Source organism: Neovison vison, chromosome 11, assembly GCF_020171115.1.
Source record: "Neovison vison isolate M4711 chromosome 11, ASM_NN_V1, whole genome shotgun sequence".
Lineage (NCBI taxonomy): Eukaryota > Metazoa > Chordata > Mammalia > Carnivora > Mustelidae > Neogale > Neogale vison.
The window spans coordinates 48,278,586-48,345,100 of NC_058101.1; the positions used below are offsets into that span (position 1 = coordinate 48,278,586).

Below are 66,515 nucleotides of genomic sequence, written 5' to 3' on the forward strand. Positions count from 1 at the left end.
ATATTTTAAACCACCCTTTAACTAACTAACTTGGCTCACTCGTCCCGAAGTACTTGCAACCTCCACTAACCTCTGCCCATGGGCTCCCTAAAAGCCACCCCGGGCTCCCCCAGCCCAGCCTGGAGTCCTGGAGAACGCACCTTTCTTCAACCCAGCATTTGCTCCAATTTGTTTCAAGCATCATCTCATATGCAGCCTGACTCCACTCGACTTCGTTCTGCGTGATCCCTCAAGAGGCTTCCAGCATGACAAAATGAGTCTGGAAAAATCATCTTCCTCCCCAGCTAACTCTGGAAGGCCCTGGTACGGGGAAGCCTGAGGACCCCTGTGCGGAAGTGAAGGCTTTTCCTATCCTCGTCACCCCTGGAAGGCCTGGCTCCCCTCCAAGCCCTCAGCTGATCTCCATCCTCAGGAGGTTTGGGGGGCTGGGGGGTTGTTGTCTGCCTTTGCCGAAAGCAGAAACCAACCCCCAGGGTTTGGAGAATTTCACTTTGAGACAGAAAGAATGCCCCTCCGAGTTATTTCCCCAAATCCACAGCAAACAGGCATTTAAGGACTTTTCTAACCGGCTTGTACTTGGGTCCTGACAAGAAAAACCAAAGTGTTCCTCTGTTTCCTACCTCAGAAACCCCCCACGCCCATACATGTATTTCTCAGCTTTCCCCAATCCCTGCTACAGATAAGATGAGAACTCACTCACTCCAGGTGACATTCCAGGAGGACCAGACAGAACCCTGGGAGGGCAGGACGGTGGGGGAGGGGGGCAGTCCATCCGGTCCTTGCTGGCCTTCTTCCCTGGGCTCCACAAGGCCCCTTTTGCAAAGGGTGCTGCTCCACCCTCTCTGTGGTCCCATAGCGAGCACAGGCTGGCCCAGCAGCGGCAAATCTGGCAATGACTCCCCACCTCCTCAGAGCTCACCTTCTAGGAGGGAGACAGGCGATTTACAAGGAAACAAATAATGAGCTAACATCATGGCACACAGGGACACATGCTCGGTAGAAAAGCAAAGTGGGAGCCTGGGCGAAGGCAGGACTGAGACAAGAGGTGAGGGAGGGAGCTCAGGGCCTCACCCGCAGGTTCAGGAGACCTCTCTAGGGAGGGGACTTCTGAGCAGAGCAGACATCTGAACGCAGGCTGGGAGCCAGGCATGGAGACATCCGGGCGAGGAACAGTTCAAGAAGAGGGGCCCCGCGAGGAGCTGGTAAGAGGCACAGGGAGTGAGACAGCCAGGGGCAGCCCTTGTCACTGGCAATGTCCTGGCTACCATCTTACAGAAGAAGAAACAGAGGGTCCAGGAGGTCATAGGGCTTGCCAAGACCACAAAGCCGGTACATGCAAGTTGAAGTCAGGCCGCCTGACTTGGAGAGGCCTGACGCCTCACTGGGTCCCTGCCACAGAACCCACGTACACGGACCCACATCTCTGTTCCACAAACCAAGGCCAGCCATGGCTCAAACTCCAGTAGGCACTGATTTTAGAAAGTCCCCGCACTACAGGTACAAGGTGACCTGTGACATCCCGGTATGGGTGGTGGGGGGATCCGGAAGAGCATGCCGCCATTGAACGTTGCCACATAGCTCAACACGATTCAACACATTCATATTTCGGCAGCAAAACTGACTCATCTTCACACTCCATGGGCTAAATAAGGACGGAGGCCCAAAACATAGCTGTCCGGTGAGTTTGGCCACCAAATTCAGGTCCTGTTTGGTGCCAAATTAGTTACCAAAATCAGTACGTGGCTTTTGGGTCTCAGAGCCCTTAGGTGTCCACACAGAGCATCAGGGGTGCAGTGTTATAACCTCTGAAGTGACAATGGTGGGGAAGCCAGCTGGGACCCGGTGCCCCCACATTCTCACATTGGCATGGCCCAGACCACGGGAAGGGAGGTCAAGGTGGCCCCTTGCTCGGGGCACCAGCTCCCTCCCAAGGAAACAGCGGCCGGCCACATGCACACAGAGGGGGATGCGGGCAGAGAAGGTGACAGGAAAGCCCCAGGTGACAGAATAAGCTACCCAAAGGACACCTTTCAAGGATACCTTTCATTTCCACTCTTCCTAGTGTGCCCTTGTTAGGCTGAGTTTGGAGAGATCACAAAGCATCTTTCTTTAAATGAGAAATCACCCCAGTGCCTCGGCCTTGGTCCTCCTGCCCCCATCCCTACAGAGAAACACAAACCAATTCCAAGCCCGTCCGTGGGCACCCCCTCCCCACCCTGCTGTAGCCCCCTTTCTCCTCTGCTCAGCCCCTTGGGAAGGCGAGACCTGGAGTGAGGCAGAGGGCACTGGGTGGAGGGCAGGACTTGGGAAAGAGGCATTGGCCATCGTCCCGACACTAGGTCAGGTGGAAACTCAGCCTTCGCTTGAGTCTGCTGTAAGATTCTCTGAGGCTCAAATGATCGCAGAGGTAAGAAGCAAATGATGGGCCCCAGGTTTTCCTTGGGAGATTGGAAAAGAGTCATTCATTCATTCATTCATTCATTCATCCATTCGAGATGTTTCTCGACCTCCTACTATGTCCCAGCGATTTAGGAGACATCTGTGAATGAAATAACAGAAGTCCTCGTCCTCACTGGAGACGGAAGTCACACCTGGATTCCAATGCCCTGTGCAAAGACGAGGAGAGCCTTGGAGGGAGAGAGTAAGGGAGCTCAGGGGTCTGGGGAAGGAAGTGCAGTTTGAAATAGGGCATCAGATTGAGCCAACAGGTTCAGGAGAAGGAGGGAGCCATCCCGATGGTCGAAGGGAGAGTGTTTCTGGCAGAGGGCACAGGGCAAAGGCCTGGAGGGGGAATGTGCCTGGCAGGTTCCAAGAGCAATACGGAGCCCAGTCAGGCTGGAGCAGAATCAATATAGGGAAAGAAGAAAATTAAGTGTGTGTGAAAGTGACAGGGGCAGAGTGGGGTGCAAAATCTCTCAGGGGCTTGTCCCTGAAGGCTTTGTCTTTTACTCTGCGGAAAGGAACAGTTTGAGGCTTTTGAGAAGAGCAGAATCAGCATGTTGGTTAGAGGACTCACTCCGGCACCTCTAGGACCTGAAAATCATCAGACTAGAGCTGTGAGCCTCTGAGTAAAGAGGTCCACTATGACCCCAGGATTGTAGGATGACAAGTAGGGTGTGGAGAAGAGCAGGGAGGGAGTCTGGGAGACCTGTGAGGAGTCTGCTAGAAGTTCTGGCCTGCAATGTCAGATGGTGGCACTGGGGGTGGACCGTGGGGCATGAAACCCAGGAGAAACTTCAAAAGCTTAATCTAGACAGGGTGCAGTGATCAGTGAAAGGTAAGTATCCAAGACAAGCCATTGGTTTTTGGTCCAGGAACATGGGCTGTGGCACATGTTCATAAAATGACAAAAATTAATACATTAAACATGAACACTTTTTTTTTAAAGTAGGCTCCATGTCTAGGGCGGAGCCCAATGTGGGGCTTGAACTACCACCTTGCCATCAAGACCAGAGCTGAGATCAAGAGTTGGGCACTTAGAAATTCTGAGTCAGTTAGAGAAAGACAATTATGATCTCACTCTTATGTGGAATTTGAGAAACACAACAGAGGATCATAGGGGAAGGGAGGGAAAAATAAAAACAAGATGAAATCAGAGAGGGAGACAAACCCCAAGAGACTCTTAATCATAGGAAACAAACTAAGGGTTGCTGGAGAGGAGAAAGGTGGGGGAGGGGGTAACTGGGTGACGGTCATTAAGGAGGGCACGTGATGTAATGAGCACCGGGTGTGATAGAAAACTGATGAATTACTCTGCCTCTGAAACCAATAATGCATTATGTGTTAATTAATTGAACTGAAATAAAGAGTCAGCTGCTTAACCCACTGAGCCATCCAGGTGCCCTGCCACGAACAGTCTTCAGATGGCCCGCCTCGTGACCTCACGCCAGGGCCTGGGCTCGCTCTGCTTGCCTTTGAATTCAGGGTATCCCACAGATGCACCTGTGTGGTTTCGGTTTGCCATGCTGGTTTACTCTTTGAAGAACTATTTTAAGCTGTGATAACCCATGTGAAGTAAAATGTGCCTTTGTAGCCCTTTTCAAGCGTGCCATTCGGTGGCCTTCTTCCTTTCTCCTCCTATGTCCACCTCAGTCACACCAGCCCTCAGGGCGTCCTCGTCACCTCTTGCCAAAGAGTGGGTCCTCTGCTCCTCCTCCATGGGGCCCCCAGGCCCCCTTTCCCATCCGACAAATCATCCAGTCCAGCTTCTGGCCCCAGACTCCTCAGGACCGCCCCCGTCACGTGTGGGCAGGGACCCTCTGCCTGTCACCGAGTCACCTGAAGTGTGTGTGCACCACAAAGTGCTGGGTCCGTCCCCTGAATCTCTGGGGCCAGCAAGTCTGGGGTCAGCCTGAGAATCTGCATTGCTAGCACATTCCCAGGTGATGCCCCCATGACCCCACTTCGAGAACCATTGGCCTGGGGGATACGGCAGATGAAATTTGACCACCTCTCAGCCCTCCACTGCTCCCTCCTCTGCCTAACCAGAGACCTTGTGCTGAACTGTTGCGAGAGCCTCACGGGTCGCCCTCTCTCTGCCCTCTCTCCCCTACACTTTGTTCTCAACACAGCAGCACGAATGATTCTTCTGGAACAGAAATCAGGTCGTGTTCTTCCTCTGATTAAAATCCTGCAGTGGTGTCCCATCTCGGTCAGGATAAAACCCACAGACCTTGCTATGTCTGGCCTCTACCACCTCTGCCTGCCCCCTCCCTGCCCCCATGTGCAAACCACAGGGCTTCTGCAGGTGCTGTTTTCTCCATCAGGAATGAATCTATCCCAGATATTCACCTGGACTCCCCTCCCACCTCATTCAGATCTCTGCTAGAAGGCCCTGCCTAACCTGAAATAGCAACTTCTTTCCTCTTCCTTCCTTTCTTCCGTCCTCCTCTTGAGCTCCTTAATCTGCTTCACAGTTCTTTACAAGCAGCGCCATTATCTGAAATAATCCTGCTCATGTATTTGTTTACTTCATGGTCTATCCCTCCCCCCATTAGCATGTAAGACCATAGGGCAAGGATGGAGTGTCAATGGATGTCTATCACCAGTGCCAACAGTGGTGAGAGCACATAGGAAGTGCTCAGTAAATGTTTGTCAAATGAATAAATGACATCCTAACTTCTCAGCATGACACACGGTATCTCCATGATCTGGCCCCTGCCCACTTTTCCAGCCAGATGTCCTGTATTCTTTCCAAGAATACTCCAACAATACTGAACACTGATGGGCTGGGGAGGTGACGCAGTTATTAACTGCACCCAAGCCCTTTGCTCAGAATGCACTAATAGTCTGGAATGCCCTCCCCTCCCTTGTGAGTCTGCAGACAGCTTACTCTAGTTCTAGTTCTAGTTCTAGTTCTGGTTCTGGTTCTGGTTCTAGCTCTAGTTCTGGTTCTAGCTCTAGTTCAGCTCGAGCTCTACATCCTGACAAAGCCTTCCCAGGCTCCCACAGACCAACCTACCCCTCTCACCCCTCTGTCTGGTACCTCCCATACTCCAGCCTCTACACCTCTTATCTCACCTAGGTGCTTGTCCTTCTGTGTCCTGCTCCAGCCACTTAAGGGCAAGGCCAGCGCCTCCTTCATCTTGAATCTGCAGGACCCAACCAAGAGCCTGGTACCCACATGTACCCAACGGGTGTTGACTGAATAAGAGAAAGAATCAGCCAAACCTTCTGAGTTGTATTTCTCTTAACATCATGCTAATCCATGCTAATTAGTTGTGCACATACCCAAGTGTGCATATCAGGGGAAAGTAAAATTCCGAATTTTTTAGGACTCTCTTGAGCTGCTTCTGACCCCAAGCACTTCCTCTCTAGCTTGGGGGAGCCCAGGCAGAGAGCCAGACGGTACAGGGAAAGGAGACAGCCCCAAGACCTGGCCATGGCCTACCCGGGTCCCCCATGCACATACCAAGTAGAAATGAGAGTAAAATCCCTCGGTGAGGAGGTTGAGGCTGACACAGCAGTCTAGCTGACTCCTCTACTAGAAACCTGTGACCCCCTCTGCCCTCCCCTCCCCCCAGTCCAGGAGAAAATGTGCAGATGCTCCTTTCTTATTGCTTTGGGGTTGCCCATATTAAAACTTCCCGGAGAAGTTGCTAACATTAGCATCAGGAAAATGGATTTGTTCAAAGTTTGGCCTTTCTATTTCTTCTTCTTCTCCTGGTTTTGGAAATAAACAGATTCTTTCTCAAGCTGGACCCCCACCATGGCCTTGGGATTCCCCTTCTGCAGAAATCAAATGCTACCACCAAAGGCCCTTGGCAGCCAGGCCCACACAGCACTCCAAGGCAGCCCATCCTTCTGGTAGACCCAAGTGAGCCAGTCAACTTACAGTTCAAAAGTTGGCATCCTGCACAATTTTACTACAGAAAAATGATGTCCTGGTTGGCAGAAACGAGTCCCTGGATGGTTTGAAAATTGTACTTCCCATTGTATGTTGTGATTTTTCAATTTTTTTCACTCCTAAAAGAACTCTGGGCATTAACTTTCCAAAGTCTACTCCACGTCCCTTTTACCACCTTAGCCATGGTCCCTGGCTCTGGCCCCCAAGGCTGACACTTTGCCAAGGTCTCCTCTCACTGGTTTGCTTGACCAAATGTATCAGGTCCATACCTCAATGTAAATCATAATTCACATCTGCCTAATACCTAAGGTTCATGATTTGCTTTTGCATCAATTATCTGATTGAACCCTCTCCTTGTGGGGAGCGGAGACCGAGGTTACAGGGGAGGAGACTGAGCAGCAGAAAGGGACAGTGATTCACTCAAAATTGCACAGCGGGTTACATAGTGCACTGAGACACGGACGTGCACAGTCTCATCCAGAGGCGGGCGCTTCTCCGTCTACACTGCGGCACACCAGGGGAGATCATCTGCTTCATCTGACATACAGAAAAGAAGCTCCCTGGGCTCAGACCTGGTTTGTGAAGGCACAGAGAAGGTCAGAATCCTCAGGAGATACGGAGCCAGCATGGTGCCTCACACGGGAAAATGATGAAGAAGATGGCACTAGGCCAGCACACTGACACACTTGCGCCTCCTGTGGCAAAACCAAGATGGAACGACGAGCCTCAGGGATCCCGCGCTGTGGTTCCTGCTCCATCTGGGAACCTTCTTCTCCCTCTCCCTCTGCCTTCCTCTCTGCTCATTCTCTCTCTCCCTCTCTCTCACTCTTTCTCTCAAATAAATAAATAAATAAAAATCTTTTTTTAAAAAATGGAAAAAATAGAACTATAGAGAAGACTAAGAGAGGTGTTGAATTGCATCATTTTAGATTATTTATTTATTTATTTTAGAGATACAGAGAACACAAGCAGGGGGAGGGCAGGCGGGGGGGGGAGAAGAGGTTCCCCGCTGAGCAGGGAGCCCAACGTGGGGCTCCATCCCAGGACCCCAGGATCATGACCTGAGCCGAAGGCAGACACTTGGCTGACTGAGCCACCTAGGCACCCCAAATTTCATCATTTTAATAAGGATTGCAGGGTGGGCAAAACACTGTAATGAGACTCAGTAGAACGGAGAGGATTATGTCAATTCTGACCAAATGCATGACCTGGGCCAGGCAGGGCTAGTTCATTTAGCTGCAGTAGCACTACAGCTGATGTCTTCTCGGGTGTTACAGAGTCAGGCTGTTCTCCAGCCGATGGTGGGAGCTTTACATTCCAATGGCCCAGGACACACAGCAGGCTTTCCACAAGTCAGGCTGGGACATGCTCCTCACGAGCTATCATCTGCCTTATGGGTCCCAGCTCACGTGAGGGATCGAGTCTCCTGGCAGGCACCATGTCATGCAAAAGAATTTTGCAGCTCCAGACAACTCAGAATAATGGGGTATTGTTTCCCAGTCACCTTGGAGTCAGTCCTTACATTTCAATAAAATGGCGGCCCCAAAGACCTCACGGCTTTACCCTGGCCCATCTCTGGATTCTTTCCCATCCCACTTCCCCAGGTAAGACCCTTGAAACAGCTCTTGACCAAAGATGACTTATAAATGGCCAATAACCACAGGAGAAGGGGTTCAACTTCACAAGTCCTATGGAAATGCATGTGAAACCACAATGGGGTCTCACCACACATCCAACAGAAAGGCCGAGGTGAAAGACGGGGGTGATGCCAAGTCTCTATGAAGAGACGGTGCTGCTGGAACATTCCTACGCTGCTGGTAGGAGTGTAAATTGGTACAACCATTGGAAAAACTGCTGGCATACATCTCGTGCCTCACTCCTAGGTATACGCCAGCAGAAATGCTTTCAAGGGTTACCCGAAATACATGTACAAGGATGTCATGGCTCTTTCATTTTGAAGAGCCTTTCACTGAAAACTACTCAATATCTATCAGCAATAGAACAGTGCAATACATTCTGGTATACTCAGACAATGCAATATGATAAGCCAATGAGAATATCGGATTGTCACTCCATGTAACACAGAAGAATCTCACAAAGACGCTGTTCAGAGAAAGAAATTAAACACATCGCAAAAAAAAAAAAATACATATAGCCTGCATATAGGTCTGCTTATATGAAGTTCAAGGGCAGGCAAAGGTAATGGATGGTCAGCACGCGATTCCCGTGAGGAGGGGGCATCGCAGAGGCTTCTAGAATACTGACAACATCCTGTTTCTTCCTGTGAGGGCTGCTCACCTGAAGTTCTCCGGTCATGACAATTCATCAGACAACACGGCGATCATGGGCTTACCTTTCTGACTGCAGGTAATACTTCCCTGAAGGATTTTTTAAGATTCTGTTAGTTTAATAGGGGCAGAGGATAAATACAGGCTTCAGTGTTGGTGGGTTGGAATGATACAGACAATCTCACCTCTTTCCCTGTTGGTGGAGTGGGTTACTGACTAGAGTCATGTGTAGGTGGAAACAGTTACAGACGGAGTAGCCTGGGTGCTACAAATAGAACAAATAGAAGTCTGAACAGGAGTCAAAAGACAGAATGGATGGCAAGTAGCAGGAACAGCACATGGTTGGCTGTTGGTCTGAACCATGCCTGTATTACAGACACGGATCACGGCCACAGGCCCACACGTCCAACACAGCGGAAGCCTTTTTAATAGGCCCCGGGTGGCTCTCTGCCAAGGCAGGTGTCTGCTGCCCAGATCCATCCATTTATTCACCGTCTCTTCGTTTCTCAGTCCCATCTAATGTACTGTTTCTCAAACAAGGTCCCCAGGATACCCGAAAGTTTCCCTGATGGAAAACTCTCAGAGGTCTGTAAAAATGTTTCCTATAAAGGACACCATAAATAGCTTACGTTTCAGAAATCCTGAGCAAGAGGCTCAAAACTTTGTTCTAACATCAACAAGAGACTCAGAACGTGTAAGTTCAAGTCCCTTGAAAACCAGGTCATAGTCCGGTTGTCCCTCTCCCTCTGCTCTTCCCCCTTTTCCTCTCAAATAGAAAAATAAAATCCAAATACACACACACACACACACACACACACACACATTCACAACCTTCTACTGTGGGTAAAATGATAATCCTCAACTTACAGATAAGGAAACTGAAGCACAGAGCAGTTCGGTGACTGACTCAAGGTTACTCAACAGACACTGCGTGGGGAGGGAGGGGTGGATCTCGGGTGTGGTGGGGGGTCCGAGGACCACCACAGTTCTCACTCCTTCTTTTGCCCACAGCAGGGGCCGCTAACATTTCTGAGCACATCTCCAAGAGCACAGGGAACTTCACACTTTCCAACCCTTGGCTCACGTAATTCTCTGACACCCTCTGTGGGCCCGTCTGCCCCCAGTTTCCCACTGAAGGAGCCGAGGCTTCATGAGTGAGCCAAGGCCTCCTAAGAGGGAAGGGGGCACCAGGACTCACAGCCATCCAGTCCAGGCCTGGAGCCCCCCTCCCACCACGGGCTCAACCAATGTCTGCGAGCTTTTGGATGAAAATTTATCCAGGTGGTGGGATTTCAAAAGCAAGCCTGGGCTTTCTGTTTTTACCCCACATTTTCCGGGAGTAGGGATGATGAGGTTTGTGTCTGTAAGTGGGGAAAGGAACGCAAGGGCAAAAAGTGTCCGAGATGTCTCTTTAGCTCAGTCTGAAGTTAGCCCGAGACCAAAGACCTGAGATGTCTCACCCCTGTCACAGACCCCCTGAGGAGTCAAAGTGGGTCTTTCCAAGGGGGTGACATTTCCTCAGAAAGTGGGACAGGACAACCTAAGCATCGTGGCTTGGGGTCCACCAGACACAGCGATGTGCTATGAAAAAGGAAAGAGCTGGGAACACTTGGAAGTTGTTCTGATGAGGCTGGGGGTCCTGTGGGCCCCTCCCCTGGGGTGACCCTGGGCAGTTTACCCCCGGAGCCTGTGACTCCCCTGCAAATCGCTGACCTTGGCATTGTTGCAAGACTTAAAGACGGTCCACAGAGCGCCGCAACTGTCCCCAGGAGGCCACCCGTGCTTCCTGGGAAGGGCAACACAGTGAGGAAGAGACACGGGTCCCAGTGCCACGTGTGGTCGGTGCTAAGGATGCAAATGCGCATGGAGAGGAAAAGCAGAAGGTGCCAAGAAGGAAGGAGGGTGTTGATGTGGAAATATCACATCTAGGGGAGTACGAGCTCGAAAGGCATGGAACAAAATGGAAATGAAGAAGAGGCACACACTTGGGTCTCAATGACAAGCCACGGGGTGCCTGGGTGGCTCAGCTGGTTGAGCATCTGACTTTTGCCTTTGGCTCAAGCCAAAATGGTCTCAGGGTCATGAGACCAAGCCCAGAGTTGGGCTCCATGCTCAGCAGAGAGTCTGCTTAAGGTTCTCTCTTTCTCTCTCTCTTCCGCTCCCCCTGCCCCTCTTCTCTCTCTCTCTTTCAAACAAATGAATAACTAAAAAACAAACAAATAAATGATGAGCCACAAACCACTCCATGGGATTTCTCACCAGAGGAGTCTTCACTCCCTATCTTAGCAGGCCTCTCAGAATCTTCCACATTTGACCACCTCTCCTTCCAGAAGGCCCTACCTGGCTTCTCTGAACATTATGTGCCCGGGCTCCTCCGACCTTCCCAGCTGCTCCTTCTTGGGTTTCTCTGCAGCTCCTTCCCTTTTGCAGAGTTCCCACATCTGGGAGGACTACAGACAGGTTCCACCAAGACCCTGTGCTTCTCTTACTCTCTGTTCCCTCCTTAGATCATCTCACCACTCCCAGGCCAATTTTGGAAGTTAGAGTTAACTTTTATTTTTCATTCTTCATTTTTTATTTATTTTTTTTTTAAATAAGCACTGGACCCAACATGGGGCTTGAACTCATGACCCTAAGATCAAGAGTCTCATGCCCTACCACCTAAGCTAGCCACGTGCCCCTATATCCCAATTTTAAATCACTCTTCTGAACACCCCCGATAGCCAACAACCACACTTGGATATATCAAAGGCACCTCCCATACCATGTGTCCAAAATCAAGCTAAAGATTATGCTTGGAAATAAAAACTACACACACACCTCAATCACATACATTTTCAGGGACATCAGACAAGATGGAGACACCCATGAGACAAGGAGACAAGAACAGGATTTTGCAGAAGAAGGGGATGGGTGTAGAAAAGGAAAATCTTAATAATCGAGGAAAAAGAAAGAGCTCTTGGAAATTAAAATATGCTAGAAAAATTAAAATTAATTCAAAGATTGGAAGACGAAGTTGAAGAAATCTTTCAGAAAATAAAGCCAAAAAGCAGTGAGATTTTTTTTAAAAAAGAAAGAGAAAAAAGATTTTAAAAATAAGAAAACCAGTTCACACAAATTCCAGGAGAACAGAGAAAAAAGAAAAAAGTCAAGAAATCATAATTTTTTTTTTTTTAAGTCCCAGAGATGAAGGACACAGGTGGCAGGGGTGAGTGGGTGTGGTCTTATTCTGACCTGTGACAGCCATTTTTTTAATTTTCAGGAGTTTTTCAAGGTGTTTTCTAAACACAACTACTAAGAAAAAAAGATATATGTAAACTTACGATTAAATAAATTGTATTAAAAACAAATGTAACGAACATTCAAAATGCCTTACTTCTCATTAGTTTGCGACATTTTATGAATTACTATTATTCTCCGTACCTTCGAGGTTGTTTATACCTGTTGTGTCTGCAACATACAACATCTGTGCTGTCTGACTTTGTCTTACTCTTTAACATGAATAGAACAATAACCAACAACCCTTCCGGAAGTACACAGGTTCATCGATGGCACAAACGCCCCCTTGGCTGAACTGGCCAATAAACCCATAGTCTGATTTTGTCCAGTCATGCCTGAATTGGAGCTAATGGTCGGTTACAACTTAAGAGTTCAGCAGCAACAAGGAAAGCACTCTTTGAGAATCGATTGGCCATGTAGAATTTAGAGCAAAGCCTACTGCATATTTTATTCTTCTTTGTAAATGGAGGGCCTGGCTTTCCAGATGAAAGCCCATTAAGGTCCCAATAAATGAACGCAAAGAGTCCCACATGGAAACACCTCATGGAGATCTCAGAATACTGGGGCGGGGAAAGGGATGATGCTAAATGCATCCAGAGGAGAAAACAGACATAAACCCACAGCCCAGGTCATTACGTAGGACGGACAGATCACTGGCCAACACGGACTGCTGCGGGGTAAGGGAGCAGCACCTTCTAAACCCTGAGCAGTAATGGTTTCTAACCTGGAAACATGCACCCAACCAAAGTGTCAATGGATGTCACAGTAAAGACTTTTTCAGAGACAAGATGCCTCAGAAAGGCTACTCTCATGTACCCTTCCTTAGGAAGCTTCTGGAAAACGTGCTCCTCCCAAATGGGGGGTTGACGCAGAAAGAGGGAGGAAAGGGACCCAGGAAACAGAGGTGAAGGGAATCCCGGGGTGTTGTTGGTGGCTGGGAGAGTGCCGGCTCCGGCCGAGATAGCTCTGGGCAGACCGGAGCAGGACAAAAAGCTCATCTTGGTTTGTGTACATTTTTGACAATCATCTCCCACGTCAATTATAAGAAGCCTGGTACTTGTGTGTGAAAAACCCTTGGGTCAAAACCCCTTGGGTTTGGTTCAATCAAAAGAAAGTGCATCTGAATCTTGTTTTCTAGTCTGTAACTCAGGTGCTCTCAGGCTTCCCGGAGACTTTTGTGAAGGCTGCAAAGTACCGAGGGAGGGTGCGTGGATGGAGGTCCCCAAGAAACTGGGGCAGGGTGCCGATGGCCAGGTAAGGCGTTTAGTGAGCACTGACTTTCTTTCTCTGGCCACTCAGTACCAGCGTAAGCACCAGGCGTTTGCAAAGCATCACAACCGCATTGTCCCACGAGCCACCCACACTGGGAACAGCCAGATGCAACAGTCTTGAAACTGATAGTGTCACCGGGGGGAACCGGGGACACCTGGTGTGAAGGAAGGTGACAGTACCCCAGTGCTGGTTACTAATCCATGCCATTTACCGTATCCATGGCCCTTCCCCCAACACTCTGCTTTGGAGGTGGGGCTATAGAGTGGGGCAGCTTCTTCCAAAATAACCCTCAGTCCTGTGCATGCAAATGAGCTCTTGCTCCCTGTCGATGGCCAATGGGGGAGGCCACCTTTCTACTGCAACCCAAACTACTGCTTTTCCCAAATTTCAGGGAGGACCTCCTCGGCCGCTGCCCACAGCCCCCTGTGGCATATTCTCTTCAACCCCCTCCATGGAGAAAGGCTGTTATCCTTTGAGAATTTGGAGGGCATTCACAGCCGTGATATCCCAGGTGATAGGAAATGGGAATATTTTTTTGACCAGAAAACAAACCTGAACCCCAGCAGTGAGGTGATGGCGCTGATCTAGAGCTAGGCCCACAAGCGAGCAGGTTTGCAGACTGTGGGTCTGGGCCTGGGCCCCTGCAGTGCAGGACCATTGTCCCATTTCACAGACAAGGAAGCTGAGGCTCAGGGAGGTTAAGTAGTTTGGTTAAGATCTCGTGGCTACTAGGTGCAGAGTGTGGCCTGGGAGCTGGCTCTGTCTGCTCCCCAGGCTCTGTCAGGGCTGAGGAAGGGGCTGGGGGACCGCTGCTTGGGGAGGTTGGCTTTGTGCAGGGTGCTGACACAGAGGGCCTGGCGTGGGCGGAGGATGGAGGAAAGTGGGGTGGCCCTGGGAGAACTGTGACAGGGGGAGCAGCGACTAATATGGACACTTCCATATAAGGGTTTAAAAAGCCATATGTTGCTTTTTTTGCAGTGAGCCCAGATTAGCAAATTATTGTAAAAAGTTTCCATTTTCTTGCTTCTGAGAATTTCAGGGGCCCTGACGTGGCTACAAGGGTAGGCGAGGGGAGTCCCTGCAAGAATGTGGATTTGCAAACCCAGGGAGTTCCCCAGGTGAAATCTGAAACTGGCCCCATACACAAGAGGGCAAGGAGGCGCTAAAGAAAAAGGCCACTCCAGACTGGTAGGTGGCAGGTGTTGCCAAGCTGCAAGACCCATAGATCCCCGCCCCCACCCCTGCCTGCCACAACCGTAAAACTTTATGTGGAGGCCTTAACGTGGTTCAGTTATGTCTAGACCATCCAGATGGTCTCAACACCACAACTACATCCTTGAAACAGCTTCCCCTGTGGGAACGGTGGGCAGAGCTACATTCCAAGGCCAGGGAAGGTGGTGAGGATTGCTGGATTGCTGTGGGGGTGGGGGGATGACAACAGACAGCTCCTGGGACAACCAGAGGTCACTTCCTCTTGAGGATCTCTTCCAACAAAGGAATAGCAAAGAATGCCTTGAAATTGGGTTTTACACTTGGAAGGTCATTCACTGGTTTTGTATTAACACGGTACTGCTGAGATGCTTGAAAATGTTGCTTTTGCAACCAATTAAATATGACCCTTCTCCCTGCAAACTTTTTGCACAGTGCATTTGCTTAGCAAATCTTTTTTTTTTTTTCCAAAAATAGACCAAACTTCTCTACTTGAAATGAGTAGGATCCGAATTAGCAAGACTGGAGTGGAGGTAGACAAGCGTTTCGGCCAGCACTCACAGCAAACTCACCCGGTCCAGAAGACACTGGCCATGCCAGGAAGGAAAGAGCAAACCAGAAGGTTTGCCAGCTTGAGAAGGAAAAGGGCTTGTCAGCCAGGCCCCGAGGGCTTTCTCCTGGGTGCCTGGGCAACCCCCCCCCCAACCCCTCGCTGGAGGCCCTCAGTTCCTAGGGACAGTACCATCTCCCAATCTAAGTAAAAGTTGGGAAACCTGCAGCTCGATCAGCCTCCATCCAAAACCACACACAAGCCTGCCTGGTCATGAGTCCAAAGATGAACCCGGGAATGACGGCCTTTGCGGGGCCTGGGATGATGTGGAAATATGGAAACCCCTGTCCAGAATCCCCGGGCGGCGACAGCAGGGTGACAGACTGAACCTACAAATGGATGGTCAGTGGCCAGGAGCATGTATAAAAGGAGGACTCTGACCCTCAGCCTGCAGCAGCCCGGCCAGGACACCAGCACCCCACCCATGACGCTCAGCCCAGGGGGCCAGCCTGCCCGCTGTCATTCCTGCAGGAAGTCACACTGCTCTCTCCTGTGACAATCCGAAAGACGGAACAATAACGCTTGTAACAACCCTCCCCAAGTGGCCGGGACTTGATCAATAAGCAAGAGCTTCCTTAGTGTCTGCTCCCAGTTCCCACTTGGCACCACCCAGAGGACGCCCAGCCTGCACCCCGCACCAGTCCCAGAGGCGGCCCAGTTTCCAGGTTCCCTGCCTCCTGCTTCCCTGCCTGGACCCTCCCCTCTTCTGTCCTCCAAAGCTGCCCCACTGCTCCTCCACCTTCGAGTCTCTACCAACACGCAAGGGACAGGGGCTGGCACCCCTGCTCAGGGTAAGCAGCCTTTGCTTCTGCTCACTTGGTTGGTCCTCATTTAGCCCCCCTAAGCCGGGCCCTTCGGAGCTCGCAGCCCGGGACCCACTGACAGGTGGCCCAGCCGAGCCTCACAGGAATGTGCAAACAAGCGAACTACTGCCCTCTGCTGGGATTTCCGACCTCCTCCAACTGCCAGGCCAAGACGACCTCAGGGACCCCATTTCCAGATGGGGAGCCTCCCACACAATCTCCCCCTCAGGGATGTCCATCGCAGTCCCCTGGACCTGGCAGAGCACTGCCTGATGACCAGCATAACCCATGTTGTGCCTGGGTTGCCTGGGTGGAGGCATTCCCACAGAGCACCCTCCCTTCAGAAACCCATGTGGCTATGGCTGTGGCCGTGGGGAGCAGTCCCTCCTACCTTAGATGGCTGGCTCTGGACCTGGCCCTGTGGACTGGGAGCCTGGGGCACTGGGCCAAGGGGGGAGGGGCTCAAGTGAGCTTTCCCAAGCCCCAGGCAGTGCTGTGGCTTCCCAAAAAGGACACAGGGGGCTCAGACCCCACGTTTCAGGGGTAGAGCTTCCCAGGGGCCACGGATCGTAAGTGAGTGGCATTGCTGAGCCAATCTGCAAATCTGTTCCTTTAACTTCCACTTCTCAGATGGAAGCTGCATTATTACATGGCCCCGCTCTGCCACACCACCCCCCACCCCGCCCCTGCTAGTCTCTCTCGCTCCATCACACCCCCTTTACCTGTCGGATGAGTAAGCAGCATCATTGGCCTGTGGTGTTCCGAGCTACTTTGTGCAAAAACAGAAGATGTCCCTGGTGTTTCCTGACGCTGCATTATCACAGTTTCTAGTCTACAATTAATGGCCCGAGTGTGTTGTTCTCGTTTGGGTATCATGAAGTCTCACCATCTTCCTCAGGGTTCACAGCTGACCGTCCTGGGTTCAATGGTTGCCCACCATAGACTGCACATTCGCCCTCTGCTCGGCCCATGTTTTCAGCCTGAAGATCAGTTCCCTGCCTCTCCCAAGCTCATCTGCTGTCCATCCGCTGCGGGCGTCCTTACCCACAAAAAGTCTGCAGACGAACAAAACACAGCACAGTCTTGATGAATTGGGCCCTGCTGGGGAGAAAGCACGGCTCTCTCTCTGACACATGGACCCACACATTCCAGAACCTTCCCAGGAGGCGAAGGAAGAGGACACGGGCAGTTGGCTGTGGGCAGTACTGTCTGGGAGGAAACCACCCTCCTCTTGGGGGTCAGAACTTGGGCTTCACGTCCCGGCTGGACCACATGCCACCCCCATATCTGCAGGAGGAAAAGCATTGCTCCACCTCGCAGCCTGTCTGAACAGCCCGTGCTGTTCCTCCTCTGGGACAGATGTCTGCATAGGGGAACCTGGACAAGCCACAGGTGGAGAAGGATGAAGGGGATGGACGTCCGCAGGTGCAGGAAAAGACCCTGGGATGACGAAGGCCTCAGACCTGGCCCCAGAAGGCCTGTAGCCCCAAGCACAGGGGATTTTCACGTACAGCCTTGCAGACCTGCAGGTTCCTAGAGCCAGGTCTGCTGACCCAGAGCCAGCAGGCCCTGCCCGGCACCTCCGCACAGTGGGGCAGGCGGATGGCTCTGTTTGAGCTCCTCCAGGGCCCTGTCTAGCCCTTGAGCCAGGTTCCCTCAAGCTCAAAGCAATCCCCTCGTGGCCTGCGTGCTCTGCCACACAGCTGTTTCCGCAAGCAGTCCTATACCAAGGGGAGGATTTGGCCAGACGGCCACCCTAGACACAGCATGGTTATCTGTTTCCAGCTCCTCTGGGGCTGTTGGCCTGGGACCTGGGAGCTAGCATGACTTCAGCCTGCCTAGGATCAAATCCCAACCTCATCACCTCCAAGTAAGTGAGTCGCTGACTCCGTCCAGGCCTCTGGAAGCACAGACATCTTCCCGTCTCTGCTGTTGTGCTCAGTCCTGTCCTCGCCACTCACAGGCGACCTCTGATCCATGCCTTCCTACTTTCCCCACCATCGCGGCTGTCATGGCTCTGGGACTGTCATAGCCATCCTGAAACCCCAGCCCCTCCGTTCTTGACCCACTTGGCTCCAGTGAGTCCCTCATTCCCAGAGGAAGCCCCCAGCCCTGCAGTTGCCCCGCAGGACCCCACAGCCATGGTCTTTGCCCCTTCCATGTCCACTCTGCGACTCAGAGATCTTGACTATACAGCCTAACACAGCAAACCGTACCATATATATTAATTGATGTATCTATCAGTTCTGGAACAGTCACTGAAAATGGCCCTCTCTGACTACCATCTCTCCTTGCCCTCCCAATGCTGATTCCAGAATCCCACAATTCCCCACCCTCCAACCCACTGCCCCGTCACAGTGTGACTACCTTCCCAACCCCCTCACCCTCTCAGTCTGGTCCTAATGGGTTGACAAAACCCCAACCCGGATGAAACTCAATGCCCCAGTGGAGAAGATCCCATGAACTGGACTCCCTTGAAATGGACACCACAGGTCTCCTGGGTGCCCTCGACATTCCCACCTCCCCAACAAGTGGGGGGAAGCCACGGCTCGGGGCTCTAGGCTGAGACCTTGACACCTAAGTTCCCTGGGGAAATTGTATGGACTGCCCACCCGTGTTCCCACGCAGCCCCCATTAGGATGCAAGGGACATCGTGCTCCCTCCCAGCGCTGAGATCTCCCCTGGTCGCTGGGTCTCAAATGTTTGGGCTTCTTAAGGATTTCACTCTCACACTTCCCCTTCTCTCCAGACATGGCCAGTCTCTCACCCTTCAGCACGTCACTGCTGTGGAGGTCTAGCTATGCCTCCATGTCATTGGTCTTTTTTGAAGCTTCCTGATGCCATACATGACCCCTCCTACTCTTGCAGCAAAACTCTTTGTGCATTGCCCCTCTGGGTGGCCTCTGCTTCTCACCTCACCCTTGCTCCACATCCACTCGCACCCAGCTGCCGCCACCGCCTCCGCCATCCTGAGAAACCATGCCTGTTGTTGTCATGACTGATTTTTTTTTGTTTTAACTATAGGTCATCTTTTAAATACATCATTTCTTAAGCTTACAAAAACAGAGACTTTAAAAATTATGTGGAGGCTGAAAACTAGGGATCCTGATTTGGAAATATGGGTGTAAGGTCACCAGTATTTGGTTGGAGGGCAGGGTCCCGGAAGATCGGTAATGGTCACTTTCAGTGGGCGCAGCCTGGACCATTCATGGTGTTTTTTAAGGAGACGAAGGTAATCTGTCAATCAGTTTGCAAATTTGGAGGTCCAACCTGTTTGTGAACAAATTCAAAGCACTGTACTGTTGTTAAAATTTCAAGATAATTTATCTTTCATATCTCAAACCACTGTCCACTTTGCTATGTGTTAGGACTTATTTCTTGAGCACCTACTATGTGCTAGGTACTCTGGTAGGCACTGGGTATAGAGAGGTAAACAAAATGGGCATGATCTCTGTCACAGGGTTTATAATCTAATTTAGGCAATAAAATAAGCACCTGATTAGGATGTAAGTGCAAACTGACATCTGGCCTGATGGGGGAGGGAAGGAGGGACTCTTGAAATCTCAGTGGGTTTTCTGAGAATGACATAGCCTGAGGAATTGAGTCAGGAGTAAGGGAAGGGCATTCCTGGCAAACGGCACGTCCCAAATCTCTGGGGCAGCAAGAATCTGGTTCCTCCAAGAAGGGGAAAGAAAACTAAGATGAGCCCTGAGATGATGCCAGGGAAGACTCCAGGGGCTGCCGAGCCTTGGGGAACATGCTCGCAAGACTGTAATTTGCTCCAGATGCAACCACCACTGACTCAAGTGTTCAGACATACTAGCCAATCCTCATCACTCACTTCCTCCACTTCTTGGCAGCATTTGACAGGAATGAAGGCTCCCCTGACTGGGTTGCAATTAAAGGCATCACCTGGGTTTCCTCCAGCTTCTAGGGACCACTCTTCCCAAGTCTTCTCCAATGGCTCCTTCCCCAGCAAGGAGAGAATGGGCTCTATACCCCGTAGGACCCCACAGCCATGGTCTTTGCCCCTTCCATGTCCACTCTGCGACTCAGAGATCTTGACTGTACAGCCTAAGACAGCAAACAGTACCATATATATTAAATTTCATCCTTCATACCTCTTCCTGCAGTAGACAGGCAGGGCACAGTGGTGCAAAGTAAGTGGTAGAAGGGAAAACAGGAAAACGTGTTATCATCATGAGAACACTTCGCAGCATTTGACATGCCAACAGTCACAGGTGCCAGTTCATAGTATCTGGTTGAGCTCCTAAATACCCAGTTCTACAAGGGCGCATGGATGGCTCAGTCGGTTAAGTGTCTGCCTTCAGCTCAGGTCATGATCTTAGGGTCCAGGGATGGAGTCCCTCATCAGGCTCCCTGCTCAGCAGGAAATCTGCTTCTTGCTCTACTATCTGAAAAGTGGGGAAAAAAAATACAACTTAAAATTATAATGGTCATTCTGGAACAAGAATTAGGAATACAGAACTGAATAGAAATAGTTCCTAAAGTTTTCCAGCCTGGTTGGGGGAATATGGGAACACTGGCAGTTGGAAGGGGAGGAGGCGCGAATTACAAACTTGTCTCCCTGCTTTAACATTGCAAGTATCTATGCAGCTGGTGCCACATGTCAGGCAGTCACGTCTGCAGGGTGGACTGGTCATCTGGATGGCAGTAACCACACAGTCCACTTAGCATCTGGGGTACTGTGTGTTCAGTCTGAGTACACACCCCAGAGCGAGGGTGTCATTTATGAGTCATAATCGCCTATTAGCCGGCCTGCCTGGCATCTCGGCACACAGACCCACTCGGCATCTACCATTCTGTGGAACGTGAGCTTAGGGTTGAAATGTGGCCTTCTGGTATTGGGTTCTACATGCTGCAGTACACAGACTTGGGATAATTAGGCTCATCATCGTTTAAACAGATTTACAGAACTGTGAGCATGTTGCAAGTAAAATTAATCACATCAGGGTCATTCGTAGGGAAAAAAAAATATGTTTCCAATGCATCTAAGGGAGAAGCTTCTAATTAAAAAATGATAAACATCTAATTATTAAAAAGTAGCTTCTGTAGACTACAAAGGTTCTCAACTTTAGTGGGCATAAGATCAGGTGAGTTGGTTAAAAATGCAGGCCAGGGCCCTACCTCCACATTCTGAGTGGTCTTGGGTGGCACCTATAAATTTGCATTGTTAATCACAGGCCCAGGAAATTTTGATGTGATAGGCATGTGCTTCCTGTAAGATCCTGCTCCAGTGACCCCAGAGAGTGAAAAACATTATCTATATATTAATAATTCATTTACTTAAAACCAACCCTTTAATAAGTGAGAATTTCTAAACTGAATATTCCTAAGAGTTCACATACTATTGCCTGCCCTAAAATAATCCTTATTCTCATACTGTTAAGGTTTTTGTGACCTTGACTTGGTATAATCCTAAATACCATCTCCCTCTACTCAGTGAGAACTAAAAATATGTTGGTCAGACGCATATTCTAATAAATGCAATCAGTCTACAATAACTGTCACAAATGCAAAAGATGCCAAAGAAACTGATTTGCCCTGGAGAATTCATGCAACCCATGATTTCAATTATAGCATTCTCTAGAAGTATTTAGCACGTCTGCTTGCTGGATTTCCTCAAGAATTGCAAGTATTTAGATTAACTCAGACATCTGTATCTGTACCTATATCTAAGAGACATTTCCTAGTTATGGGGTCATAAACCCAAGGTTATTCTATAATGAATAGTTTTCTTCACATTTATATTCAAACGCTCTGAATAAAGAAGAGAAAATGTTTGAGCATTTTGCTAAGTGTAAAATTTTTTTTTGGGAAAAAAGTCAAGAAGAAAATGGGGAAAAAAAAAAAAAAAAACCCTACAAAGCCAGAAAATTAGCAAGACTATTATCATAGTCCCATTAAGTCAGGCACCCCCCCAAAATGGGGGGGGCGCTATCTGAATTCCTAGAATATCAACACATTTTATCCTGGAAAAGAGCAGCACAGAATTTTAGTAAATGCTGATCTTTATCAGGGGCCTCCTATGGGCCAAACACAATGCTCTACGACACCCATTTAGTCCTCAGACAGTGAGATAAGTAATCAATTATCCCCACTGACCCCTGAAGGTCAGGGACCAGGATCCCAAATGTCCCATTTTTCTTGTCATTAACTCAATTCAAAACTCAAATTCAGCATCTGCTAAATAAACTAGAAATGATAGTCTATAATGCTCAAATTCTTTCTAAATATTAAAAGTAAAGTTTCTAATGGTGTGGAAATCATAGCCTCTATCTAAAAATATAATGATAAAACATTATCTGCACTACAATTATTAAAACTTTAAGAAGGAATTCAGGTATCAGCTCAAATTTTCTGCTTTGGTGTAACATAAGGCCAGTTCCTAAATTATTTATGATAATCATTAAAATCATTAATGGAAAAGCACTCCTCCTAAAATTAGGAATGATTCACAATTATTTAACTTGATGATAAGGGATAGTTAGTACATCAGTAGAACTAGTACTGATGCCTGGTTTGAGATGAAGGCAATTGGTTTCAATTCATCCCTAGCCTGGAACTGCAGAAAGCAAGCGTGTACATACCAAAAAATCTTTATAAATTTCATGCTGAAGTCACATGGGACAGATTACCGTCTAATGAACTGGTGGCTCATTGGAAATTGTAATTCATTCTAACAAGCTATAGTAGCACTGAGAGATTACCTTTCTTGCTCACAAAAGCTCATTCAAGACATCTGCATTTTACCATGAAACTGACCAACCACCAAAGTACTGATGTAAACCATATATTAAGCAAGTTGGAGGCCTGCTATGTGCCAGGCCACACACGGACATAGCCCAGCTCCTGAAGATCATGGTTCTCATCGCCAAACTCATGCACATAATAGTGGCTTCTCTTCAGTTTCCCCTTCGAAACCAACATAGATCAGACCAACTGAGGTACCTGGAGTATCCAAAGCATGACGTACCTAAATTCCAAGTGCAATGGGTGTTATGAAAGAAACAGACAAATGAAACAGAATCTGGCAGTTAGCCACTCATGTGGTTATAGTGCATTTTCCTGCCTGAAGATACTGAAAGCTTTAAAAAGTGATGCTTTCATTCATCGATGAACTGATACTGGAATTCATATATAAAAAGGAAACTCTTTGAACGTCTCATGAGAACACTACTCAACTTTAGGAATAAGCACCAGGAAATCAATAGGAGCTCATTTGCACTAATGCTCCATTAGGCTTAGTTGATCCACATTTCTTGTGTTTATAAGACGTTGCACACAAAGCCACCATGTGTCCTTGGCAAATTCCAAACAGAAGAAAAAGACACATCTAAAAGCTGCCAATTCAAAGTATTCAGAGCTCAAATCCAGTAACAAAATGAGAAGGTAATTACGTAGGTGTCAAGCAGTGTTTTTGCTGTTTAGATGATAAAGACAGTACCCATCTTTTGGCTTATTTAGCATTACAGTAAAGCAGTATAATTTTGAAAATATAATTTTGAAAGTATTCTGGAGACCGAGAATCAAATAGAAGGGGGAAGATGGAAAAGGAATAAGTATCTATGTTTTTAAAATACTAAAGGCATCAAAAATTCTAGTGATGAATGACTACTTAAAATGTAATTTCTTCTTGATATAGGAATGATTCCTGATACCTATCTTTTAACAGAAAAGACTGAAATTTTCTTCACACTCAATTTATGTTTTCTTTAAACATGAGTTCTGCATACAGTATTAAAAAGAAATCTCACCAAAAAGAAAGTCTATCATAGTGACTCTACTACTAAGAGAAGCTGAAGCAGAATAAGGAAAAATAAAATGTATGGTTTATTTCTTTGTTATACAAAGAAAATTAAAAGTGATCCAAAACATCTTCACCCATCTCCCATGTCCTTCCTGACATAATGAGGACATACAAAATCAGGGCAAGCTAGGTTAGGAGTCCAGCTCAGGGTCAAGTTTCTCCACTTTGATGACTATCTCCGGAGCGGATGCAGCAGCACTGGCCTGCTGGTTCTCAACCTCTGACTCTGACAACACTTCTTCCTTTATCTTCACGGGCTTATTACTTGCTTCCTCCTCTTCATCCGAAGATTCATCAAGCTCCCATTCATCATCTATATCCATTTCAAATACTCTTACATGACGGAGATTTGAGCTTAACTGGAGAAGAAAAGGTCAAATAAAGAATCTTTAAATTAATGGCTGAACTAATAATATAGAAGAAACCAAAATTTTGAAAAATGGTTTTGTATGAGTTATTTCCCATTGATTTATAATAAAATCACTAAACTTAGCCTTATTTGCTATAAAAGGATCTCTATATACAATCATGACAATTTTCCTAATAATTGAAATCAAAGGGTGCCTGGTGGCTCAGTCACAAAGGCATAAGATACTTGATCCCAGGGTCATGAGGTTGAGCCCCAGGCTGGGTGTCAAGACTACTTTAAAAACTAATTATTTATTTATTTAATTAACATCTGATATTGTATTACTCAGTCAACTTTCTCAAAAACGAGAAAGCTACATAGCTACAACCACATGTTCATGTTCATAATCAATAAAAGCAATACACCATGAAATGCTTACACTTTCTGAAAGGACCTTATAGATCCAAAGTCACTTCCTCCCATTACTCTGTCAGTAAACAATCTGTAAATACTTACCACACAGGACACTTTGCGAAAACCATTCCCAGCAACATACTGTGCTTTCATACTTTCCAGTAATCGCCAATGCTTTTCAAAATGCATGGTACGTGTGGGAATAGCACTGCACTGTTCATCTAGCCTGGAGAAGGGAAAATCCAACCCCAAAATGAAAAGGCGATCTTCTCTCTGGTTTACAAGGAGGTAATATAAGGATCTACCATGGGTTTGATTTCTACCAACATTCCCAGTTCCAAAATAATTCTATCAGCCACTGTATAAAAGGCAATTTCCTATATCCTAGGAAAATACTGCAATTCCAAATAGCTAGAATGGCATCTTACTAAGGTTTCTGATTCCTGCTCAAGGAAAGCAAACAGACAAATTTTTTAATTAGAGAAGGGACCTACTCACTTAAATCTAAGAAAACTAAAGCCATCTCTAGAATTGGCTGTGTACACTCCACTGGCTACTGAAGTCCTGATACTGGGAGGAAACCAATAGAAGCAAATCTAAAATAACTAATTCTGGTATTAACTGGGGCTCAAGCTACCCTTGAAAACAGTACATAAGTCCCATTCACTACTCCAAATAATTCCCCACCTTATTTCACCAAATACTCTTGATTTATTAGCAAAGCACAAGGGCAGGAGAGCTGTTGAAGCCAGTATTTTAAAAAAAAAAAAAAATAGTACTTCTGTCCAGCTGATTTTCCTACTATCCCTCGTAAGCACTGCCTAGCACACCTATGGAACCACAATGTACAATACACATTCAAAAGCATAGAACTATTTCGTCAGCAAGAGTTTCTTACTGATGAGTTAGTTACCTTGTGGAGTAAGCCCCCGTGAACTGATACTCTGAGGCATCCTCGCTATTATACACTGAAGATAATGGCAACTGGACCAGAAGCCTATCTCTCCCTTCGCGTCCCACGGTGTCTTTCAGAACTACTGTTACAGTCTCATCATCATAGAACTGTGCATCTAAGCAGCTGTAGGCGCTAGAAGTGAATAACATTCTGTTACATCATAGATGACTGGGACAACTGAGAAAGTATTATGGTACCATGCAAAAATTTAATACAACAAAAAACAAGTGACATGCTATACTCATACACTGAAAATACATCATCAGTTTGCATTAAAATCAGTTACCAATTGCAGTGATTATTCACAAACAGAAGTAGGCCCTAAAAAACAGGTCACCATGAAAAAAGAAAAATCTGGGAGGGTGAGATTGGTTCACAGTTTCAGAAAACTCCTGATACCAATAGTCAGGCCTTAAGGCTGTGGAAATTCCAGGAATGGCACCTTGTAGATATACTGGCTAAACAAACAGGGCTAACTAGACTGAGAAGTAAAAACAAGATTGACAGAGGAAAATTCACAACAACTTTAAAGACATTATCATAAAAAACTCTTTTTATATAAGGAAAAGAGAGTGAGGAAAGGTTTGGCCTGTGAGGAGTGTCCACTCCACAGCCTCAGGGATGACTTTGCTACTGTTACCCCTTTATATTCTAAGAACACCCCAGAGCAGTGACAATGAGGCCACCACATGTTACTGCTGATTGTAACAACAACTTCAGTCACATGCCCCCTGAAGCCATCTTGCTTTCTGAACAGACGGGGAGCTCAGAAGTATTAATCACAGGAAACCACAGCTATGTAAGTTCCTGAAGGGAAGTAAGGTTCTATTCTTGTTAAGTCAATCGAAGTATAAGCTATGTAAGCAATCCTGTGCACTCTGCTGCAAGTTATAAAGGCCTCCTAAACATAACATAATCACTGTACCTGAGTCTGACCATATTTCTATAATTAAACATACGCACATATCATTTGTATATGTATATAATCTCATTCAAACAAGATTCAAGATTTACCTTCGTCTCACTTTTTCGGTTGTGGCATACGTGAAGCTCCCAAATTTAATAGCAATTAGTCCATTACTTACAGATCTTGAAGAAAGAAGGGGGGGGAAAAAGACTGTGGAACAACTTGGATAGCCAATAATCTAAATGCTTGAAAGAACATGATTGTCAGTGTTAGTATATTTACCTAAACAGCCAAGTCCCAGGCCCAAAATACCATTATGCTTACTCTGCAAAACCGACAATTAATTTAAACCCCTGGATAGACAAACCTACATCAAAACTGCAACTTGTTTACCTTATAAAATTAAGGACAATTGGGAACAACCAAATTATTTCTCTTCGGCCCATCTCAGGTCTCAAAACATTTCCTTCAAATTCAGATTAAAACCATCTACAATATTAATGGTATTCTGTACATGATTTATTTTTTAGAACTTCTAATTCAGATTCTCAAAAGAAGTCTCTACAGGCAGGCCTCTTGCTTAATGAAAGGCATACCTAACCCGAGGCTAAACTCCTTTCCATAAGGAACCCAAGCCACAGTTCCGAATGCTTCAAGTTCATGAGATATAATCCTGAGTATTCCGCTGTTGTATTTTTCTTAATGCTAAAGAAATCCTACAAGTCACAACTACACCTGTACAAAATTAATAATCTAGAATCAAAAGGGATCATAAAGCTTGTGATTTGGCATTATCATTTTAATGATGTGAAATGTAAGACTAAGAACAGTGCACCAGCAAGCCTAAACTCATAAGGTAGCTAACTGAATCCCAAAATATAAGGGAAGGAAGCTGTACATTTATTACTAAAAATAATAAAATCTCACTCTCTATTTCAACTTTAGATTAATACTTACTGGGAAATATCAGTATGTCTCCTTAAAATGCACATTTTATAAAGTGAATCTTCTAAAATAGTAAAAAGAAGATAATGTAGATTTGAGGTTTTATTATTCCACCTAAGGAAAAAAATTTAATGTCAAAACACGGTATTTAGCTATCATATCAGAGAACAAAAATGTATTGCTCGTATGAGACAAGAAGAAACACACACTTACAGAAAAGGAAATTTGAATAATCTGCGTGTACAGTCCTGACTAAAACAAAAGAAAAAAAGGTAAGAAAAAATTAAACTGGCCACTAAATTTTACCACCCAAAAAGTAAATAGATTTACCTTCTAGCATCCCTGTATAATGGAATACAGATTGCTTGATTCATCGATTTTCCAATGACATCCTAAATAAAATAGATTTTTAAAAGTACAATCAAAGCATTTACATACACACAAGCACTCTACAGAAAGTACCTGATCTTCACTATTCAAGTCTAGTAAAAAACCATCTAGATCAGCAAGCTTTCACACAAGAAACTTCAATGACAGTTCTAACAGCAAGGAAAAGAAATTCTGAAGAATTTCTGAAATTCTGAAATTCAGAAGAAATTCTGAAAAATACACCAGAAAGAAGTATGCATAGAAGACTAAGAACACCCAGCCCATCATCCCCTTCTCTCACAGCATCTTACTTCCCTCCTGCAGCAGTAAGCTAGACACATGATAGCTCTCTAGCCGAGACTGTTTATAAGAAGTTTGTTCTAGGAACAAATAAAATAATAGGGATACCAACACTCCTAATAACCTTGTTATCTGTTTACTTCTTAGTATATTTAAGAAACTAACAGGTAGAGGAAATGTTAGGGTGAACCCAATGAACCTGCCATTTTTGTCAGCCATAGGGTGAACAAGCAGCAATTCATATGGCTCACCTTAGAAACTATGACCGTTTACATAAGTGAACCCCATACTGCAGATATTCTCACTCCTCCACAAAGGCATGCATTGCTTTTTCAAACTTACTGCTGGTTTTTGCAAGCACAGATCAATAATGTTCTCCATCCGCCTTTTCACAAAATGCAATGATTTTCGAGGATAATAAGGAAACAGCAAAGGACTTTCTGGTTTCAAACAAGAAGAGAAACAAAAACAAAATCACAAAGTTATAGTAAACCAAATGATTAAGAGAAAATAATCTGTCAGAGGCAGCCCGCACCGCTCATCTGACAGTGGCAATCTCCCTGGCTGCTTCATTAGCCCCTCACACAACTTCACCACGAATGACGTGGCCTCCTGCCTTTTCTTCACCATCCCCTGCTGCCGGCCCACTAAAACCTGCCGCACCCAATGCAGGCCGAGGCCTAGCAGCTCCGTACTCTTTATTCTATTTTCCCCTACCCAAATCTGACAGTTTGCTTCTGCTGGGTATAGGAAGGAAGGGGTGATCTGGGAACCACAAGACACAATAAAATAGAGTTCATTCTCTACTCTTTGCCACAACGGGCTGACAACAGCAGTCCAGTATTGTTTTCGAAAAGTATAATACTGAAAACAGAAACAAGACACAAGAAACTAGTGCGTTGTAAATAAGCACTTTACTTTGCAAAAGGCTACTTTACTAGTAGTGAGTAATACATAATTAAGCGCTCAGGGGTAGCAACTATGTGAGATTCCATCCTGTTACTTCTATTGCTTATAACAGCTGGACAAAGTAAGGATCACACTCTTCAAATTACAGATTTAAAAAATGAGGCCCAGGAGGTTTGGGCAATCTGCCTGGGGTGAAAATGATAATGAATTCACACCTCTGAATCCAACCCTCAGACTCCCAGGCCCACCCTCTTCTCCTGAGCTCTGTAGGCTTCTCTCACTCCCAGCATCTCAAGTCCCAGCTATGCTGGACAAAGTGAGTTTTAATCAGGTTAAACATTTTAAGCTTCCCAAAGGTGAGAGATGCTGGGGAGCAAAGAAAGGTATCAGATCTTTGTCCCTGGTTCCTGGCACAGCGCATCTAAAACCCTCAGAATTTCCTGAGTGATAAGGGTGATAGGAACATCTTTTGGTGTAACAATGCGACTGTGGGAAGATCCCTAGATAGTTTCAGAATGAGGACTAAGCTCTGATAGAAGCCTGGACTTTCTAGCCCTCATCCCCCAACTACCAGGGTGGGGAGAGGAGCCGGACTTGAGTCCAATCACCAGTCATCGATCACTTAATCAATCCCACCCGCACAATGAAAACCCCATAAAGAACCCCTGAACAGAGGGCTTCTGGGTGCTGGGTGACACACCCAGAGCAGGCGCGGGGCCTCTGAGCCCTTCCCCTCACACCCTGACTCTGCAGCTCTTCCACTTGGCTGTTCTGACTTGTGTCTTTATAATAAAGCAGTAAACCGAAGTGAAGTGTTTGGGTTTTGTGGGCCATTTTAGCAAATAACCAACCTGAAAGGGGGAGGGAGGGAGGGTGGGGACAGAAATGTAGGCCACCTGGGGACCTAATCCTCAGGACTGAAGCCACAGAGGCAGTCTTGTGGGACTGAGCCATGGAAGCTGTGGAGTCTGGGTAGTCAGCATCAGAAATGAATCACAGGACACACAGCTGGTATCAGAATTGGTCTCAGGAGGAAAACTCTCTCATTTTAGTGTCAGAAGTGTTCTGAGTAACCACAGCTCACGTGACAGCATCCCTACTGCTCAGGAGCCATGAACTGGGCACCCAGCGCTCCACCTGCATTTACAGAATCCTCACAATGGTGTTTTGAGGGAGGCACCCCTACCACCCTCATTTTACTGATGAGAAAACGGGCACAGAAAGGTTAGACAGTCTGCCCTCAGCCACATCACGAGAAGTCGCAGAGCAGATTCCAACCCCTGAAGCTCAGAGCAGCGACTTTCACCCATCCTACAGCCCCAGCGCTCCTTCATGTACACTGAGAAAGTACATGTAGCAAATATTTAGCACATGATTTTTGCAAAGTGGTAGAAAGAAGTTTCACAAAAGTTTTCTTAACAGTTCCATAACGATGTGGCGTCTGGGTGACACAGTCAGTTGGGCATCCAAGTCTTGGTTTTGGCTCAGGTCTTGAGCTCAGGGTCATGGGACTGAGCTCTGTTGGGCTTCATGGTCAGCCCTGAGTCTGTTTGGGATTCTCTCTCCCTCTTGCTCTGTCCCTCCCCACCACACACTCTCTTTCTAATAAATAAAGCTTACAAAAAAAGACAAAAACCAGAAACAGTTCCATAATGAGAGTATTTCTTCACACTACACTAAGAAACGATAATTAATGAACTTGTCCCAATTCATATACTAGCAAAACCTTGAGATGAAGTTAATAATACGAGGTGTTATCTTGGTTAAACATCATGCTCCTAGCTAAGACTAGGCCTTCCTATTCAGCCATAGATGTGAGGAAAAGAGGGTAGGGCCCATTTTTAGCCCACCCAAGTTCCCAGGACCAGTATTAGCCCTCTCTCAGACAGGGCACTGGTGCCACCACTCCTGGCACACTGCCATGAGCCCTCCTCAGGCTGGGGATGCATCCTGATTAAACAGCAATGAGCTGAGTCAGCTGTACCTTTATTCTCCCTCCTTTCAATAACTAACTGAATCAATAGATCTCGAGAAATACAAAATGTGCTGCTCTGAAAAAGAATTTGAACTTCTAAGCTTAAAATAAAAGGGCAACAAGCCAAGTTTTGGGTTTCAGAGAATTCTCTCCTTCTCCCATCCATCCTCATTCATTCAGATGAACAGAAACCAGAGAGAGTGGCAGAGGTCACCACTGAGTCGAGTTAAAAACTCGGGCTTTGAGGTCAGCAGACACCTAGCTTCATTACATACCAGCTTGTGTGATTTGGGCCTTCTCTGATCTTCAGCTTCGTTATTAAGAAATGGGGATAACAGGTGCCTAGGTTCCTGGGGGCATGAAGGAAAGAACTACATGCTGGGGGCTATTACCCTAATGACCTAAGAAAGTGACAGGCTGTGATCAAATTACTCTGTGAGGCAAGCAAAGAAATACTGTTTCCAAAATATTTACATCTAAAATACTGAAGTTCTGATATATTTAGTGGTTGCTATTTTGTGTTGCATCCCGAATAATGTTGCATCATTTTACTATACCAACATTTCAAGATCCTAGAGAATGAAAAGCACAAGTACACAAAAAAACCTATAATCTCAGGAGAATAGTTAAGCTTCACTATGCTTTCAGGAGTTCACAAATGGGAATCAGCAAAAGATTTCTCTCACTAGCAGGCTGTGTAATTTTCTTCCTAATATCCTATTTTTTTCATAGGGTACAAAACAGACAAGAGTATCTGAGAATAAACAATCTTACCGTTATCACAGTTAATTTCAGACTGTTTTCTATCACGGTAAAGTCATATACTATTTATTTTGCTGTTTCTCTAATCAAAAACAATAGGCACAAATGATCTAAAGACCTGAAATAAATATTCAGTAATTGGCCAGCAACACTCCTAGTTAATAAACTGGTCTCAAAGCAAGTATAAACATGGCCCAAATCCACAAAGTTCATTAAATACCTTTAAGGTGGTTGCTATTTTGAAGAAAATCATACCACTGGTTTCCTTCTGTGTTAGGCGGTGACACGAGATCATCATCTTCATCTTTCAAGTACTAGAATTAATACCAAATCAAAAATTTAAATGTCATAAACAAAGGAGGAGGCTTCAAAGACTTATCGTTAGCATTATTCTATTTTAAAAGTGATTGTTTTACTGACAAGTGCTCTGAAATTGCACGGCTATTATTCCAAGTGAAGTGACCAAAATTCACTAAATGCCGAGCCACTTGGCAAGCTGCAAACTTCTGGAAGATCAGAATGCTATGGATGTAGAGACCACACACAGAGTTTAAATTTTGTGTTCCATTTTCATGAAGGACATTTTAATCTTGTGTGTGTGTGTGTGTCTATGAGAGAGAGAGAGAGAGATCGTGCATCCGCACCTATGTTATACATTAATTTTAAAAGTATCAACTTGTCAATCTACTCTTGGACAGTAGTCCTCAAAGTGTGGTCGACAGACCCCCTGGAGCCCTCAAGATGCTTCAAGGATCCATGCGGTCAATACTATTTTTATTTATCTTTTTTTTTTTTTTTGTAGTATTTCTGATTTCATTATTCTATTTTTATAATGTTGAAATGTTATTTGCCCTTTCAACTCTGTTGACATCTGCACTAAGGGTCAAAAGCACAGGTGGGGAAAACTGACGCCGGGAGGCAAGGTGATGGTCTTAAGCCACACTAGTGGGCACTGTATTCCTTTTTGTTACATACTGACAGTTTCACTTATTTAATGAAGCTATTAAAATAATTAATTTTATTAAATCTCAACCCTGGAGTATAAATCTTTTTACTGTTCTCTGTGACAAAGTTGAGAAGTAAACATAAAGCACTTTGGCCAATACCAAAGTACAATGGTGACCATGAGGAAAAGCATTTAAGAAATTGTTGTAGTTGTGGGGTAAGCCAGGCACTTTGTTGCTGTTAATGGAATTCTATTTTTATTTGAAAGAATGACTGGCAGATAAGCTATGATTATTCGTACGTGGGTATTTGGTAAATATTTTCTTGAAAATAAAGCAAGCCTGTCACTTTAAGCAAAACAACTGACAGTATTTGCTGCCAATGATAAAATTTAAACATTCAAGCAAAAATTAAAATTTTGGAAAATCTGTATCTACCACTGTGTACTTGACAGCCATGGTACTTAAAGATTTTCTGATGATATTGGTGCAGCTATTCTTAAATCTGACTTTTGGATACTGCATAGGGAAAGATATCAGCATTCAGAAGATCTGCATAACTCAGTGAGCCAGTATTTTCCAAATGACCAATACATAATACTACAAAATCATGCACAGGTAAAAGATCCATTCAAAGCATAAGACAGATGAATGGATTTTAATGTATCAGAGTATGAAAAGTTCACTGATGCAATTTTAGATTCCACATTAAAGCTAACCTTAAGATACTATCTCTTATCAAGACTCGGTATAGTATCAAAAAACATCCACAATTATCTGAAACAGCTATTACAATACTTCTCCCTTTCTAAAACCTATGTGAGGCCAGATTTCCTTTACATACATTAAACATAAAAACCCAACATGGGAGACGAAGCAGCAACTATGAGAAGCTGTCTTCTATTAAGGCAGACAGCAGAGATTTGCAAAACTACAAAACAACGTCACTCTTCACTAAACTGTTTAAAAAAAATAGTCATTTTTATTATAAATATTTCTGTAACATGTAACAGTTAAGTGGAATTGCTGTTACTTTTAAGTAATTTTGTCTTCTCTTATATTTCTAATGCCTACTAACATCTCCCACTAATAAATATAACCTATATTAGCAAAACTCTTCAGAGTCTTCAATAGTTATTAAGAATATAAACGAGTTCTGAGACCAAAAGTTTAAAAACTGCTCCTTTTTCGTTACTTTACTAAAAGAAAAGGGCTGCTGTGTAAGCTAGCACTGTATTATTTTCCAGAAACTTTGGATAATAAAGATTAACACCGCTAAAGTTTTAGCATTAGTTTTAATAATTTCCAAAAAAAAAAGTAATATCCACATTCAGTCAAATGCCCATACCTGACCAACTTTTTCAACATTAAAGTATTTTCCTTTTCGATTATAAAGGTCTGGAGCCTAGAAAGAATAAGCATAGTTTAGCTCTTAACTCACAGAAGAGAAAGAAAAAAAAATTCTTAAGTTTAATGAAAACATTTATTTTTTAAGAGAGCCGTTAGTGGAAGTTATCTTTTTCTTCTAGGGATTGTATGACACACATCCAAACAAAAGTTGGATTTATAAAGGCTCTAAAATAAGTATTGCCATTAATTAGTTCAATAGTTTAAAAAGCACAGCTGCTAAAAATGTCAATTAAATTGGATTAAATGTGATTACTTCTCACCATTACCCAGGTTTATGGCAACTGTTTAACTCTTTCAAAAAAAACACAAAAAACCCAGCATTATAGAAATAACACTTTCGTACCTCATTGAAATGTTCAGTAAGAAATTCAGCAACAAATGTGATATCTTTCTGAGTCATCTATCAAAATCAAAAAGGAACAAAAGGAAAAACAAATCAAGGAAAAAGAAAGCTTCCCAAAAGATCTTATATTATGTAATAATAAATGTGACTTTTTTTTTACTATCTACTAAAAGCCATACAAAGAGGCAAAGTTCCTTCAAAGAAACATCAATAGAAATCCAAAAGACTATGCAACTGTGAAAATATGAAATCTTGAAGCTTTGACAAGCATGTAATTAAACATTTTAAACCCCTTTTTCCAATCAGCTAATCCAAGAGCTACAGCTAATCCAAGAGCTACAGAATTCCTTATGGACTGAAGTTGTTTATTATTTTAGGCCTTGTGCTAATAAGACTGTGTACAGGGTCCCTGCTCTGGAAGAAGAGACTACGTCCAGAGACGTCACCTTGACTTGAGTGAGGACCTACAACTCAACAGTGATGCTTGCTTAGCAGTTGGCCTCTCCTTCTTGCAGTGACCCTGCATTCACCCCACCCCAGTTCTTCAGCCCTCACAGAATTATACCTGGGGATTATACCCAGGGGTCTCCCCCATTAACAGACACATTTTACTTCCCCAAACAAAAGAGTGGTCTCAGCGAAACAGCTAACGTGAACCTCCCTGGTTTGTGAGGCCAGTCATCCACAGCACAAAAGATCTCCTTCTTGTAAAAGTCTCAGAATGGCGATCCCTTATTCATCCAGTCCACTGGAGCTAATTCTAATGCTCTCCATTTTCACAGGCCCCAGATTACCTCATCTATCTGAATCAGAGTTTGGGCAGGGGTGAGGATGAGCGACCACAGAAATCAGGTGGGAATATTGCCCTAGTCTGAAAGTTCTTACTTAAAGGAAATTTCAATCCCACTGTCACAATCCTTGTAATCAGGGAAACTACTGTTTACCAGACATCAGCATTGGGACTAATATTTAAAGTACCAGATTTCCAAGGAAATAAAAATGCATTCAAAACTTAAGGAAGGTAAAGAATACAAGCACCCTACATAATACAGATTACAAAATCTTATATAAAAATGAAAATTATAAAATTAGATAACCATAGTAAAGGTATTTTGTGAGATGAAAAAATAAAATTTCTTCAAGGAAAAAAAAAACTCAATTACGAAGCTGCATTTAGGGTCTATAGCCTGACACCTTGTCAACTAGCAATGGTGTATGAATACTGAGCCAAGCAGCCAAGCTGAGCTCAGTCAGAGCCGCAGTTAACACACTGGAAAACGTACTACCAAATACTACCTTATTCAGCTCTGGAAGCACATGGTCTTCTGTCATTCTCAACATTGCTGGAAACAGAAATCAAAAAACTATCTTTAAAGGAAAGGTACAAACCTAACTTTAATATAGATACATTTCAAAGACTAAATGTGTTTCATTGGACTAAATCTTCAATATTCAACCAAAGAAATCTTTTCACCAAGGAAAACTTATTTTCCTTCTAAAAACTAAAGTGTGAAGACTCTAAATTTGACTTGTATTTTCGGGTTCAAAAAGGCTGGTCTAACAATCCTAAACTGTTATTTTTTTTTCCTATGTCAACTCAATGACGTGCACAGACCAGATTCATTCCTCTCCTAACATGGCATTTCTTCTCTTAAAATCTGCAAACAATTCGGTCCTTCAAAAGCTTTACAATACCAAACAAACATGTTACTCTCCCTTGGGTCTTTTGCTACACAAAGATATTTGCACTAAGACTTTTGTGTACATACATACACTTAAATATACGTGTATTTACAGACTCTCTAATATCTGCAGCCAATTCTTTTTGTCCTCTCTGATGGTTGTATTTTTATATTATGTCCACCTAAGTCAAGGGGAATGCTGCATGTGTTTTTGCACTGTTTGAATATCCCTCGTAATTGCATTCGGTCAGGAATAAGCATGCTGGATGTGATTCTGCAAACATGGATTACTTTAGAAACCATTCTTCATTAGTTCAAACTTCTAAATTATCTGAAAAACAAGCCGTGATCTAGTGCACTCATTCATTCATTTATCCATCCAAAAAGTACTCACTGAGCATACTATGGGTGCTGGGGATATAGCAGTACAAAAGAAGTTCCTGCCTTCATGGAGGCTACATTTTCCAAAGGAGCAAACCCAGGCGACACCACTAACAAGTAAGAGTCAGGATTATAATGAGGTCTCGGGTTCTCCCATCCAGCGTGCTTTCTGCTGCCCTGCTCTAATGATAAGGATTGAGCAGTAATTCATTTCTCTCCTAATCAGGCTTCTCATTAGAGTTAGGACATGCAATAGAATATAAACTGCCTCAACTACTCCAGTTAATTACAAGTAAAACCAAACCTCTTCTGTAAAAGAAAATTATTTCGAAGATCTCATTGAGTTTTAATATTGTAATTTATTCTAATCAGCATTTCCGATATTAAACAGGCTGGCCTGATGAACACTCTGGCTCCCCATTCTGGCTAGCACTGGTACGGTTTTGAGGAGAAAAAAAAAAAGAATTTTAAATGCCAACATCTGTGGATCCCATTCTTTTTTTACCACAAGCAATTACATTAGGCTGACAAATACAAAGTCTGTTTGTAAGATACCAGAATTGAAGATCTGGACATTTGTTAAAAGATGTGAGCACATTACAGATAATTTAACTTCTATTTTATTTACTCTTTAGAATTTTAACAAATGAGAAATAAATCTCATTTATAATCAAATTTTTGCCTGTGTTGGAAGGGAATGTATGCTGGATTATTTCAATGATATTAAGGGAGGGTCACAAAAACAGTTCAAATGGACCTACATAAAATATGCACATGCTGCAGAGTAAGCATGAGAACATGGACTATGAAGTCAGTAAATCCTGGTTAACTACCTACAAATGAAAAGACGCTAAGTAGAACAAAGAAAGCCAATGAGTGGTCTGCATTCAACTTAGCTAGGGCACTAGTGTCTGATGGAAAGGATGCTAGAAACTTCTTGTTTGGTGCTGTTCAATGTGGCAGGCACTGACAGTGTGTGGCTACGGAGGACTTCAAATGTGCATAACGTCACTAAAAAACTGAACACGTAACTTACATAATTTCAACTAATTTATTTATTTTAAAGATTTTATTCCTTTATTGCTTGAAAGAGAGAGAGAGAATGATGGAGAGGGAGACAGGAGCCAGATGCGGGGGCTCAATCCCAGGATCCTGGTATCATGACCTGAGCTGAAGGGCAGCTGCTTAATGGACGGAGCCACCCAGAGGTCCTGTAATTTCAACTAATTTAAAGACCCACAGGTGGCTACTGGCTACCCTAACGGATGGCATACCTCTAGAAACAGAAGATCAAGAAACAGAACAGAAAATAAGCTACTCAAGAGCAGAGGCCAGATCTTAGCTTTTTCACTGTCTTGTTTTAAAAAACCCACAATTTTTAAAGAAGGGTTAAGGTAACAAGAATCCTTCATTCGATCAACTTACCCACATAAAGCCAGCGAAAAAATGCTTTGAAGTTTTTCATACTACTATCTATAACTCTGAAAAGACAAAAATAAAAGAAATCAGTGAAAAAATGCTTTGAGGTTTTTCATACTATCTATAACTCTGAAAAGATAAAAATAAAAGAAATCAGAAATAAAATTATAATGTGTGGTTCATATATCATCGTTCAACTGTTCTGGGATATAATCATCTTTACCATTCTCTTTTATACTATCTGAAGGACATTTAAACCTTTGATTTTACAAATCAAAAACATACCTAAAAATAAAGCTTCAGAAGAGCAAGTCCTGATTCTTCTCAAAAATAAAGCAAATGACTCAGATTCTAACTGGTTATAACAGTCTTGCCACAAACTGTGTAATGGTCTTTCCCACCATTCAGTAAAGTATGAAATCCTTTTTCAACTTTGCAAACAAAAGAAGTCGGCAAAAAACCATTTTCAGCATTTTTCTCAGTTAAAAAAAATACTGGTCAGTAAGAAGAAAAAACATCAACGCCAACAGAAAACCAGATTATAAATTTGTACTATGTCACTATCTCTGCTATCAGTGGACATTATTTTTGGAAGTTGATTTTTGATGCTTATAGTAACTGATCTCAAAAACTGAATTTTCAGGGCGCCTGGGTGGCTCAGTGGGTTAAGCCTCTGCCTTCGGCTCAGGTCATGATCTCAGGGTCCTGGGTTTGAGCCCTGCATGGGGCTCTCTGCTCAGCAGGGAGCCTGCTTCCTCCTCTCTCTCTCTCTCTCTGCCTGCTTCTCTGCCTACTTGTGATCTCTCTCTGTCAAATAAATAAATAAAATCTTTAAAAAAAAAAAAAACTGAATTTCCTTGAGCCTTACAGAAATGGACTCCCCAAATTTAAGTATTAAAAGTGGAAGTCACGTTCATTTCGATGAAACTATCTTTAAATATGGACAGGGCTATCACTTCAAAAAAAATCTCTTTAGGCTCACATCTACAGGGTAACTACTCTAAGCAAGTGATACCTGCATCTTTCTTTCCTAAATTTCAAAGCCCCTTCCAAGAAAGAAGTTTCATACTACTGGAGAGGTGGGTTAGCATCATGAACCTAGCTCTCTAGAGTAAAACACCTGACATAAAAAGACTGCCACATTTCTGATATTACCAAGTAATATAATCAAAACTCTCTTGTGGCAAAACGAAAAAGGAAAGAAAAGTTCCTTTCTGTCTTTCCCAATCAATACTCTGACCGGCCCCTACACCCAGCAAGCAATCCCTGGTCTGCTGGAGGTGAACATCAAAATTCTCACTGCCTCACCTTCTTCATCTATAACCTAAAATAACAATGCTATATTCAACTTCTTCCAGGGAGCAAAAAAGTTAAATAAACTACCTTCCGTTCATATTGAAAAGTGATCACAAAAAGCTTAGTATTTTATATCTACTCTCTGGAAATACGGTGGACCAAAAAATAATTCAACATATAGGAAAAGCAATGTCATCTCTTCTCTCATTTTGTCTTCTGAACACAAATGTCTCCAACCTCTACCTTCTAAAACCCCATTAAAATGATAATGGGGTGGAGGGGAGGGGTGTACTATAAACTCACAAAAACAAAAAGGATGGTAGAAAAGACATTAATTTCAGAAACGTCAGAAAGGACACGTGGCTGATGAAGCTCAACAGAGGCAGTCACACACAGAATATGGAGAGGACAACAAGGACACTTCTGGCCTGCAGAATCCCAGGGACACTCTGGACCTTGCAAATGTCAGGCTTGACAGCAGCCCTCAGGATGACACAAGGGGCTGGACACAGGAGGACAAACCGAAATACAGAGCAGTCAATATGTTCTTTCCTCCTAAACATGAATGCCTATGGGTCTATGCCCCAAACAGAAATGAACAGGGTTTTCCCAAGAAAGCGCATAAACTGGGAAGAGCTGAGGTGGTCCCATGAGGGTGCTGGCAGCCCACCAAACAGCTCTACATGCCTGCCCGAGTGCCAAAGCCAGATTTCTGCTGCCCTGTCCACACAGACTCCAAGCAGCTTCAAATCACCTCACAAAGAAACATGAGTAAACACTGGAGCATCGGGTATCTGAAGAAAGCTGGCAACGAGACCAAGACAAACAGATAAGTGACCCGGGAAGTGGAGATCATTCAGGGAACGGCAGGCTTACAAAAATATCTAATTAATGTCCTCAGAGATTTGAGATGTCATCTACAAAGCAAGAACACAGCTTTGAAAGATTAAAGAAATAAGAAAACACGTTTGGAAATTGAAAGACAAGGACTGCTGTGATAAAGAATTCAATGCGACAGTTCAGGTAACGGTCAAGTCCTCCACTCACCTTGACTACTAATTCCAAAGCTGACAGCCTACACCCCTTCACTACCAACTTGAACCCTCTGACTCTCAACATCAAGCATACCACTCACCAACAACCACCTGTCTTCCCAGGGACCTCTCTTCAGCACCCCAGCTTTCGTCTCCCTAACTACCACCTACTGGTTCCCCCACCTCTCTTCCCGGTTTCTTACTCACACTGTGTTCCCACTTTCCCCCCCAAACCAGCTCCAATTCAAGGTTCATTTGAATCATGCCCTCGCTTTAATTCCCTGGCCCCACTTTGGCTTCGCTTTGGTCACCAAGCCTAGCAAATCTAAGTGCTCAACTGCCCTGTGCCCCGGCACACTTGGCTGACCCCGGCACACTTGGCTGACCCCAGCTGGAGAAAAGCCAGCAGCCACGCTGACCAGGGGCACTTCTACATTCTCACAAGGGCTCCCCAAGTGACCCTCAGCACCAGCAGCATCTGCCTGTTTCACCTACTCGTTCTTTCTCCCACTTCCCTGAAGGCAACTGGCTCACACCTTTTCCTTTATCTTTTTTTTTTTTTTTTTTAAGATTTATTTATTTATTTATTTGACAGACAGAGATCACAAGTAGGCAGAGAGGCAGGCAAAGAGAAAGAGGAGGAAGCAGGCTCCCCGCTTGAGCAGAGAGCCCGATTCAGGGCTCGATCCCAGGACCCTGAGATCATGACCTGAGCCGAAGGCGGAGGCTTTAATCCACTGAGCCACCCAGGCGCCCCCTTTTCCTTTATTCTTAAACCACCTCCCCACTCTTACCTCCAGCTGACAGAACATTACCTATCTCATTAAGACGGTAAGAACAGTTGAAAGTGAACCTCCCCAAGCCTCCATGTCCCAGATACTAGCGTCTGTGACCCTTTACACAGCCTTCTCTCCTGTAATTATAGATACACTATCTTTCCAGACCATTCCCCCCATGCGCACATGGCCCTCTATCTTTCCAGACCATTCCCCACAAGCACCACATGGCCCTCCCCTCCCATACTCTTACTCCATCAATCCTCTCCTCTCTCTGCCATCAACTGTTTCCCTTCCAGAACACCCCATCACATATAAATATGCTCTAACCTCTCCTGTCGTAAGATAGAAAAACCCAACAACTGTTTGCAACCACTGGCCGTTCCGTTCACAACAAAACTACTCAGGAGATGACACCTGCTGTTTTCTTTGCATCTGCTCTCATTCTGCATCCCAATGGCTCCATGACTCCATGACATGGCTCTGATCAAGGTCACCAATAATCATTTCTAGTAATACTCTGATTATCTGTTCTATTCTTGGTCTTCATCTTACCTGACTTAGCAGCATCTGACAACTGATCCCTCGTTCCTTTTTACGATGTTTCCATTGCTTAGTCTATGGACACCCACCCACTCTCCTGGTCATTCTACCTCTTTAGTTTCCTTTGCTAGCTCCCCATCAATACCATTTCTAAATGTTGGAATGCTCATCGCAGTCTTCAGATCTGTCCTCTTCTCTAAGCACAGAGACTACCTCATCCAGCCTCATGGCTCAAAATAACACCAATGTGTTGATGGCTCTCAAACTGCCATCTCCAGCCTGGACCCTTCCCTTGAATATTAGTCTAATATGATCAAAAATTTCTTGGACAGATACCCATGAGGGTACCTAACAGACATTTCAAATTTAATACGGCGGACACATTCATCAGGTCATCAAAATTCACGCCACTAAGGAGAAGCAGACAGACATCATTTGCCTCTGGATGTGACACCTTGAGAAGGGCACTCTACCAGTTATGTATATTCTGGCCAGGGATGTATAACCTAAATCTAATTGTAAAAATACCAGATAAACCCCAACTGAGGAACATAAGATACACATATATAATTTACATAGTCTCTCCCTAGTTTTCCACATTTTAGCAAATGTCAATCCTACTTTTCCAGGTGCTCAGACCCTAAATTCATAATTACCAATAACTCTTTTATTTTACCATTCACACAATCATTTAGCAAATCCTGTTATTTCTACTTTGAAAATGTACCCAGATTCTGACCTCTTCAGATTGTAACCCCCATTTCTCTCTTGGCTTCTGTCCTTGCCCTCTTTTAATTTATCCTCAAAACTAAGCAATGAACAAGAGGATCTTTTAAAAACCTAAGTCATATCCTGTCACTCCATAACCTTAATTGCTTCTTCTTACATCCAGAGTAAAAGCCAAAGTCCTTCCAACCGCCTATAGGCTCTACACAACATGGCCTATCCTCCACGAGCTCTCTCAGCTCATCCTTTCTCTCACACTCTGCTCCATTCACTTCAGCTAGAGTGGCTCCTGAGGTATGCTCCAAACTCAGCACCTTCATACTTGCTATCTCTTTTACCAAATATCGATGACTCACTCCTTCCAACATCATCACCTTGGTGAGGTCTGCCCTATATAAATCGCATCCCAAAGGTCTCCCTTCCGTGCTTGGTTTTTCTCACCACTCCTGACACTTATCTGTCTTGCTATGTATTTTCATCATTCATTTCTTTATTGTCTATCTCACCACATTAGAACATAAGACCCATATAGATTTTATCAGTTTTGTTCACTGCTATACCCTCAGCATCTAGAATAATGTTTAAAATATAGTTAAGTACTCAATAAAGGTCCACGATGAATGATAATGTTGCAGAATTCAGTCAAGAAAATTTCTCAGGAAATAGAAAAGAAACGGTTTTGAGAATTACGTGAAGAAAAACAGAAGATATAGGTCAGTTCACGGCCTAGTATCTGACCAACCAAGTTTCTAGAACAAAAAAATCTAATTAAAAAAACAAAACAAAACAAAAAAACGAGAGGAGGAGAAAGAGAAAAGGAGATTACTAAAATAATAACACAGAATTCAGGTTCAAATATTTTCTTATTACCAGCACAATGAAAAGACCCACATCTAAAAACACTACTGTGAAATTTCAACATATCAAGGATAAAGAATGAAGCTTTGAGAGATGAAAAACAAACAAAAAAAACCCTATAGAGGGATGAGAATCAGAAGCACCAGACCTCCCAACAGCGACAGAAAGACCAGCATATCATACAGCAATACTTTCAAAGTTCTCTGAGAAAATGATTTCCCCTTCATCATCCTATACCCATTGGAAACCATCAATAATAAAGCGTGAAGGTAGGAGAAAAGACACAGAGTTTATCATCGCATAACTACTTCCTGAGCAAGTTACTGGAGATGTTTCCCAACAAAGTGATGAAAGGAAGCAAGAAGCAAAGGCGATCGTGATGTCTGGACCTAACCCAAGAAAGCACCGAAATGCCTGCCTGGCAGGCTGTTGCGGCAGCTACAACAGCGCATCCAGACCAGCATGGGGGAGGGAAGGTTGGAGGAGAAATGTCAGGGAGGGAGGGGGTTCCAGGGTGTGATCCTGCCTTGGAGACAGGGGAAGAATCTAAGGATATAAAAAAAGCAAACAACACAAGAAAAGAGAAAACAAAGTCTAGGAAAAATGAAACAAAGAATTTCTAAAACTGGATAAATAAAATAATTGCAGTATAGTTATACAATTTAGAGGTATGGAGGTAAGAACTAAAAACAGAAACAGTTACAGGAGTTCAAGGAATCCCCCTGGAGAGGGGACTGGAATGAGGACAGGCGGGAGAATACGATACCCCTTTAACTGATAAGACAGCTATGTTATTGGCTTGTTTTAATCATGTAAAGGTGATAACTTTGATAAAAACTTATAAAACCAATTTTAAAAAAATCATGACAATTTGCTGTGTTCTTGCTTATAAGAATAAAATATTCTCACGTCAATGATTCCAGGTATCCCAATACTTACTGAAGAAGTTCATTTGCCTTGAGTATGAAAGAACCCACAGCAGTAATAGCATCTAAAGAGAAATAAATAAGTATCATTTGTCCATTAAGTAAAGTGTGTTTAATGTACTCTACCAAAAAACTAAATTACTACCTTCAATTCCTGCAGCATCTAGTCCAAGAGGTTCATATTTTTGCTTCCATGAAGCCATTCCTTTCAGTTCACTCAAATGGTATAATAAAGACTCGGAACCGCTATCAAAACAGAGCAGAAATAAGTTATTATCATTACCATCATCAAGGTGGCAGATAGCTACGACCTCGCCTAAACATTTCCAAATTTTCAGAAATAAAAACTGAAAGTAACAATTTTCTTTCTAAGAGAAATGATCATTTCTCAAACTTTTCTCTAAAAATTCTAACAGAACCATCTGGCCATTCTGACGATGGAGATGAATACACAACCGCAAGATTTAATCTTACGAGATCACATTATGTTCTACAGTTAGACCTGGCACCCTGAAGACAGTCGGATGGTCATCCTATTCACCCAAAAGATAGGTATTTAACATTCAACAAACGTGTATAATCTCTAACTTTAAGTCAGCACTGTGCTACATACTAGAGACACAGCAGTGACCAAAACAAAAGGATCCTAACAGCACTGACAGTGTCATGGGGAAAGGACACTCATGACCACAATCAGACAAAATATCATTCCCACTATCTTAAGTGCCTGGAAGGAAATGCATACCAGTGTAAGTGTAATGGAATAACCTGACCTAATCTGAGGAATTAGGGAAAGCCTCTTGGAACAAGTGAGATTTGAGTTAAGGGGTTCAAGTGAAGAGCAGGGTGGGAGTGTTCCAGAAGGCAAGATGAATGCACAAAAGCCCTGGGTAGGAAGAAAAAATGTCAAGTCTGGTAAGTCCACCAGCGTGCATGAAGCAGAGAGGCAGGTGTGTTAAAGACCATGAAAACGTCTTGGTCCTGAGAGCAATAGGAAGGCACTGGAAGTTTTTAAGGAAGAGTAACATGATCAGATCTGCTCTGGGAATTTACTTGAGGGGCACAAATCTATTCGTGGACTGGAAGCCAGGCCAAAGGCCACTGCAGTGATCCAAGGCTGAGGTGATGCAGTAGGGGCTAGGGAACTCAGCATAAAGGGATATATCGAAATTTAAGTCAAACACTGAGCAGCCACATGCAAACTGCTTCACGAGGGAGCTGTGGATAGAAGTAGCATGAGACCTGAAGATCAGAGTCCGGCTGTGACACTTAGTAAGTTCAGGCCAGTTTGGATTTCAGTTTCTTTTTGCGTGGAAGGAGGATAATCATGATCAACACCTTGCAAAGTGTTAAATGTAAAAACACGTATCATGTTTTATAAACTGTAAAATGATAAACATAATTTTCTTGATCAAAAAAGGGTATATGGGGATGCCTGGGTGGCTCAGTTGGTTAAGTGTCTGCCCTTAGCCCAGGTCATGATCCCAGTGTCCTGGGATCGAGCTCTGCACTGGGCTCCTTGTTCAGTGGGGAGCCTGCTTCTCCCTCTGCCTGCAGCTCCCCCAGCTTGTGCGCTCTCTGACAAATAAGTAAAATCTTTAAAAGGAAAAAAAAAAGGGTATATGTCTTTTCAAAAGACATACTGGCTGTCTGGCTGAGGGGAAAAAAAATCCCAGACAGAGAGCCTACTCCAGTGAAAAGATGTTTGAAAATTATTTCAAAATGTACCATTATTGACTCTTTATATCTTGGGCACTCCAAGATTCCCTTCAAGTGCCAATGCAACAATTTTAGCTAGAAAAGGCTAAAAAAGAATGACAGCTGATGAAGAACACCGACACCAAGTACATACAGACACAACACCAAAAACTCGACATCACCTTCATACCTCTGTAAGTGACTTATAACCAATTTTTGTATACTGGAATATGATGACTCTATAGACTGGCCAAGTTTCTTTAAGCCCTAAGTAAGAGAAAAAAATATATTTAGCATATAAGTAAGACACTGCATGCTGCTCTAAAAAAAAAAAAAAAAAATTCAAGAAAGTGCACATAGCCATTTAAAAACAAAAATAATTTAACTGCACCTTTACTGTTAACTGGTTCATTAAGAGGGTCTGAAGTTCAGCACTACAATGAAAAAGAAAGTATTTTTAGTCTTCCCTATACAAAATGTAAATCCATCACTTAAAACTTTTACATTTTAAAAGTAAAAAGAACATTTTTAAACAAACAAAAAGAAACTCCAACAAAAATTAAGACTTAAGGAACAGACAGAAAACAATAAAGTCCAGAAACAGACTGAAGTATACTTAAGACATACCAAATGCTAAAATGGCATTTCAAATCCATAAGGAGAAAGTGTAATAGTCAATAAATTATGCTGGGCAATTATCTAAACCTTCAGAAAAGAAGAAGTTAAATCTTCCATAGCATATAACCAAATAAATCACATCTGGAACATGCAGATGGAATAAAACATAAACTATAACAAAAACTCTCAAAGAAAATACAGATCAATCTTTGAATACACTTAAGATGGGAAAGGTCTTTTTTAAGAATAACACTAAGGCAGATACCATAAAGGAGAAAACCGATGGGACCATAAAAAATTGGAAATTTTTTTACACATGCAGAAATACATACATATATTATAGCCACAGTAAATGAATATATTTACAAAAGATGAATAGGAAAATCAATACTATTTTTTATTCTTGTGTACCAGAATTTTCTATTTTTTTACAACAAACACAAATTATTTAAAAAAAAAAAAACAACACTGTAAAAAAGGAAGAAAACACAAGAGCACCTAGTAGGAGTTCACTACCTTGCTTTCCCCCATAACAGCAAGTGCATGAATTCATCCTGCACGGAAGTGGTTGTGCTCTTCTCCTAGAAAAAATGGATAACATCAAAAAAAAAAAAAAAAAAAAAGGATAACATCATGATATGTATTTTTAAAATTTTAACTACATGTGTAATTCAAAATCAAAACTACAGGAGCATGAATCCCTTGCTTTTCCTTAACCTTCCTTCAAATCCTTATTTAAACTGATTATCTGACTATCAGTTCATGGCAAGTAGCCAGTCAGCTCTTCCAGTACCTGTCCTGACTCTCCACTCCCCAGCAGCTCCACTTCACAGACCCGTCCCCACCTAGGTTGTCCTGATGCGAGGAGAGCCTTTTCTCTCTGGGGAAACAGTGCGAGGTCAGATCGAGCCATCTGAAAGCTTAACCTTCACCTTTTACAACCCCGACCAGTATCCACCAGGTAGCTCATGAAGTCAATGAAATGAAATGAAAGCAGCACAGCGTGCCTGCTTTCACTCCATCCAGGGGAAACTTCACAAACATTACCTGCACAAACTTGGTGAGACGAGAATCCATCTGCATCAGTATTTCTTCCCATGCTTCACACATACATGTTAGTGACAAATTTATATACTATTAACAAGAAGGAAACAAAATATCAGAATAATAAAAACAAAAAAACAAAAACAAACAAAAAAAACCTATGTTAAATCAATGTGCTAAGTAATATATGCTTCTTCCTGCCAACTATCTCAAAGAAATCCAGAATTCACTTTCAATCATTTTCCACTCAGCCTGTGAGAGAGAAGACCACAGCTAATGCTTGATAACCATTTAACCAGCAAACATTCTGAAATTAAGTTTTTATCTGGTAAAACAGACATTCTCCAGCTTATATATATATGTTTCATGTACACTGACTGTCAAAATGCTGGTTGAGTCAGCTATTCAATTTTCAAACAAAATCCTTAAAAAGATACCATCCAGAAATCTTTGATGTCAGGGACTGTGGCAGACTGAAAGAGAAAAGCCACAGTTCTTTGTAGCTCCTCTATCCGGATGCAGACTCGGCCTCCCCAGTCCCTGAATCTGGGCTGGTCTTGTATCGTGCTGTGACCAACACATAGCAGAAGGGACACCAAATCCAAGGCCTCCAAAGGCTCTGCATGTTCCCACTTGCACTCCTGACACCTCTGCTGTGGCTGCCACTTCACGAACAAGCCTGGGCTAGCCTACTGGGACATGTCACGTGGGGAGCCACCACTGCTGAGGGACACTCAGAACAGCCAGCTGGATGATGCTTGACCAGGCTCGGCTGAGATGAGCTGAACCTGGCCCGGATCGACAGAACCTTCTAGCTGAGCCCAGCCCAAACTAAGACTTGCGGAATCAGCTAATTTGGGATGGGTTTTTACACATATGAGGGAACTGACATAATGGCTGTTTTCCATAATGCTTGATTTGCAGTAAGACTTTTAAAATTCCGAAATGTTACTTCACTTAGGGGAGTATTTTTAAAACATCTGAACTACTTTTTTCTTTTCTGGTGGGAATAAATTTTCAATTAAATTCCTTTTTCTTGTTAACAGACATTATAAAATTATCGGAACAGGCATTTATATCACAGATAGTTAGCTTTACAGAATGAAATTTGTAAGTCTTTTATTTATAGACTGTGAGAAACTTAAAGAGTAAATATTCATATAAAACAAAGAAATACCTGTAAAAGTGCTGAAATGTGAGTAAACTTTCTAGCCATCCTAGTTACTTCAGGTAAGAAAGAGTACAGTAGATTGGTTTCAAGCTGTAAAATCAAAATAAAGTGAGTTACAATCACACACACACACACACACACACACACACACACACTTCTTTTAAAGATAAATCAGGCCCAGCTCTAAAAAAAAGAAATCCTACAATTTAAAGAGTTAAAGTCAAGGTCTAAGTGTGTGTCAGAAAGACCATGTCTGAATTCTGCTATCTTTGAGCCTACTACTTTGAAGACTAACAGAACAGAACTTTAGGATTCTCTAATCTGACATGTTTACCTGTGCACAGATCAACCCTCTCTAGGTTTGCAGTGCCATCTCCAAAGCTAGATAAATACAATCTATTTTTTTTTTAAATATTTTATTTATTTATTTGACAGAGATCACAAGTAGGCAGAGAGGCAGGCAGAGAGAGAGAGAGGAGGAAGCAGGCTTCCCGCTGAGCAGAGAGCCCGATGCGGGGCTCGATCCCAGGACCCTGGGATCATGACCTGAGCCGAAGGCAGAGGCTTTAACCCTCTGAGCCACCCAGGCGCCCCAATACAATCTATTTTGTAACACTATTATGCTAAAATTAAAAAATGATTACAAATATACATAAAAAGTTTTTAAAGAACTATATGCTACTGATAAACACAAGTTACATATCCATTACAATGAAATAAAAATCATATCTTTAAAAAGCTATTATTTAACAAAATATCGATGCCAAACTTCAAAGAAATAGCAAATCTTTTTATTACAGCACCAAATGCAATCCTAGAAATCATATTTTCACAGAACCCAAAGCTGAAGCGCAAAAGTGACCAACTATTCCGGGCAATTAGGAAGTCAAGAGCTCCCTGGTGCTCTGAATACAACAAATACTGGAAATCATCAGACAGAGTGCACAGTGCATCTTTTTGTTCTATTTTTGTTTAGAATTTGTGCATCCTTAGGCTAAGCAGCAGGGTTATCTGGCACGAAAATCTAGGGAAGGGGCACCTGGCTCAGTTGGTAGAGTGAAACTCGATCTTGGGGTTGTGAGTTTGAGCCCTTTGTTGGGTATAGACATTACTTAAAAATAAAATCTTTAAAAAAAACAAAAAAAACACACAGGGGCGCCTGAGTGGCTCAGTGGGTTAAGCCGCTGCCTTTAGCTTAGGTCATGAACTCGGGGTCCTGGGATCGAGTCCTGCATCAGGCTCTCTGCTCAGCAGGGAGCCTGCTTCCCTCTCTCTCTCTGCCTGCCTCTCTGTCTACTTGTGATCTCTCTCTGTCAAATAAATAAATAAAATCTTTCAAAAACAAAAAACAAACAAACAAAAAAAACAAACACACACACACCTATCTAGGGAAGACTTTCTTAAAGTCAAGGCTATAACCTAAATCCTCTATAGGAGCCCACATGGCTTCCATATAAAGAGCACAGAGTACAAAGCTTTTCCCAACGTTAAATGATCATCTGACACAAGAGGCAACATGCTGGTGATAAGCACGGACTCTGGAGCCATACTGCCCAGCATCACTTCCATGTGAGTGATGCCGAGCAAGTTCTGCAGTTTCTACTTATCTATAAAATGGGGATAATAAGATTCAAATGAATTATACTAAACTACTCAGTACTTTGCACATATTAAACAACTATCTGTATTAGTTTTTATTTGTATTAGGATCAGAGTCCCTTTTCTTTTTTTTTAGAAGAATTTATTTATTTGACAGAGAGAGGGGACACAACCAGGGAAATAGCAGGGAGAGGGAAAAGCAGGCTCTCCCCTGAGCAGGGAGCCTGATGCAGGGCTCAATCTCAGGACCCTGAAGGACCTAAGCTGAAGGCAGATGTTTAACCAAAAGATCCACCCAGTGGCCCTAGGATCAGAGTCCAAAGAACACACTTGATACAGGGGTGCCTAGGTGGCTTGGTCGGTTACATGTCTGACCTCTGGTTTCAGCTCAGGTCATGATCTCATGGGTGGTGAGATGGAGTCCCATGACAGGCTTTGCGCTCCGCACAGAATCTGCTTGGGAGTCTCTCTCCCTCTCCCCCTCCCCCTGCTCATACTATCTCTTTCAAATAAATAAATCTATTAAAAAAAAAAATACTTGGTACAAAGACAGACTGATATAGCAACCAATTAACATGGTCATTAATAAACTATCAAAATATTGTTTTTATGAAAACTATATTGGACTCTGGGAATAATGAAGTGTTCACTAGAGTAAGATTCTATACATGAGATTTATTAGCTCCAAGTTGGTTTTTTTTTTTTTTTGCTTTGTTTTAATAACCATTAGAATCCAAAGATAAGAATAATAAAAACTATAAAACCTTAAAAAAATATATTTACTGGGGCACCTGGGTGGCTCAGTGTGTTAAAAGTTTCTGCCTTAAGCTCGGGTCATGATCCCAGGGTCCTGGGATCAAGCCCCCATCTGGCTCTCTGCTCAGCAGAGACCCTGCCTCACCCCCAACTGCCTGCCTCTCTGCCTACTGTGATCTCTGTCGGTCAAATAAATAAATAAAATCTTTAAAAAATATATAGATATTTACTGTCTGCTGCTACCAGGTTTCCACACTTACCTGGAAGTATGAGACCTCCGAAGCAGCGCCAGCAGAAACCTCTGTAACCACTGATAATGACTTCAAATCACTGGATAAACACAATGCAAGGCAAGTACCAACGATCTGTAAGACAATCAAATCCTCTGGTCCATATACTATCACTGCTAGTCTGCACCTGCTTACGATACAGGCAACAGAAACTAATGGAACTCTCCGAAGCAAAACCACACAAGCCTGACGCGTTCCACACGTGCAAGAGAGGGAAGATGTGTGTCCCCCCTCAGAAATGGTGAGAATAGGACCGAAAAGCTGTGGAGAAGACCAAAACTAAGCAACCAGCACAGATCTGGTGCTGAGTAGAAGAGCGCTTCTCATGATGTTCCTTCACGTTCCAGTCACAAACTGCAGCTCTCGTCCTGACTACAGCCTAGAAAGACACTGAGTCAGAATCAAGTGTATCCTGTATCAATCTTTTTGTTAAGAAAAAGTTGACTAATTCCACTAATAGTACCTGAGCTTCACAGATATCATTATCACCACTATTTTATCTTAGTAAGAAAATTATCCTAACTATTTAAAAATGAGTAACGCCATTAATTGAAAGTGAGAAAAAAAAAAAACCTAGTTGTTTTTTTTTTCCCCATAAATCAGTTAGCTGGTATATTCTAGATGGTATAGTCTAAGAGAAAGGATGTGAAAATTTTAAAGGAAAACTTACCCCTGTGACTCGAGCAATTTTGAACATTCCATATGCATAAAGCTCAATAAATCCAGAGCTTCCTCCGAGGACAAGAATATTAAGCCTAATTAAAAGGAATGTAACAAGCTGAGGACAACAGAAAAGACCAAATTCTTAAACTAAGATATAAATTGTTCTTGCTCTCAGATAATCTGCATGCTAAGGCTCCCCTGCGGGGAAACAAGCCCCAAACAAATTCACAAATACTCAATATTCAACCACACTGGGCTGCTTCCTTTTCTCAAAGGAACATAAATTTGCTGTCACCTAAAAAACATCAGTTTATAGTAAAATAAGGATACAGTATTTTAACAACCACTGTATTTATATACTCTAAATAACACAATCTTTTTTCCAGCTGAGCAAAGCACCATCAGTGATATCATGGCTCCGATGCTAAATGCATTAAAAGGGCTTAAAAAATCTGGAATATTTAAATTTAAATTTTAGAAATTCTAGTAACATCTATCTTCCTTTACTTCATATTTAAAAGACTATACAACAAAAACAAGTAAATACTTCATATTTAAAAGATTATACAACAAAAACAAGTAAATACTTCATATTTAAAAGACCATACAATAAAAACAAGTAACTAATAGACACTAATGTCTGTATATTATTCAGTGGTGTTTGTCAGCAGGGAAATAACATAACACATAAAGGAACTGCCCTTGAAACTCTGAACTCTGTCTCAAATACCAAACATCAATGTTAAGAAATTAGACTTGTTATTTAAGATATTGGCAAGATTTACCTGACGTCTCCCAAAAGCTTAATAATTTCATCAGAATTTTCTTCACTAAAATATAAAAACAACTGGGTTACCTTTCAACTACATCTTTCAACTAATAAAAGATTCTTTTACCTGAAAACAAAAAAGACATATCTTACCTAAAAATTTTTGAGGTGTTGCTGTAACTAGAAAAAAACAGAGATTAGTGTAAAAAGCAGTAACAATATTTTAAAACACATGAGAAAATCATCGCAATGTTTAAAGGTAAAGGAAAGGAACACCTGGGTGGCTCAGTGGGTTAAGCCTCTGCCTTCGGCTCAGGTCATAATCTCAGGGTCCTGGGATCCAGTCCCCCATGGGGCTCTCTGCTCAGTGGGGAGCCTGCTCCCCACTCCCCACCTGACTCTCTGTCTACTTGTGCTCGCTTGCTCTGTCAAATAAATCTTTTTTTAAAAAAACAAATAAAGGTACAGGAAAGAGAAATCTGCAAGATGGATTCCAATAAAATTAAACTGATACTTACTTTTTTGGCAGGGTGGGCAGTTTAGGTAAGAGTAGATTTGATTCATCCTCAGCATTATAAAAGGATGTTAGAACACTGAAAAGAAAAACAAAGAGGCATTACAAAAATATCAAAGATTTTGTCTTTCCATTAAACAGTACTTTTTAAAAAATTGCCCAGTTTTATACATTATGTACATTATCAAGTAAACAGATGCCACACATATTTTACTACTATAAAACAGTCATTTTAACAATCACAAACAACAAAGAGAAAAATAGGAAATTCTTCCTTTATGAGGGGCTTTGTTTCTGGGGGGGAAAAAAACCCAGCCACTTTACTTAGAGGAAAAATACTAATAAACAATTTTCTCTATGTATTCAGTATGAGATACTAAGAATTCAGAATTTTTCCTTTTTAAGATTTTATTTGAGAGACAGAAAATGAAAGAGAGAGAGAGAGAAAACACATGAGCAGGAGGTGGGGGGAGGTAGAGGAAAAGGGGGTAACAGACTCGTCAATGAGCAAGGAGGCCAACATGGGGCTTGATCCCTGGACCCAGGCATCATGACCTGAGCTGAAGGCAGACATTTACCCAACTGGGCCACCCAGGTGCCCCAAGAATTTATGATTTTTTTAACTCTAAGAACCAACACTAACATATATGAGTACCAAGGATGAATGGATTTTAAAGAATACTGCAGTTATTACCTCATTTAACTGTGGGTTCTATGGCTTATACGCATTTGGGATTTGACAACCTGACAGGTATCTAAGACGGCACCACGCATTCTGAAATAGTCTTGCTTGTTCCTGTTTCTCAATTATACTTCCAAATAAGGGTGGTAATGAGTGAAAAGGTGAAAAAGTGGCAACTTGGCATGCATTTTTTTCCCATTTAAAACACAAACTAGGTGTCCTGAGAGATCCTGGAATCTCCACATTTTATTTCTAAACTATTGGCAGAAAGTATATTAGGAATACACTTAGCAGGTACCTGGAATGGGACAGAAATGACATATCTAAGCATTGATAAATTTACATGGCTACTTGCAACCCTGGATTATTTGATGATACATCAATTACAGATAAATGTTTTATCTATAGTGAATTTCAAACACCAGGTGAGATCCTTAGTATTCTTATTATAGACTCCTCCTTAGTTAATTTGAAATTAATTTAACACTTTATTAGAAAGGAAAAACTACTGGTAAGAAAATTATCACACTTCCTAAAAACAAACAAACAAGAAAACCTTTTATTTTCAGTATTAGCTAAACAAATTCATCCTTTAAGCCATCTTGACTGCAAACCTGGTATATGACTTGAATGCAGACTAAGGCAGTTATTTTCATGAGACCAGCAAGCTATCAGGACCACAGACACAGAAAGAACTCATTCAGCATCAAAACAAAGCGCTCAGGGGTGCCTGGGTGGTTCCATCTGCCTTCAGTTCAGGTCAGGTTCAGGGTCCTAGGATGGAGTCAAACATCAGTGGGGGGTCTCCTTCTCTAACTCCCTCAGCCCTTCCCCCTACTTGTGCTCACTCACTCTCTTTCTCAAATAAATGAAATCTTAAAACAAAAAAACAAAACAAAACAAAACCCCCGGAGTGCTTAACTTAGCACTTTCTATACTGAGGATATTTACTAAGATGCAAAAAAAACCCGAGCTCCAAAAGAAATTGGCGGCAAAAAGGAACAAAGAACCTCAACTTGTTAATCAGTGATTTTAATTTCTATTACTTGAAAGTACAAATCACTACCATAGGATCTCACTCATGTAGAATTTAAAAAATAAAAAAAATGAACACACAGGAAGGGAGGAAAAGAAAAAAAGGAGAGAAATAAGCAATAAAAAACTCTAAACAATAGAGAATAAACCAAGGGTTGATGGAGGGAGGCAGACAGGGGATGGGCTAAATGGGTGACGGGCATGAAGGTGGCCACTTGTGATGAGCACTGGGCACTGTATTTAAGTGACGAACCACTGAATTCTACTCCAAAAACCAATACTGCACTGCTAACTACCCAAAATTTAAGTTAAGGAAAAAATAAATAAATAATAAAGTACAAATCACTGACATAACTACTAAAAGTAAAGAAAAATCTTAGCTTTTCAGGCATTATTGCTCCAATAAAGAAAAAAAAAAATTTTTTTTTTTTCCAGAAGGAAAAAAAACCTAACAAAGCATTACAAAATCTTATCTTGATAAACTGAAACTCCAAAGTGAAATGCAGTGTGCCCAGGCTCAACACTCAGATCGTCCCAAGGGTCTGTTTAAGTCCCGGCAAGTGCACAACTGTCCCACTGTGGCTGCTGGAGTTCCTCCTTCTACTCCTCTACCTGCTTTCTGCAGTCACTTCCATCCAATGCATACAAGACACTGGGGCCTCCACAGAGAAGGAGTGCAAGCTTTCAGGTTTCTCTACATCGCACAGAACAATTTTCTTGGTGTCAGCAAGAGCAAACGCCAAAACTGAAAGAAGAGATGATCAGGACAAATTACCATAAACATTCGAGAAAACAAAATGGCTATTTCACTTCTTGCCCGGTTTTACTATTTTAAATGCATCATAATCACAGAAATTACTTAACCTAAAAATCCTTCCTTCCAATAACATTTTTAAATACAGAAAGATATCTTTACACGTACTTACGCTGTTATCCAAGCTTATTTTCAAAGGCTTAAAGTCTCCTGAGTGACCTACTACTTCCTAGTGTACTGTACTTAATGTCTTATGCATCTCACACATCAAAGCCTCTGGACTGGAGCCCTGCTTCCCAGAAGAAGACACAGAATAGGTCTCAACAGACAAACAATAATATCCTATCACCAAGAGACACTGGTCTAGTGAACAAGCCTAAAATGTTAAGAAGCGATTCCATCTGCTTGGTTCTTAGAAGGCTTAGTGTCCCCTTCTGTCTCTAACCCTTAATGGGAAACGAGACTCTCAAATGCTGATGAGTGTTCCTCCTTTCACTGTGGCTGAATTACCTAGTATAGTTTCTCCACATATGTCACTAATATCTTCCTAACACATCAAATTTAAGAATTTCTAAGTAGGGAGCTATGCATTTCACAGTATATCAAGACACACAGTTTTACAAGATGTGAGGCAATCCACATCTCCTCTTCTTCAAACAATTTAAGGCAATCTTGAAATAATCATTGTTTAAAAAACCTTATTTCACTGTCCAAAAACACAAGGCATATTTTTTAATGATTAAAAACTTCATCTGTTTAGGGATGAATAGTGCAAGATCTCATGATGTTACTTATAAAAGTCCTCTAATTTTACACATATGCTCCCCCTTTTTTTTACTAAAAGAACGAGAGCTGAACAAAATGAATATGAACAGGTAGTTGAGGCTTTCAGCATGTTTTTCCCTACTCATTTATATTTACTAGAAAAAAAACAGGCAATAAGGAGTACATATCATTTTACAAAAATGATTCAGCTTTTTTTTCTCAAAGCACCAATGATAAGAGATGAACTTCAACCTGTATAATTTATAGCATTTTACTGTACTGACTCTATGTGTACAGCAGCTCAAATTATGACTGCCATTGTAAAATCAACAGGTGGAAGCAGAGTTCAGTCGTCAAAGCTGTAAGAAGCTACAAAATAAAGATTAGAGGAGAAAGAGGAAGGGATGGGGCCAGAGCTGATAGTCCTTCAGGTGAGATAAGCATTCATGCTAAGAGAATATTTATGAGCCACACATTTAATGCTAACGTACATTTTGGGGAGAAAAGACCACAACGGTACTGAACAGACTAGTGAATGTAGCTGGAGCTTGGGCCATCACGGAAGGACAAGACAGCGTCAAGAGCAAAGCCTAAGTATTTTGCACATTCCATCAGATTTGATTTTAGCTTTACCTTTGCCAAGAAGTTAAATTTCATTTTAGAGAACAACACAGCAAAATTAACCTCATCTCTATGAAAACACTTTAAAGCTTCCAAAAAGCAAAGTTTCCAAACTGATATTTAGTAAGTATATTTAGTATACTTACTAAGATATTTAGTAATAAATAAACTATATTTAGTAAGTAATAAGAATATAGTAAGAACAATACATTCTTTCGGGAAATAAGCTTTCTTTACAAAAGACTTTTTGGGGGAATAATAATAATAACAACAACGTATTTTCAAAGATTCCTATATTACGTTTGCCATCTGGTCTCCATGCCAGACAGGTCACTTCCTTTCCTGTATTTTCATTGGGTGGAAAACTCCAAACTCGATGAAAACTTGCAAGTCGATGAAGTAAAACCTAAGACAAAACAGATACAACGGCAAAAAATAAAAAAAAATTTCCAAAACTGAAATAAACCTAGATCATCACAATAAAATCTTTAAAAATATTCGCAAGCATAATGCTGTGAATTCTTTAAGACTGATGATTCACAGACCTGTACCCCTGAAACAAATAACACATTATATGTTAATAAAAATAAATAATCTCAAAGCATAATATTTAGCTATCAGAAGAAATGAGAAGACAACAAGGTCTGAATGAACTGAAGGTATATTCAAAGTGATGGGTGAAACAAGACCTATTTAACCCTGTACTCTATACATTTTTCTATCTTCAATGTCAACAAGAGACATAGTTCTTAGAAAGAAATGAGGTTGTCCAAGAAGATCACAACAGAGAAAGAAACAAGGAACATAAACAGCACTAGAAAACTAGCTGTAATAGTCAAATAACACCAAACTTGAAATCAGACACCCTGGGATGGAATTTCAGCTGGCTATAGATCTTGGACAAGTCACTTAGTCATTCTAAATTTCCACTTCCACAAGGGAAAATTCCCAGAGCTCTTTCTTGCCCCCAGAGCTCTTTCTGACTCAAAACAAGGCTGTGCCTACTTCATCTGCTATACAACCATGGAAAATAAGAAATGGTATGTACCCCTACAGAGCCTCCACACCTTCTCAGGCCCCCACACTCACAGCTTCACCTCTCCTGCCCTTAGCTCACAGCACTCTTCACTCCTGGTTCATCAGACCCCACCGGAAGTCAGGAATCCCACGGATTCCTTCATTCCCTAGACACACTGCTCTTTTCTGAGCCCGTCTCTGCCATTTCTTACTTCCAAAACCTTTCCTCTGCACCCTCTGAAATTCATGGTCAGGTATCATCATGATGCTCATATCTTCCTTCTCTTCTCTGAAATCTGCTTCTTACCTTATGACACCACTTTCCAGAGAATTCTCAGCTGATAGCCGTTCTGCGTCCCATGTTCTCCATTCTACTGGGCCAGGAGATAAAGTAAGTTTCCTCCCTGATCCCTGATGCCATTTCTGGATAACTTTTCTTCTCTAAAATCCTCTAACTCTGAATTATATCCAATCACACCATTCCACCCACTCCCCCTAATTGCCATTCCCTAAAGACCCCTAGGCATTCCCCTCATTCCTGGAAGATAAAGACGCCTGTCCTGTTCACTCATGCTTTCCAACACTATTCATCACCATTCTTGATGATTTCAAGACCCACAATGTCCTGACTCTTGAGTTCTCAATTACCTTTCTTCCAATAACCATGTCTTCTACTCACCTCAGCCAATCCCAGAGTCATGCCCTGACCTCATCCTTCTAGTTACAAGCACTGCCATGTCTCAAACCTCCCACCTTCCATCACTGCCTCTACCCTTCTAGCTCATCCCTACTAATACCCGACTTCACTTCTTCAACCTCACCAAGTCCTACAATCCATGGATTCCACCTATTCACTGTTCCTCACTGACACATACCCCCACTTCCATACGTAATCATATTAGAATCCAAGGATCATTACCATCGTGCCTCTGACATGTAACTTTAACTCCCTTGCATCTCTCTGGCTATGTCTCATTTGCAAAACAACAACCCTGGTGAAATCCAACCATGTCTACACTCACCCAGTCAAACAGAACAACAGAGACACAACCGTGCTCACTAGAGTCTCTCAAAGTACAAGACCACTAACCTCCCATGTCTCTTAACACTGACCAGCAATCTCACTACAAGTTTCCCTAGTCCACCTGCCTTGTCAGCTTTCCATACCCCTCCTTTCTCCTCAAACTTCCAGTATTTTCTTCTCCATCCTCACTCCCGGACACCACTCTTTCTTCTTCACTAAGGAAATAGAAACAAGTGCCTATTACATCTACACATCTAGTTGCACCGATGCCCCATTCTCTCCCTTCCATCCTGCTGCTGCGGCTCTCCTCTCTAGAGCATGAAGAGATCCAAGGCCCGGTGGCAAAGGAGAGGGACCAGGAGACATCCAAGAGGGCCTCGAAAAAGGAGACCTCAGTGCCTGGTGAGAAGCTATTAGTAGTCAGCACAGCAACACAGCTTTGAGGATGCTAAGTATTGCTTACCACCTGGTGTCCAAGCCTGTCTGCACACAACACCACTCTCACCTGGCCAGGTAATTCCTAGGAAACCTGCCTGAAGGCCAAAGGGGGAAAGATGCAGAGCTGAAGGTTTCCTCACAAAATGGTTGCCAGGTAACCAGGGACTCTCCAGAGAAAGGTAGATGCAGCGGGTATACTTGATGAAGCCCAGTGTGGTAGGAACTGGAACCCCTAAGTGACACCACTCATGTACACTCCATCAGGAACCCAAGGAAGCATCACTCCCTTCCTAAATTTAAAGGTATTTTCAGGAGGAGGTGGTGATCCCCTCCACAGTAGGGAACTTGGACAAGAGATTCTCGATTTTTTAACCCGTTCTCTGTGGCAGCTGCTTGTATGCACATTCGCAGCTCAGGTCTGAGAGGAACTCATCTTCCTTCTGCTACGGAACCCTAAGCAAATTCAGGGCAGGGTCTGTGGATCTACGATGTCTAGTTGATGAGTGACACATTATGGGCTTTTAAAAAGCCCATCTAACAAATGACTAAAGGAGACCGGGGAATGCAGGACTGAGGTGTGCTGTGTGAAAACTATTGTTTTCGCCATGAAATAGGGGAAATGGGCACACAAATGATCTTTCCCGTTGATGCTCCCTCCTACTTTCACCTAAGGTTTACAGCTGCTTGGAGAGGAAGGGGGCGGGGTCCACAGGCGGCCCAGCAAGTCCACAAAAAGAGAAACTGAGGCTGGGCCAGGCTGCAACGCGCTTGCTGTCGGGTCGGGCTCACTCACCTCGCCCGCCGTGTTGGCCAAAGCGATGAGATCCCGCTTGGGTGACCAGACCAGGAAAATTATCTCCTGCGGCAGCTGCTTCTCTCCCACCACCCGGAAGGACGGGAAACAGGTCGGAAAACGCAACATGGGGGCGACCCTGCAATGACACCACAGTCGGAGACCGGCAGGGGCCGGAGACCGCCCTGCCCCCGGCCCTCCCCGGAGAGCTCAGACCCTGGCGGTACCTGTGAGACCCTTCTCCGCGGCCCACGCAATCCCAGCGGCCTCACCCACCCTCTACCTTCTTCGCGCCGAAGCCTCAGCGCCGTTCCGCCGCCGCGCGCTGCAGGCACTTCCGGCGCCCGGACTTCCTCGCGAGAGGACCTGGCGGCGGGGGCGCGCGGGGCGGGGGCGCGCGGGGCGGGGGCGCGCGGGGCGGGGGCGCGCGGGGCGGGGGCGCGCGGGGCGGGGGCGCGCGGGGCGGGGGCGCGCGGGTGTTCCCGGGGCCGCAGGAACACCTGCAGGTGAGGCGTGGTCCCCACGTGTGTTCGCGCGTTCGCTGGCCGGGTCCGTTGTCCCGGAAAGCTGCTAGGGGGTCGCTGGGCGGGCATAAGTTTGGGGGTAAGTCCTCAGACACCGCGGGGAGGAAAAGGAAGGGAAACATTAGGTCCTGATCGGCTGGAGCCTCCCTTGACAGCCTCTAAACAGGTAAACAGTCCCAAGGCGCCCAATAGAATCACCTGAAGACATTTATTTTCTAAACCCTAACCCTAACCCAGGCAGCACCATAGATCAATGAAGAGAGAACTGATAAGGAATGCGACCCAGTACTAACTCTTCTAGGTGAGTCTGGTTTGCAGCCAAGGTGGGAGGGCTCTGCTCCAAAACCCGAGTAGTCAAATATTTTGATTATCCTATTAAGCCTCAACAACTCATTGGTGGTAGTAGTCCCCGCCCTCCTTAATAAATGAGGGCTGTGGGCTCCCGCAGGGTTTATCCTACAGCTGTCTGAGATCTACCAGGAAAAAGAATCTGAAAGAATTTGGGCTACACAAAGACAAAGGGCATGGGCTCTGCCCTGAAAGGCGTACAGTTCGGCCTACCAACAAGCAAGATACTGCTTTATGCGGACAAATTTAAAATGTTAGCAGGTGCAAAAGTTCACACAAATTATGACCCCGGTTAAGAGAACGTGACCATATCCTGTGATTCTTGAACTTAAAATCTATGGTAGAAAACCATCTACCTTTCACGTATTCAAAGGAGAAAGAAATGGTAGAATCTTCAAGTTTAACAAAACCCATCTTCTTGCACTCCATCTGGATCTAGCCCCGGGGAAGTAGGTGTCAGAGGTAGACCCATTCATTCACCAGCATATATTCGAGGAACTATTTTGTGGCACTGTTCTTACCTGATGCCTACCCTGCTCCCCTCTTTAGAGATAGGCTTTTCCCCTTGCCTTTGCTGCAAACAATTTAGCATGACTCCCAAATTCTTCCAGAGGCAATATTTCTAAGGTGAGAATGCACTTGCCTTTGTTATTCATGAAATGCATTTTCAGGCATTATTTAATATTTTGGGGGACAGTAATGGATAATCTGGATGCTGGAGTTGGGGGAGGCAATATCCATCCACCTAACATTCTTACGGAAATGGAATGCCCATTTCCTCATATAACACAGGAAGACTGTTAATAGGTACTACCTAGGGGTGCCTGGGTGGCTCAGTTTGTTAAGCAGCTGCCTTTGGCTCAAGTCATGATCCCAGGGTCCTGGGGTCAAGTCCCACATCGGGCTCCAGGCTCAGTGGGGAGCCTGCTTCTCCTTCTCTCTCTGTACCTTTGCTCCTGCTCTCTCTCAATAAAATATTTAAAAAAAAAAAAAAGGTGCTACTGAACAGGAGAGTAGTGCATTCACAGGGGAGAATTGCCCAGGAAACAGTATAGCCGTGGAGTTCCACATGTGGCCAGGATGTGGCCAGGAAAGAGCAAATGATTTTATGTAGCCAAGTGCCTCATGCATATTGGTGGGACTAAGGGACACTGTAAATTGTCCAAAGTAGCCATAGGACAAAGTAGCCACTAACACAGTGTTTCCAGCCTCTTCTTTTTCCCACTGACCCAGAGGAGATTTTGGACCTTACTCCTTTTCTTTGCCTTGCCCATTCTCTATGGAAAATATTGCTCTGGCAAATTGGTTTACCTGCACTTCTGTGGCACAGAATCAAGAGGAAAAGGGAAGAATGCCCAGGTGCTTTTTAAGGAGGTAAGGATAGGAGACAGAAATGTATAGGGGTAGGAGCGGAAGGGTTTGAGAGAAATGGAGAATACTCTGAAGAATTTCCATGCTCTTCCTAGTGCTTGGGGGGAGGATGCAAGAACTAGCTTTCGTGAAATAACATTTTGGTAGGTAGGCTGTTTATTTGATCACTGCACCCCTTGGGCTAGCTCAAGCTGAAGGCATCATTCCATGTGTTGTAATGGTATAAGGCTGGATTTTGAAGGGCAAGGGTGCTGTCAACAGATTTACTGCAGGCAGCAGGGCGGGGGGAGTTCTATCATTGGTTGCATCACACTGGTTCATTGATTATTCAGGACCTTAACTCATGTGATGGGGTGATGACTGGAGGAATAAAGATGGGCAGGAAGACTAGTTAGGTGGGAATGGGGGAGGCGCAATTCCAGACGTTTCTGAAGGAGAATACAAAGAACTGATTATTGATTAGACTGAGGGAATGAAAGCAAGGACTAGTCAAGACTGGGATATTTGGGTATGCAGACTCAGGGGACAGAGAAATGGTTATTGCTGGTTTAGGGCAGAGGTAATGAAGGAAGTGTGAAGGGGAAGGGAGGGAAAGCAGACCAGAGGAAAGGAGCTGAGTGAAGACTATGTTCAGGTGGAGGTATGTGTGTGAACCTACGATGACCTACAGGAACCTGGAATGGCAGGTTTGAAGGGGAAAAGTCAGGGCCTGAGCAAAGATGTGGGAAACACTGTATACAAGAATGGAAGATAGAACTATGTGGGATGTGACTAATCTAGGCCATGTGAAAGGCTGTTATTTTGAGAGGTCTATTTCCAAGTCCTAAAATGGGTGAAACATACAAAATAAGAAATTGACCGAATTTGCTGGCAAGAGATAAATGTAGAAGATTGGTGTTAGAATCTCTTGTCCTACCATGATAGCATTTATTAGAATCCCAACTTAAAGTGGCAGAAGAAATAACTGGAATGTACTGGCTCATGTAAATTATAAGTCCAAAAATAGGCTCAATTTCAGGTCAGGCTAGATCCAGCAACCTCAGTCATCAACCCTGACCAAGCTCACGGTGTACATCATAAGTCTAGCTCCCCATGTGGTTACTGGAAAGCTACCAACAGCAACTAATCTACATGCACCTGCATTCAGAGAGAGAACAAACACCTCTTCACCCATCACAAGACTGAAGTCTTGAGTTTTCCTGTAATTAGACCAACCCCTAGCATGAACCCACCCAAAATCAGAAGGGTATGGAATTATGCCCAATAAAAAGTCCTCCCCAAGAGTTGGAGAGGATATCCGTCATCTCTCTCCCAAACCCCACAATAGGCACATGATGGAGAGAATGGGAAAGATCCTGCTGACACAACCAATCAACACTGTTCAGTGTGACCATCAATCACAACTACCCAAGTTTTTAAGTACAAAAGGCATTTGGGAGATTGTCCATCCCAGCAGAGAGTCTAAATCCAGGGTGTTTTTTCTCTGCAAAAGAAATTCAGAGACCAACTCATGCGATTCCAATCTGAAGAAAGAGGTTCTAATAAGAGCTGCAGACCGGTATTCATGTCTAGAAATTTATTCTAAGGAAACAAAAGATTTGGTCATAAGTATGTTTAGCATAGGGTAGTTTACAAGAGGGAAAAAATGCAAACAAATGAGATGTCCAAACATCAGATATTGATTTAAAAAATATACCCATACTGAAGAGTATTACTGTTGTAAATATAAGCTGATGTTCAGATGTTTATGAAAAAGAAGATTATTATAAAACAGTATGTACTCCTAATTTCATTTCTGTGGGGGAAATTTTAGAGTGTCTGTTTATATGGCTATTTATACAAAAATTTACCTTTGAAGAACACACACACAAGTTCTGACTGTGGTTCTCTCTGGGTGGAAAGATTGGAGAAACTTTTCATTTTCTTTTATTTACCTGGCTCAAGCATTAACTGTTAAGCTAACAGACAAGCCCTTTTTCTCTTTTTGTCCTCATTAGCCATACATAACATTCAGTCTGATTTTTCTGATTTTTCTGGTTTCTCCTACTCCTCACCCTTATATTCACAGGCGAAGAAACTGGTCCATCTCCTCAGGTTCCATTTCTCAGAACAGCAACTGTCACGCTTCTCATCTGCAGTGGTACTAAGCAACTAAACAGTGTGAGAATCTTGTGACTGTCCAGCTAATGGGATAAAATTCACCTCTCCGAGCTCTGAGATCTGCTTGCTCACTGTGGGAGCTTTCAACCCTCAGTCTTGCTGAGTTAACATTTATACTAAATCGCTTGAAATCAAATTGTCGAGATCTTATCAACACTTGATTGCAATGACCTTCTTGGCTGACCCTTGACTAATGTAACCCTGTCCTAATGTTCCAATTAAAATCGCATCAAATAGTGAAATTGGATTTTCCTTTGCAGTCTGTGCAAGCCTTCCTTACCAAGGCAGCTCTAAGCGTATTAGCTTCTTCCCCATGTAACCCAGTTAGGGTGCTGAGACCTCATGCAGTATATGACACGGCATTTCCATTCACTCAGTCCTGACTTACAAGCAGCTACCACTTGGTGGGTGAGGAAACATGTCAGCCTGGCCACCCACTTTCTGGGGTTGGGGGGGTGGATTAGTGAAGTCACATGGGCAGCAGCTGGTTGCCTCCCTGTGCACAGGGCACAGCTCTAGGAGCTAGAGAACACACACCACGGTGTCCACAGGCCCCTGCCACCAATGAGCTTCTAATCTATACAGGAGAAATAAGTACAAAAAAGTCAATCTAATACAAGGCATACATTAAGTACCTTTAAAGAATTAGAAATGAAAAGACACACAAACACATTTTTATTTCACTGGCAAGACATGTAGTGGAGACCCCAACAATGACATTGTGAAGGAGGAAGCAACACACTAGAACCTTCTGTGGGCTGTGATTTTCTTTTAAAAAATTAGTCAAACTTCTCCTAGATGCCTAGTATTTTGTAAATAACTTTGAAGGGGCCAGACATCAACCTAAGTGTTTTTCTTAAAATAACCTTGGAAGCTGAATTATTCTAAGCTTCAAGGCTGTCAGTCTTGCTCACACAGCACATGCCAACCTTAACTACACATCTAAACCCTGAATATCAAGATGGTCTTCCTCCTGACTCTAAATAATCCCCAATATTGTTTAAGCCTGTTCTCCTTTTTTCAGTCCTTATAGGAAAGAGAAAAGACCAAGGGGAGCCTGGGTGGCTCAGTCGGTTGGCCATCCAGCTCTTGATCTCAGCTCAGTTCTTGATCTAGGGGTCATGAGTTCAAGTCCCACATACTTAACAAAAATGAATGAATAAAAATTAAAAATAAATACAAGAAAAAGACCAAGTCCTCTCCATATCTTAGGCATGCCTACTGTTAAGAACTGAATCACATCCTCTAAATCCAGATGCTGAAGCCCTAGCCCCCAGTACTTCAGAATGGGGCTATATTTGGAGATGGGCCTTTAAAATGGAAATTAAGGTAAAATGAGGCTATGAGAGTGGGCCCTAATCCAACCTGACTGGTATGCTTATAAGCAGAGGGAATTTGGTCACAAAGAGATATCAGAGATACCAGGGAATCATACACACAGAAGAAACACCACAGGAGGAGCAAGAAGGTAGGCTAAGGAGAGAGGCAGAAAATCCAAACTTGGCAACACCTTGATCTTGGACTTCCAGCCTCCAGGACTGTGAGAAAATAAGTTACTGCTATTTAAGTCACCAGACCCTGGTATTTTGTTACGGCAGCCCTAACAAACTAATGAACCCACCATGTGAAAACACCTACAAAATTTCGTGCTTTCATCAAATTTTTATTGAGCACCTACAATGCATGAGAGATATAAGATGTTAGTATAAAATGGGTACTGATATTAAGAAACTAAAATCTTTTGGGGGAAATAAAATCTACAAATTTAATCACAGAATAATACATTAAAAGTGCCTCAAATGGGTTGCAGAACACCCAGGCTTCAGAGAGGAAGGCACCAGCTGGTGGCGGGGACCCAGGCAAGACCAGGTGGGGACCAAAGCGAGTGAGACTTGAAATAGTCCAAACAGAAAGAAGAGGATAAGATGAAAACAGTGGGGCATCCTGAAGAAATAAATTAGTCTAAATATCAAACTAAATGTAAGAAAAGCCTGAAATCT

General features: G+C 43.3%; 1 protein-coding gene across 4 annotated transcripts; it reads right to left on the bottom strand.

Annotated features, from left to right (window-relative positions):
* Positions 1–23,638: 23,638 nt before the first annotated feature.
* Positions 23,639–60,454, bottom strand: ANAPC4 (anaphase promoting complex subunit 4). 4 transcript variants are annotated; one of them, XM_044225849.1, is made up of 29 exons: positions 60,396–60,454; positions 60,113–60,251; positions 57,141–57,246; positions 55,313–55,445; positions 52,988–53,062; positions 52,623–52,649; positions 52,486–52,530; positions 51,708–51,792; positions 51,008–51,112; positions 48,399–48,482; positions 47,225–47,311; positions 46,694–46,758; positions 45,951–45,993; positions 45,750–45,826; positions 44,007–44,107; positions 43,875–43,926; positions 37,709–37,764; positions 35,517–35,563; positions 34,221–34,277; positions 33,816–33,872; positions 31,744–31,837; positions 28,220–28,317; positions 27,539–27,600; positions 27,422–27,460; positions 27,221–27,322; positions 26,371–26,445; positions 25,315–25,488; positions 24,504–24,627; positions 23,639–23,997 (listed from the first exon to the last, which is right to left on the bottom strand). In XM_044225849.1, the coding sequence occupies exons 2-29, from the start codon at positions 60,239–60,241 to the stop codon at positions 23,770–23,772; spliced, it is 2,427 nt and encodes an 808-aa protein (XP_044081784.1). In that variant the 5' UTR covers positions 60,242–60,251; positions 60,396–60,454; the 3' UTR covers positions 23,639–23,769. The 4 variants fall into 4 exon arrangements, with proteins under 4 accessions (XP_044081784.1, XP_044081781.1, XP_044081782.1 ...); XM_044225846.1 differs by having other exon boundaries at positions 60,340–60,437; XM_044225847.1 differs by having other exon boundaries at positions 60,389–60,406.
* Between the last annotated feature and the right edge of the window lie 6,061 nt (positions 60,455–66,515).

Excerpts from the sequence above, each read along its gene's own strand:
- ANAPC4 (XM_044225849.1), bottom strand. The coding sequence starts at position 60,241 with ATGTTGCGTTTTCCGACCTGTTTCCCGTCCTTCCGGGTGGTGGGAGAG. Across the intron at positions 45,827-45,950 it reads TGAACCAGTTAACAGTAAAG|GGCTTAAAGAAACTTGGCCA; the intron begins GTGCAGTTAAAT and ends TCTCTTACTTAG. Across the intron at positions 27,323-27,421 it reads TTATTCAAATTTCCTTTTCT|GTGGAATAATAAAACCTCAA; the intron begins GTAAGTGTGTGT and ends TTTTTTCCTTAG.